This window comes from Lactuca virosa, chromosome 6, assembly GCF_052849685.1.
Source record: "Lactuca virosa cultivar CGN04683 chromosome 6, Lactuca_virosa_CGN04683_v6, whole genome shotgun sequence".
Lineage (NCBI taxonomy): Eukaryota > Viridiplantae > Streptophyta > Magnoliopsida > Asterales > Asteraceae > Lactuca > Lactuca virosa.
In genome coordinates this window covers 20,564,717-20,629,197 of record NC_136431.1, presented here as the reverse complement: position 1 = coordinate 20,629,197, position 64,481 = coordinate 20,564,717, and the positions used below count along the sequence as shown (strand labels likewise).

At 33.7% G+C, this 64,481-nt stretch overlaps 3 protein-coding genes across 3 annotated transcripts; 1 reads left to right on the top strand and 2 right to left on the bottom strand.

Moving 5' to 3' along the window:
- The first annotated feature begins 6,631 nt into the window (after positions 1–6,631).
- On the top strand, positions 6,632–8,970 carry LOC145120360 (uncharacterized). The gene is made up of 3 exons (XM_079056186.1): positions 6,632–7,010; positions 7,798–7,946; positions 8,628–8,970. Exons 1-3 carry the CDS (start codon positions 6,825–6,827, stop codon positions 8,764–8,766), a joined length of 474 nt encoding a protein of 157 aa, XP_078912312.1. The 5' UTR covers positions 6,632–6,824; the 3' UTR covers positions 8,767–8,970.
- A 17,608-nt stretch (positions 8,971–26,578) lies between these two features.
- Positions 26,579–29,701, bottom strand: LOC145121176 (short-chain dehydrogenase TIC 32 B, chloroplastic-like). The gene is made up of 8 exons (XM_079056959.1): positions 29,350–29,701; positions 28,945–29,176; positions 28,778–28,857; positions 28,523–28,679; positions 27,958–28,039; positions 27,586–27,673; positions 27,417–27,463; positions 26,579–26,823 (listed from the first exon to the last, which is right to left on the bottom strand). Exons 1-8 carry the CDS (start codon positions 29,471–29,473, stop codon positions 26,623–26,625), a joined length of 1,011 nt encoding a protein of 336 aa, XP_078913085.1. The 5' UTR covers positions 29,474–29,701; the 3' UTR covers positions 26,579–26,622.
- Positions 29,702–46,828: 17,127 nt separating this feature from the next.
- On the bottom strand, positions 46,829–53,126 carry ABCF3 (general control non-repressible 3). Its single transcript, XM_079055707.1, has 18 exons — positions 52,796–53,126; positions 52,135–52,350; positions 51,260–51,452; positions 50,965–51,173; positions 50,740–50,889; positions 50,499–50,627; positions 50,117–50,218; positions 49,866–50,012; positions 49,693–49,755; positions 49,378–49,424; positions 49,236–49,295; positions 49,054–49,136; positions 48,874–48,968; positions 48,534–48,620; positions 48,332–48,419; positions 47,872–47,957; positions 47,175–47,237; positions 46,829–47,081 (listed from the first exon to the last, which is right to left on the bottom strand). The coding sequence occupies exons 1-18, from the start codon at positions 52,997–52,999 to the stop codon at positions 46,959–46,961; spliced, it is 2,145 nt and encodes a 714-aa protein (XP_078911833.1). The 5' UTR covers positions 53,000–53,126; the 3' UTR covers positions 46,829–46,958.
- Between the last annotated feature and the right edge of the window lie 11,355 nt (positions 53,127–64,481).

The following is a 64,481-nucleotide window of genomic DNA, read 5'->3' as shown; positions in this document are numbered from 1 at the left end:
ATGTGACGCGAGCAGCCACTGTCTATATACCATTCATCATCGAACTGCTCGTCACTTATCACCTGCAAATTTAAGCAGATTTAGGAAACTAAAGTTTCTTGGGTCCAGGTGAGTCTTTCACAGAAAAATGAATTGCAAAAGAAATATCAACCAAATAAGTTCTTTTTATTATAGTGGATTGATCTTTTCTTTTGATGGTGTACACCTTGATTTTAGTTTTATCTTGTGTAATTTTTGGTGTTTTTGATTGTGTATTGTTAGATGATTTTGGTGTTTTCTTTTGAATCCTAGGGCTAGCTGACTTTTCTTTATCATTGAAATTAGAATCATAATTAAGCTTTCCCTTTCCTTTGACGTTCTTCACTGAATTTGATTTGCTTTGGAAGTTGGGAGTACCGAAACTAGACTTGGGACCGAAAGTTGACTTTCGGTTCTGAGTGCCGATGTTGGAACCGAAACTAGACGTTCGGTTCTGCGCGCGAGTTTTGGAACCGAAAGTAGAAGTTCGATTCTGCGATTTGGAATAGCAGCAATTTGGACTGAAATTTTCTTTTCCTTTTAGCTTTTCCTTTCCTTTGTCAATTGATTCTTTCTTAGGAGGTACGTAGTTGGAATTTTGAGATTGCCAATGACGTTTTCGCTCATTCAGATTTTTCCTGTATCTTTGATTTCTTTGGCGTTTCTGTTCAGCTAACTCCTTCTGAGATTTGTGGATATTGAAGCTAGCCTTTGGCTTCTCCCTTTGAGTTTCGGTTGTCTTAGTTGGAACAATCGGTTCTTTCATTGGTTCTTCAGGGATTTCTTTTGTTCCACTTGTGCTTGGTTTGTCGAAACTCGAGTGTTTGTTGATGGGTTCAGCAACGTATATTCCTTTAACCCTCCATGAAGTTTGCTCAGATAAGACAATGGTTTCGTCTGCGTTGTCAATAGGGGCTGACCAGAAGTAATCGTCGCACCCTTCAACATTGTCTTTGTCGACCAAGATTTTTAACTCTGCCGTTTGTTTTGCAGTGACCCCTGTAACTGCATAGACCTGATTCGGCACAGTTTGAACCTTTTGATAAACCATAGCTTTTTCTTTGAGTTTCTGTGGCTTGTCTTTTGACAGGCGAGCGAATTCTACCGAATTTTCAGATATGAGGGATTTCTCATTCTCGGTTTCGCTATTCATAAACTCAGAGCAATCAACTACGTCTTCTACAGAGATTTCGCTCATCTCACTTTCCTCATCAAATTTAGACGTATTTTCTAAGTTCATTTTATTTTCTGAAATTAATTTGGCGTTAGACGAGTCAAATGATTGAATAGTTTCAGACTTTATTTTTAACCTATCATTTTCATCTAAAAGATTTTTGAGCATACATTTATGTTCCTTAGAGTCAATGAAGGTCTCTATCTTGTCCAGTCCGATTTTGTAATGGATGGATGTCTCTTCTAAGGACACTATAGATTCACACTCAGCAATGACCTCATCCTCCTTAAATTCAAGGAAGGGTAAGATCATCTTATGAATCTTTTTCCCTATCTCACAATTTAAATGCAATTGAGCAATATTAGTATATAAGCGTTTAGCAATTAGACAAAAAACATTCCTTTGTTTTAAAAACTTTAAATTGTCTCGTTGTAAATAAATACTTTCATCCCTAGCCCTATTTAACTCCGCCTCCTTCAGCTCAATCCACATCCTTCTCTCCTTACTTTTTGAAGACGCCCTACTGAGTTGGTCAGTTAGATTAGAATTCGCTAAGCGTGTTTGCATGAGACTACCACTTAAGTTAGAAAATTTAAATTTTAAGTCATTTAGTTCTTCTTCATAATCTGTTACCGGAACTTTAAGTGATTTAAGGATGGATTGTACCTTTTTGATCAACCGATCACAGTCGTTGATCTTCTCGCTCACGGGCTTGGCTGCAAAGTATTTGTCCTCAATTAGGTTCGGTTCCTTACTGGCACTTTCGGTTGATCCACCTGCTGTGACCATCAAACATCTTCCAGCCGAACCTGCTTCCTTTGCCACATACGCTCTTCCATGAGTTGGCTTTCTCACCTCTTCATCCTCAGAATCGGTTGACCAAACTTCAACTCCACCGAACTCATCTTCATCTGCATTCTCCTGCACAATCAAGGCATTCATAGAACTGTTAGTTGCCTTCTTTTTCTTGATCTCTTCCAATTTGCGCATGTAGTACGCCTCATCGTCTTCACCATCTCTTTTCTCAGCCATTTTCCTCAGCATGCAATCTTTGGCAAAGTGGTTCTTGCCATGACAGTAATTGCAGTCGAACCCAGAGTCTCCTGCAAGCTTGCTCTCCTTCTTGTCTTCATCCTTTTGAGAAGTATTTTTTGCTTCATCCTTCACCTTCTCAGAGCTGTAACTTCCTTGCCAGTTTCGGTTCTAGTTGACAGGAAATTTTCTTCGTGCAAACTTCTTTGGATTGGTGACCATCAAAGCATACTCTTCGCTTGTAAGGTCACACTCAGACATATCCGACTCCTCTTCTTCTTCTGCAATACTTTTTCCTTTTGAGACAAGGGCCAACGATCCCACACCCGAAACTACCTTCGCCTCCTTGGTCACCACTCTCTCATGGGATTTAAGAATTCCCACAAGTTTCGCTAGTGAGTAGGATTTAAACTGTTCATGTGCTTTCACTGTTGAAACCACAGCCATCCATTCTGGTCTCAAACCATTCATGAATGTCTCCTTTTGTTCGATCAACTTTCTTTCTATCCCATGCTTGATCATCTTACTTAAGAGATGATTGAACTGATCGAAAGTTTGTATCAGTTTTTCTTCTGGTTTTTGTTCGAAAACTCCAAATTCTGAGAGCAGTAAGGTTTGAATAGAGTGTTCTAAATCTTCATCGGTTGAGTAAAGTTCTTTCAACCTATCCCATATTTCTTTGGCCGTCGTGCATGAACCAACTAACCGAAAAGTGTCAGATTGCAAGGCGAATCTGATCATTCTCATGGCCTTCACATTACACATCAATTTGTCCTTCTCATCCTGTGGCATCTTGTCTACGTCCGCCACCAGCTTGTTGTATTCTTTTTGGGTCTTAACAGTCGTGTTCGTTCCAGAATGAACAAACGGCCCAAGCGTGATTGCTTCCCAGATGAGATAACCATTATCTTCAGATCCGACCACATAATCTTCAAAGTGATGTGTCCATACTTCATAGTCTTGAGTGTAAAGAATGGGAATCCTGGTAGTGGATCCAATGCTGTTAGAGATGTTGATGGGATTTGTCTGAGAATCTTCGTGAGAAATGGTGAGCCGCTAGAATCAGACCTGTAAACTTGAGATTAGGGTTTTATCAGAAACATAGTTACCGTCGATAGGAAGAAGACGACTTCTATTTATACGATAAAAGCGGAAACCCTAACGAATTCTTAACACAAAAGGAATGTGTATTGATCACACAGTCTCCTGCTCTGATACCAATTGTTAGAACAAAGTTCTAGTAGGATCGATAGATTCTATGCAGGCAAACAATTAAGAACATAATTATGAACACAAGAATGGCTTTAAATATATCGTATGATTAATGCTTTAACACCTCAGAAGAGCTCGATTAAGAACTTCGACTGTAGAGGTGCTTAGGGTTACAAAACTATAATGATAATCGCGAACGCTAACTAATGCATACATGCATGCACTATATATATAGTCTAACCCTACTAGATAAACACGGATGGACAGGCCCAATCCGAATACAAAACACAAGCCCATGACGCAACACAATAAGACTCAACAGTCACTCCCCTGGACCCTCTAAAAACCTTTCCAGCACTCCACTGGGTCTCTTTGACCCATAACAGAAAAGGGGAATCTAGCCTCGGAGTCGCCGAGTCCCAAGAACGACTCGCCGAGTCGATACAATCCAAGTCTTATTTCTTCGATTTCTGGTGTACAACTCTTGTCCAAATGATAGATCTAGGTCCCTAAACTCGATCTAGCACGTAAAGTTACGAACTTTTACGTGCATGCATGGGACCTTGAGTCTAAAAGGCTCTAAAAGAGACTCTTGGGTTGCATGGAGGCTTCCATGGGTGCAAAAGCAGCCCCTTTCTGCCTTGTAATTCCTCCATGGACCTAGATCCGAAGCCTCAACCCCCAACCATGCTTGCAATCATGGTTGGTTACCAAGAATGGCTTATAAAAGCCCTAAATCTCCCCAAAAATGGATCTAGCAAAAAAACAAGCAAGGTATCGACTTTATACCTTTTGTGAACTGCAAATGGTGCACAAACTTGAACTCCCTTGGTCTTCTCTTGATTCCTCTAGGCCCTTCCTTCTTCCTTGTGATCAAGACCACCAAGAATCACCACAAATGCCTTTAGATCTTCACACACACAGTTAGGGTTTGCTAGGGGGGTTTCTGGAAGCAATAGGGACGAAGGGTGGCTGAATGAGATGTTTAAATAGGGTTCAAACCCTTAGATTAGGGTTTTGTCCAGTCAGGGCCTACTCGTCGAGTCTGCAGCCGACTCGACAAGTCCGTCATTTAAATCCCGAATCAAATCCGTTTCTACTCGACGAGTTGGTCCTTCAACTCGCCGAGTCCCAGGCCAAAAATGCAAAATACCTAAATAAAATACATACCAGGAACCAGGTGCTACATGTTGGTTTGCTAGAAATTCCCTTTTATTAAATAATTGTTACCTACTATGAAACTTCTAGAGGTATAGTGGTTAGTGACAAGAGATTTTATTTGAAATTAATACATATTCTTTTTCATTATTCTTAGAATCCCACAACCTAAATGAACAATGAACATATCATCTTCCCCATTGTTGTATCTAACTAACAATCTCCAATGTTCATTTTTACTTTGCCACCCATGTCTATAACCATTAATTAATGCATAGTTTTGTCAGCATTATTTCATTTAACTCGAAGATTCAAATCTCATTCCTAAAAATGGTTTCATTAACTTCCAGTGTTGGTTAGGATTATGGACAGGAAAAACATGTTTTTTAGAATTTCCATGATCAATAACTTCATTAGATTCAACTAAGTACATCTTCCTTGGCTTCACCACTAGGACGAAGTTTACTTAAAAATTTACCATTCATTGTGTTGCTAAAAGATTGGATTTACCTCATCTTGAAGAACATGCTCGAAGGAAATATCTTTTACTGAAATTGAATACTCTGCCTCGTCATCTTCTTCAAACAATATGGCCATCTCATTAGCCTTTATGGTACTACTTCATCACTAATCCGTTAAAATAGAAGCTCATTAAACCAATCCACATAAATTGACTTCGTACTTCCAATTCTATAATTGTAGTCAACAAATTGAATATAATCACATCATCTTCCAACTAGCCATGACCCAAGGCCCAAACTCGGTTAATGAACCACATGGATTTCTATTATAGACTCACAACTGTTTGATACTATTTTTCCCATGAATGATTTTGATTTCATTAATCATAATATATACAAATACAATGGGCTAGCTAAGCATACATGCTAAATACATAATACACTATATACACTAATACACACCCACAGTTTGAGCGGGAGGTCTAGAGCAAACGCTCAAACTGGATCTAAAATTAGAGATTAGAGAAGTTGCTAGCCCTTTCGTGAAGATATCTGCGTACTGAAGAGAAGAGGGAATGTGGAGAAGTCTTATATGACCGGTTGCAACCTTGTCACGTACGAAGTGAATGCCAATCTCAATATGCTTTGTACGTTGATGTTGCACCGGATTGATGGCTAAGTATACCACACTTACATTGTCACAATACATAATAGTTGCTTTGCTGAGAGGAGAATGAAGTTCTTGTAAGAGGATGCGAAGCCAACATGTATCTGCAACAACATTTGCAACACCGCGGTATGTAGCTTCAGTACTTGATCTAGATACGATAGATTGACGCTTTGACGACCATGACAACAAATTGTCATCTAGAAAGAAAAACACAGTAACCACTCGTAAACCGTTGTGTGACTTGTCATCCACCTCGGTCAGCGTCTGAATAAGCAATGATGCTCGATGTGGTGGAACAATGTAACTGAAGACCATGATCCAAAGTGCCCTTGACGTATCGAAGGATCCGTTTAAGGGCATGTAAGTGAGGTTCTCTGGAATCATGTTCTGATACCATGTTTGATACTATTTTCCCATGAATGACTATGATTTTATTAATTAGAATATATACAAATACATTGGGTTACAATGGGCTAAACATACACACTAAATACATAATACAATATATACACTAATAGCCGGTGCACGACAAACAACCTAGAAACGTACTCCAATCGGTAGATGGTGACATATTTGGGACTTTATATTTTAAGTTACCCCAATTTGATATTCAATGATCAACAAAATCGACACTTTGATAACTAATTTTATCAATAATCGTATAAATTATCAAAGCTGATACAAAGTAATAAGTATTATTTTATCATAGTGTTTATATTTATTATAATACTTTATAGTAGTTTAGTTTAAAAAAAAATATATTATTTCGTATTAACGAAATGATTTAAATTTTCTTTTCTTAACAAAACATCGAATGATATGTATATATATTACAGGATAATATCGAATTTATATTTGGTTGGTTATGCGTTTAAATAATGTCTAACTTTGCGTGCTAATAATTACCACCACCATCGCCGTTACCAATTACCATCACCAAGCAACAATCATCTCTTCCAGTCCACACACCGACCATCTACAACCACCACGCACCACCTTCTGACCTACATACAACTACTTTACAATCAATCACACACACACACACAACCCAAACTTTACAGGGACACACCACACAATTCTCCTACAGGAAGTCCTCAAAATGGCCAACTTGTATGTCCAAGCGGTGCCGCCGACGGATCTCAACAGAAATACCGAGTGGTTCATGTACCCCGGCGTTTGGACCACCTACATACTCATCCTATTCTTTGCTTGGCTCGTCGTTCTCTCCGTCTCCGGTTGTTCTCCTGGCATGGCCTGGACCACTGTTAATCTCTGTCACGCTCTGGTATACTTCTTATTTCATTTGTTCTGATTTCATTTCATATGTTTCCGATTTTAATTTTAGTTCAACATGCCGGCATGCTTGATCACCTTGTTATGATCGCGGTAGAGTCATTTTGCTTTAATTTTGTTTGTATTGATGGAATTATGATGTTACTCCATCTGATTTTAGGGTTTTGAAGTATGAACATTCTGTGCAGTTGCTTGATCTGTGTTGATGATTGTTTTATTAGTTATAACTAAAGTTCATGCTATGACGAGTTTAGATCTATACTTGTAATCGCAAAAAGTGGAGATAGAAGAAGATAACTAGAGTTGATTCGTGCTTTCTACGTGTTGCAAGTAAATCCTTTGGTATTGAAAGATCTGCGACATCTACTTAGGGTTTGAGTTCTATGATAAGCTGTTCAGAGCTGATACAGATGAAACTGGTTTGAGCTTGAATTATTGTTATGAGTCGTCAGTTGTCACTCTTACTTGTATGTGAATCACCATAACTTATCTTTTGGGAGGAATTGGGTGCTACTATGGGAGGTATACTGGAGCTTATTGATGAGACCCTGCACTCATGCTTATATGCCATTATATATATGATATGATATATCAAAGGCATATGTATTTGTTGTTCCTTTGTTCTCAATAGGTGTATTTGTCACCAAAAAAGCTACATTTTCTTAAGACCAACCAACCTATTCATCATGCTCCAGTCTCCATCATATGTTGCTTGCATATGCATGGAATTTTGTTTGTATCTAGATAAACTTACGTGCTAATCTTTGTTTTTCTATTAGGTTACATATCACTTCTTTCACTGGAAGAAAGGAACACCTTTTGCTGATGACCAAGGTATCTACAACAGGTTGACATGGTGGGAGCAAATTGATAGTGGCAAGCAGCTCACTCGCAACAGGAAGTTTCTTACTGTTGTGCCTGTAGTGCTGTAAGTTCTCTCAGTTTCCTTTAGTCATATCATATCACAATAAATTTTGTTTTGGTATTATTGAATATTGAATTTTGTTAGAGTGCAGACTCTGCTCTATTGAATTTTTCCACATTAGGTGTTTTATGTATAAAGTGCTGAATGGACAAACACTGTTTCTTGTTTAAGACATAATGAATCTCCATTGAGAGTAGATGACCATTTCACCCTTCTGTTTAGGATCAAATCAAAAGAAGTAAGGGTGAAGGGTAAATAGGTAAAAAGGAGTTCTGAATGGATGTGACTCAACCCATTAAGACCTTCTGTATGTATTAAGTGAAAAGAAACACCTCTGTATATCTGTCCCATTAAGTCCATTAAGTCAAAAAGAAAACTGTCCAGTGTGTTGTGTGCATATGATCTGTTTCTTTTCTAGACTGAATAACCCTTCTAAATAAGACTAAACGACCATTTTACCCTTACATCCCATAAAACAAATTTCACAATATCCATCAGGAATTGGGAGGAAAAAAGAAGGGTGAATAGTCCAAATTAAGTAAATAAGAAACAACCATGTATAGCTGTCCAAATTGAGAACTTAACCCATTAAGTCTATAAATTCAACAAGAAAAACACTCACTTGAATTATTTTAAGATCATTTGTTATGTGAATAAATGTGATCATTTTTTTTTATTGTGCAGATACTTGATAGCATCACACACAACCGATTATCAGAACCCAATGCTGTTCTTGAACACAATAGCAGTTTTTGTGTTGGTGATTGCCAAATTCCCACATATGCATAAAGTCAGGATTTTTGGAATCAATGCTGAAGAGTGAATCATGTTTCTTTAAAAAAAAGGATACTAGTTCAGCTCTATCCGTGGATATATATGTGCATCTTTAATTTTGACATATCATGACAATTAAAAAGGTTTGGAACTGGATAAAAAAAAGGTATATTAACTTTTTTGTTATATTTTTTTTTTCCCTTTGTGTCTTGTGGATGATCCAAAAACTAGAAAAAAAGACTTTTCTTGTGTCTTTTGGTGGTTGATTTGTAATGCTGAGTGTAACATCTCTTGTAGGGTTGTTTGGAAATATTGTTTACTCAATTTTAAGAACAAATATTTTCTCAAAATGTTGTGGAAAGTGCCATATTTCTCAAATTACAACATTAATGCAAAATGCTAAATAAAAAGTCTGATAAAAATCAATCAGTATTATAGACAACTAATAGAGTAGTGTCTACTATTCACATGCATGATTTAATTACTCTCCAAGTGACTTTCCTTGTCTTAACTTCTCTATTTACCACGGACGCGAGTCGTATGTCCAAAATAGTACCATAGTCTATACTAGTCAGTTGTACTAGCGAGTCACAAATGAGTTAAATATATGGATCAAGGAACAACGGAGCCTTTTAAAATGGTTGGATAAAAAAATAACCATTGGATTTGAGTTGTAAAAGTCTGAAAAACATGTGCAATTGATTATTACAAAACACGGAAGTTTGAGGGACATTTAAGTAAAAGTAGAATTCTCGTCTATGTTTACCATGCTAACGGTTGTAACGGAGAGGATTTCGAAAAGAGTCACTCTTGCCCCAAAATTACATTTTACGAACACACAGTGAATCAATTCATTTTTCTCGAAAAAGACAGTCCATGCACCTGCGACGACTCTATTCAACTGAGTCAACCACCGTCATCATCGCCGGAAATTCATCAAAATCATGAATCCCGAAGGTAAGTCATTGAATGTAACTTTTCATCATTTAATGATATTCCGACATTTTTTTTGTTTTCATTGATTTAAACAAATTAATAACGATTTAACACAGATTTCTATCCATAAATGTATTAACCGTTGATGAATCTGGACTATTTTATGAACTTCAACAAAATTTATGTAAACCCTAATTTCATGTGAATCTATATTATTCAAATATCGAAGGAATAATTCATATGATAATATGAATCTAAATCATATTATGAGAATAAAATTATTTGTGAATCATCAAATAACAACATATGGAAGGAATAATTTCAATAAAATTAATCTAAAAAAATTCAAATTGTTTTCTATAAACAACTAGGTGTGAGACACATGTATTACATGAGTTTGTTTAAAAAAAATATGAAATTTTAACAATTTGAAAAGTTTGAATTTATGAAAAAATGAGAAAAATTTTGAATTATTAAAATTAATGAGACTTTAATGTATTGAATACATTACATATATAAACTCTTTCTAATAAATACATTACATATATATTACCTTACATATTAAATGAGGAATTTTAATTTAATAAAATGAAAAATACAATAAAATGACAAATGGAAAATAGAAAATTAAAAAATTCTAGAAAATGTCATATGTCCAAATGAAGGAGAGGAGGACATGTGACAAAAAGTTCTTTATTTATTAGGAAGGATAACTTGTTGTGAATTAATATAGTACGGAGGTTACATGTATAATTTCTATAAAGGAATACCAATCGGTTTTCGAGATCGAACATGTTCATTCTAAAAAATAGTTTTTTTTTTTTTTTTTTTTTTTTTTTTTTTTTTTTTTTTTGGGGGGGGGGGGGAGGGGGGGGAAATAGTTTGAAACTCGTTTTTTATCACTTATGTTTATTCATGTATATATTTTGTTTACTTGACTGTTTTCATATGAAATTGTCGCAAAATGTGAAAGATGTTAAACCAACAAGTATAAATGAAAAAAATGAAGATATAGAGAATAAAACACGTTAAAACATTTACAATGTGGTATAATTTACATTTATTGTGTTATGGAATACAAAATTTACATTGTGAATATGTATTTAATGAATATGTATTTAAGAGATCATATTTTTGTAATGGTGCTTCACATGTTGAATTATTAAAGAGAAAATCAACATTATAGACCATATTACTATAAATATTGATTCACATAGTGAATTCACAATGTGGTATAATTTGCATTTATTGTGTTATGAAATGCAAATTGACAGTGTGAATCTGTATTTGAGAGATCATATTTCTATAACAGTGCTTCACATTTTGAATTCTTAAAGAGTTACATTGAAAATATTGATTCTCATTACATTTTTATGTTGTAATATTGATGCACATTATGAATTCAAAAGTGTTTGTAAAAATTCATAGTGAATTGAACATCCTGGAACCCTTTTTAGATCCCTCATTTGCTTTCTCTCTAGCGCTCTTGATTCTTTTACCATCGACCCATCCTTTGTTTCTAATCCCTACTAGGTTGTGAATTCAAGTATTGGTGCTCCAAGTCTCTTCTCAATGTGAACTAATCTATTTAAAGATGCCCTTGATGAAGTACATAAAGAAATACCACTATTAATCTCCCAAAGTAGCTTTATAAATTTATTCAACTCATCCTCATTATTTGTTATCTTGCTAATGGACAAACAAATAATAACATACACATCTTGAATCAAACAATCATTTTAATATGAAAAATATATGATGACATATTTAATGGAATTTAATCAAACTCTTTCATATTTAATATGAAAAATATATGACGACATAATACTTCGTCCTGGACAAAATCCTGAACTACAACCGATGGTATCATCCTTTTTACTAAATAAAACCTACAAAATTATCATTAATAACCAAATAAACATCTGAATAAGAAACTCTATTTCATACCATTCAATAAAAATCATCAGAATATTCTTCCTCATTCCCTTTTTTATCAATCAACGTTTTTATCTTCTTTTTATCTCTCAAAACATAAACTTCACTTTCATCTTCAGTAACTACAAATTCTTGAATGCAAAAAATACAGAATTGTATAACTCTTTCTGTATGTCCAAGAAAATATTATGTGTATAAATTTCTAATGCATGCTTTTTAATAGGCAAAGGAGTCCTTAGCTTGGGGGTGGTAGTTGTGCTCTGATAATGTAACATCCAGTTTTGAGAAGTTTCTAATTTCAGGATAGCGGGCCGTAGTATGATCACGTAAATATTTTGGGCTTCATGGGGTTAAATTTTAGACCTTATTGGTCGTAGATATTATTGTTTAAGTGAGTTAAGCTCTTGAATTGCGTTCTAGAGCCAAAGGGTAGAATAAGAAAGCAATATTTGGACTCCTTGATTTAGTTCGATATTCATTGAGTCAAAAGTAAGTAGATAGAAGTGTGAGGCTTATCAATACCTTGGTGTGCCTATAAACATCACTAAAAACAGAGTTGAAACGAAGAAGTTATGGCTGTTTGGAGCTGAAGTGGATTTTGGAAAAAACAAGTTCACCACGACGTGGTGAGGAGTTCTCCACGGCGTGGAGTGTAACGCCCGTAGATCCGGGCTAGTCGATTTAGAGATAATAGGGGTCGAAAACGATTTAGAATAAATAATCTTAACCAAGTTGTAGAATATGTCTCAAGGTTTCCGTACATATAAAGAACGCCGAAATCCGAGTTATAACGAAGAAGTTATGACCCGTCGAAGTTTTACGGCAGAACCAGCACGGCACCAGGAGACGTAAATAGTGAATTTACGATAGAGCGACTTTTAGCCTTAGCGATCTAAACGAAAGTCGTAGAATACGTTAAACCGAGAGCGTCCATAAAAAGAACGCCCAAATCTGACTTCGTATGAGGAAGTTATGATTTTTCGAAGTTTCGGCTTAGCAGTGTACAACCCGAAATTCGAATATAAGATCGAGCGGTTTTTAGCCGACACAACCTAAACGAGAATCAAAGATCTCGTTATTAGTAGCATAACGATAAAAAGACAGATGAAAACGGATGTCGGATGAAGAAGTTATGAATTTTTAACGGACCAATCCTGTCCCGGCCTGTTAAAAATATAACTTTTAAAATAAATCAAAATTAGCCGACGGAGTCTAAACGAAAGTTGTAGAGTACGTTCCCGCCTACGCGTGGATATAAAGAACGTCGAAAACGGAGTTCGTATGTGAAAGTTACGAATTTTTAAAGTCGAATGTGCAATTTGCGAAATCTGCGAGAAGGGTGATGACGTGGCCGCATCTGAGCCGTTGCTTGTTGCCCAAGGCTTCGCTTCGGATCACGCCACGTAGCCTCGCAATTACGCCCCGCGTCCGAGGCCGGGTACGCCCCGCGTACTTCGATTCTTATCCATCCGATGTGCGAGCCAGCTGGTGCGAAGCTGGCACCCTCATCCGAGCACTACGCCCAGCGTAATCCGAGGCCTCGCAGGCTATAAAAGGGGGCGAGGGTTTCCGGATTTTTCACACCAAAATCACTTCTCTCTCTAGTTTTTTTCTCTCTCTAAGATCCCAAACCACCCCTAAACCCTAGGAAAAACCCCTAACACCTAATGGAAGCCCCGAGGCTCCCGGAGTCCCGAGAAAAAAGGGTCTTTCGGTTCGGAAACGCTGCTCCGAGCAAAACCCGGTTTTCTTTAAAATTCGCTGTAAGTGAGCTACGCCTACGCAATTTTTAATATAACTTTTAAATAATTATAGTAATGTTATTAGGTCCTTAAAATAATTATTTGGGCTATTATTATGAGTTATATTGAGTGTTATTTAACGCTTATATAATAATAATAATATCTAGACTATTAATTAATCGCGGTTAACGTTAAAACTAAACCCTAGTGGTATTTATACTAGGTTTTGTCGAGGGAAATTGTTTTAAGAAGTAACGAAGCGCTGTTCAAGTGCAGAGACACCACATTCCAGGTGAGTGCATAGTTACTTTCATCTTACACATAGATATGAAGTATTTTATATAAATTACGTGCTATGTGTGCATATTATCTGTATACTTGCTATCTATGCTGGATGAACGATTTTATACATGTTTTAAATGATTTAATATATATATATATATATATATATATATATATATATATATATATATATATATATATATATATATCTACGAGAATATGTTGGGTAAAACATGCGTAGATATAATATATGGAATATGAGTTGGATGATGAGTTGAGAGGTGTTATAGACCACAAGGTGAGTGTGAGAGGTGGACGTTGTGAGAAGCCTTTCCCAAATGATGGCCCCGTCATCTAGCAGAGTATGGATAACAACCACGGATTATTCTAGACAGTCCAGTGGAACGCTGGCAGGCTCGCAACCTGTAGGTGTTGTGAACGATGTGTTCACCGGTGTACTCTAAAAACTCATTGACATGTATTGCGAGTGGACTCTCGAAAACGATACTGTCAATAAACGAGATAACCCTAGAAGTTGTACTCAAAGGACAATACTGGTAGCTGCGCCTCACATAGAATGTCACAATTCTGGCAGCTGTGCCTAAGTGATAGAACTAGCAGCTGTGCTTGACAGCTGTGTCATTGACAACGATGAACTTCGTGCCGATTCATTAGGACGATCCTTAGGAATGAATGAACGAGGAATAATTGATTCTTAGGGTAGATCCTTAAGAGTAAAGAAGATAATGGGGATGGGTAATTGGGTTGATTGTTTGATGTTTAAACATAATAATTATATTATTATGGGTTGAAAACCCTATGTACTCACCAGGTTTCCCAACCTGACCCACTCAGTTTATTTGTATCACAGGTGTCGATATGAAGTTACATTACACTGAGAGATTTAAAAGAGATGTAGATCACTAGTGTAAATGAATGTAAGTTCTGTTTATGCTTATGTTTCTGTATTAACAATGACATCCCAAATGTTTTAAAATGAATAAAAATACATTTATTCGGAAATGCATTGATAACGTATTTATCATGTTTTTCTAGGAACAAATTCCGCAAGATTTTTATTAAAAGAAGTACTCTGATTTTTATAAAGCATGAACAAAATCGGTCTTTTCTGGCCGTGAAAATGGGGATGTCACATGGAGCGTTGTGCAGCCCAAGCACATTAAACTATGGTTTGTCTCGTATTAAGGGATTCAACCCCTTGTTTTAGGTCATTTTCCAGCCTCCATTACACCAAGAAAGCCTCTTTTTAGCAAATCTTAACCTCTCTTCATGATTTGAGCTCCTCCCCTATCCTCTCTCCTCTTTTGGGTACTTTGGTGGTGTTTTGATGAAACTTGAATATCATGAAAGTTATTTTGGTTGCAAGGAATGTTGTTTTAAGTTTAAATCCATAAAATTCACTCCATTTCTGGACTATTGTGAGTATAAAGTTCATATTTTGCTCATTAGTTCCTTAGATCTTGTTATTTGTGGTTTTTGACACCTTTGGTCCATTTTATGGGTGATATTGGATTTGAGTGGACTCTAACATCTTTTGATCAGTTTGGAATGCTTTTTGGACTTCATGGACTAGGAAAGTTAGGAACTTTTGTCTTCCCTTTAAGCCATGCAAGTTATCTTGGTCCTTTAGGTCATTTTGGTATATTAAAGTTTAAATCTTGAATGTTTATGGCATTATTATGGATAAAGTTGGAAACTTTATCCATCTAAACATCATGTTGATTCAGATATGAAGGTTGGAGACTTTGACTTAATGGATTAAGTTGAGAAAGATGCATTCTTGGTGTCTTTGAGACTTAAAGTCTAGATATTGGTTGCTTGGACCATCCTAATGGATAAAGTTGGAAACTTTATCTATTATGAAGCTAATGTGTACCAGATATGATGGTATAAGCCTTGGTCTTTAGGGATTTATCTTTTAATGAAGAAAATGACATTCTGCCAGAGACCACGACGTGGTTGTTCTCTGTCTCTAGACTATTTTGTCCTGACTTGGCTATATAGAGGCCAAGAGTTCACCACGACTTGGTGGTCCATTGAGTTGAATTTGATTGATTGACTTTTAACCATTTTGAATTTTGGTCATACTTGGGTAGAATTGAATATTTGGCTAAGGAATGATTTTGGTTTGGAATTAGGTAGCTTGCAATAGTTGTTATGTTGCTGAAGTAGCTATTTAGCTCCTATTGAGTAGCTTATGTGAGTCTTCTCACTATACTACGTAGGATGCTAGTTGTCTTTGTGATACTTGTATGGAAGACTAAGATCTGGCCCCTAAAATTGTATGGATAACCAAGATCTGGCCCCTCGCAGTTGTATAGAAGACCAGGGTTTGGCCCCTGACAATTATATGGAAGACCACGATGTGGCCCCTGACACTTGTACAAGTAAAGACCATGATTTGGCCCCTGACAGGAAGTAAGACTATGATTTGGTCCATATCATCTATTTAGGGTTGAAAATGACCCGCAATGTTATGTATGGTATGTGGTAGTTAGGGGAACTCACAAAGTTTTGTGCTTACAATTTTAAATTTAAATGTTGCAGGTCTTTTTGGCAGTTCGGGAAGAGCACATCGTGATTGCATCGCATCTACTATTATATTTTCAAGATGTTCTGCATTATGATATTAATACTCTGAGTTATACTTTAAAAACAAATGAATATTTCCTTTTATGAATGAATGACATGGTTTCCTTTGATTTTAAAATGAAAATTTTGGTTTGAAATTTGGGACGTTACAGATAATATAATAAAGACCGATGATGTCTTTGCTTCTCTATTGCACTGTCAAATGACACCATGAACTTCACTAAATTTGATTTAGGATGCAAAAAAATGTGAGAACGCATAATTTATGCTCTCTGATTATGAAGTAGATCGTATCAAACCAGAAAGTTCAAGATCTCTCATATAAGTTGGAATCCATAAATCCCTTATTTTAAACATAGACTTTAACCAGCCATCTTCTTTGAGATCAATTTTTTCTAACATTGTTGACCAGTTACTTTAAATTATTGTGGAGAAATTGAACATTCCATACAATATCGAAAAAAAGTCTTTTTGAAGTATGGATGGTTATAAACATCGATAGTAATCTAAAAAAAGAAACACATAAGCATCAATATACAGGTTGAAATAACTTAAAACTAACAGTTGAATCTAGAAAAAACAACATAATTACATAAACATTAATATGTGAATCATGTATACAAAGGAAAATCTTTAGGAATCTAGATGGTTATAAACATCCATAGGAAATAAACACATAAACATCAATATACAGGTTCAAATCACTTTAAAATAACATTTGAATTAAAAAAAGCATAATTGTATGATATTAAAATGTGATTCATATACACAGAAAGAACATAAATTCACAAGAAAATTTTGTATACACTATTAATAGTTGAATCTTTAAAGAAATAAAATAGACAGACAAACATTAACATGTGAATTTTATAAATTAGAAATATAATAATGAACAAGTATGTACATTTTCTCAAGTTTTTGAGTGACGTGCCACATGTAGAGTCTATGCTTCGATCCGGGAAAAAAACTAATAGTCTTCTTCATTGATGAACATGATCTGTTACAATCATCATGGGTTGCTTGAAAAATGCTTTACGAAACTCTTCAAGCAACCACACATATGCATCTTCTGTCTCACGAGCTAGTAAACCAACTACAAAGTAACACAACGCTTGTGGCGGTCAACTCCTGTAAATAGAACAAATACCATAGACTCCCTGACAACAATATTTAAAAATTCACATGAAAATTATAGTTTTTGAAATAGAATAAGGGAAAATTTTACATATATCCTTGCAAACATTAAGTATTACGCCTATATCCTTTTAAAATTCGTAATTACATATATATCATTCTTAACATATTAAACTCACATTTATATCTAATCTTATAATTTAATGAGATATAAATCAATTTAATATCAAAAAATATTTTTTAAATCATAAATACAAATAAATTTACCAAAATACCCTTTGCATATTATATCAAAATTAAATCCTTTTCTTTTTTCTAGAAATCGTTAATCCGGGCAAAATCAATTCCCTCGTGATCATCCATCCAAGAACCACCTCTCTCCTCTCCAAAAAACCGAGTTCATCTGTCCCTCCTTTCTTCCGATCTCCCTCACGGACTCACCTTCTTCTCTCTTAGCCCTCTACCGGCTACCACCACCCGCAAGCCACAATGTCGTCCTTCATGCCCTGCTACTTCAGAAAAACAATGTGCCGATCAATCCTAACCATTACGACATTGGTTCTCCCTCCCTCGTTCACGATAGAAAAATCGTCACCTACTCATCCCCCACTTCCTCTTATCACTGATGGCCATCAATTGAAGTGTCAATCCTCAGTTTCAAGTATGTGGGAACATCAAGCCTCAATTTCAAGTATAATTAGGTGTTGAATTCATGTCTAATTTCGTATGTGTTGATTGAATTATAAATTAGGGATTTTATGTTAATAAGCTAACGTGCATAGATTGCTTATTATTGAAGATTCAAGTTTGATTAAATTTACAATATTTTTTTGAAGAACTAGAGTCATGGTGGCGTTTACATGTTTAGATTTGGCCAATCATTTACCTGTTCCATAGAGAAGGAACTAGAGTCTTGGTTTGGCTTAAAACCACAAATTCAAATGAACAAACTCTTCTATTTGGTTTCACCCACTTGTCTTACATAAAATTTAGAAGAAATATTGTTGGCTAAATGTTTGAATTTTTTCTATGATTTTCTTCTTGATGTTGACTTACAGAAGCAAGAAAACAAGTGATGGATGCAAGTGAGAGATTGGATGGTCAATTAAGTCCCTATTTTCATTCTAAGTACACATTTGGTGGTTCATATATTATTTTCCATCTTAAATTTGATGTGGTTGCAATAAAGATGTTTATGGCAGTAGTTCTTCACGTTGATATTGGAGGGTTTTGTATCACATATTATGTATTCATGTGGATGGATTTTTCCCACATTTAGTTAGGTTTAATCCTTATTAAATGCATTTATGTCCATTTCTTAACAATTTGTAAAGGGTATTTTAGTACAATCATCTTTTAGTTTGATTTATAAATATAGTTTATGGTATTAAATTGATTTATAACTCATTAAATTATAAATTTAGATATAAATGTGAGTTTAGTAGGTTAATAAGTATATATATATATATATATATATATATATATATATATATATATATATATATATGTGTGTGTGTGTGTGTGTGTGTAATTATGAACTTTGGAAAGATATATACGTAATTCTTAATGTTTTCAAGGACATGTATGAAATTTTCCCTAATAATAATTAAACAATATTACTGATAATAAGGATTATGAATTACTCTTTTGTTTGATAAGTAACATCAAAAGATACTATATCTCCAAATTCTTTATAATTAGATTTCAAAGTATCATCAACCCAAAAAAGTCTAGTAAGATTATCATCAAAAAGATCAGTTTGGACCTCAAATGAGAAATTTAAGAAGTGCAATTTTTGTTTTTCATTATATCTACAACCATTTGGAACCTTTGACACCAACATTACAATTTAAATATTTTTGAAATTTTTTGTAGTCGACTGTAGTCCCTCATCTAGAATCATAGCTACCCTTCAAACTACTCACCATGTTATAAGCTTTTGAAGCACCAATGTTACAAGTACCTGATGGGTTTTATAGGTTATAAATCTATGCATGAGGCGGAAACATACTTAACTGTTAAGTTCACATGCAACCTATTTGGATCTATGCTTTCTCTATTGATAACAATAAACTATGAACATCAAGAACCCTAGCAAACCTGTAACACCCAGAATCAGAAAGGCCAAGAAAGGAAAGGAAAACCCTAAGTCAAAGGGGTCAAATCGTCGAGTCTAAGGAAGAACTCGACGAGTCGAAGCGGGATCCGGATGGAAGAGTAAGTGACCGACTCATCGGCGAGTCTAGTCTGGGTTGGGAAACCCTAATTTCCGTACTTGGTATCCTATTTAAGCATCTCATTCTCTTTCTATCAACCTCATTTGTAGCCCCCATTGTCCAGAAGCTATCCCACGAAACCCTAATGCTCTCTTTGAGTGTGTGAGCCATTATTGAAGGATTTTGAGTGTTCTTGGAGTCTAGAGGAAGAAGGAGGAGTTGAGGGTTCAAGAGGAAGGTTGTGGATCCAGAAGATTCATCTCATTTGCTGCTCATTTTGGTAATCAAGTTCCTTCCTTGCCTTGTTATTTGGTAGATCTCTTCATGTCCCTCTTTATGAAATATTGGACCAAGATTGATGCTTTGTGGGATTTGGACGTCCCCAGGCTGGATCCTTTCAGATTTAGAGGTGTTTAGAGAAGGGAAAGCATAAAGGTGGGAGCTTTATGCCCCTAGGACTCCCCATGCAAGGTTTAAGGGGTTGTTTTGGCCTTTTGAGCAAAAAGAGCCATGCATGGGTGTAAAGGTGGTGACTTTGTGTGATATCCTGACCCCTAGAGGCTAGATCTGGATTTTGGATGTATTGAGCTTGTCTAAAATTGTCTGAATAGGGTTGGACATAGAGGGACTCGGCGAGTCGGACCAATTCTTGCCCCGAAACCCTTCTGCTAAGGGTGTGAGTTGAGTTGGTTAGGGACTCAGCCAGCCTGAGTCCATAATGGTCTTGATGATCATCGTACTCGACGAGTTCAAGGACGAACTCGGCGAGTCCGGGGCAATCTCCTTAGTTGTGAAGGCAGACTCGGCGAGTTGTTCATACAACTCGGCGAGTCATGGTCTAGACATTCATGGGATGGTGATGAACTCGACGAGTTCAAGGATGAACTCGGCGAGTCGGTTGAAGTTAGTCCTGAGTATATGGTTGAAGGAGGACTCGTTGAGTTGTTGCTAGACTCGACGTGTGGAGTCGGGGTTGTTTTGGAATTTGAGGAATAAGGACTCGACGAGTTGGTAGAACAACTCGGCGAGTCGAGTCAACTGGAAGTTGACTCTGACAGTTGACTTTGACCTTGAGAAGGACCTTGACCAGAGTTGACCTAGTTGACTTCTGGAGGACAGTTAGGCTAATTGTTATTGTTGGTATTGGTAGCTCGGGGAGCTAGAGGAGCAGCGGTTCAGAGAGTTGTCGGACAGCAGCCAGAGGGTTATCAGCAGCTTCAGCAGTTTGAGGTGAGTTTCCCTTTGTGTGAATGGGTCTACGGCCACAATGCCGGCCCATGTATTTGTGAGTAGGCAGACCCGAGGGTTAGCCCTAGGCACTGTTTACTAGCATGATATTCAGGACCAAGGTCCAATGTCGGGCGGGTGCCCAAGGAATGGTTTGCATGATAGAGTATACTTGTTGTCTGTGTGATACTTGTATGTGCCTGGTAGGGAGGTGAGTGTGGGCGAGGTCCCGTATCTCACCAATAGCAGAGTGTGGACGGTGTTCCATATCTCATTAGCAGCAGAGCAGGGGCGAGGCCCAAGTTAGGAAAAGAGTGAGTGTTGGCTGGGCCCGTATCTCACCATCAGTAGGAGCGTGGACGGGGTTCCATGATTCATCAGTAGCAGGACAGGGGCGAGACCCAAGATAGGCGAGGCTTTAGCACAGTAATCCAGTAGAGTATGTTAGTTATGTATTGTGATATGGTTGTACGCTAGTATATGTTAGCGGGCGGGGCCCGGAGACACGCGGGGCCTAAGGAAAACAGATCTGTACGCCGAGAGAGAGAGAGAGAGAGAGAGAGAGAGAGAGAGAGAGAGAGAGAGAGAGAGAGAGAGAGAAGGCTGAGAGATACCCTCTCTCACATTGGTCGTTGTCTTGCGTCTTCCCCACCACGAAAACGCCCTACCACGATAGGTCGGGGTGGTGTGAACGGACAACGTTCGTGGCCACATAGACCACGTGCCTCTTCGTCGTTGCTATACCGGAAGGCCTAAGTTAAAATTGATTATTAACTCTAATTTTGTGTCTGGTCAAAAGGATCGATGGATGTGGGCGTTAGGATTAACATGAGACTTATTTATTTATTTTATTTTTTTTCTAAGAGACGTTTTTTTACCGTGGCTATTTGGTGGTTTTAGATACTCCTACTAAACGAAACACTTTAGTCCCCAATAAAATGAACGTTTTAGTTGGAATGATTAATTTTGAAAGGTTGGCTACAAGCCTACAAGAGATAATCTATACAAAAGGGATGTCAATTCATTTATTTGCCCTTATGTGACTGTCTTGTTGAAATTACGAAACACCTTTTTCTCCTTTGTCATTTGGCTATTTGAATTCGGAAACGTGTTGTTTTGTGGTCGGATCTTGCTTTTCCCTATTTTCCTATGATGGCCGATTTGTTCAATTAGCCGGAACATGCCAATGTTGGTGGTCTTCAGAGGAAAGTTTTGGATCTAGGTTGTTATTCTTACGAGTATGTGGGTGACATCAACTTAATTGAGTTAGGACGACTTCAACATTCAGCTCTAGCTTTATCCTTATTGTATTGTTTATTCTAATATTTTCTTAATTTTTTATTATAATCTTTTGCAGTTTAAGAAAAAAGTTAGAACCCAAAATATCAAATTTGTTTTTATGGTTGGTTTAGATCTCAAATTGGAATCCATGTTTTCAACTTAATATCATTCATCGTTGGTCTAAAACTAAAATCAAAATATGCATTTAGTTTTTCTAAGCTATAAATTAAAGTTTATTTTAGTTTTAAATTTCGGTTAAACGAAGATTCAAATGTAAAACTGGATCGATTGAACGATTGATGGAACATGTGTTGGTTATTTTAGCTACTATATATTGATGCAAATTGATTACAACTGAACAAAAAAAAAATTACGATCATAATAATGATATTGTTGATAATAAATATTTAAAAAGGACGGATACTGTTGAATATCATCCGAATCAAAGCATGCATGAGATTTTTTCAGTTTGGTGACATTCCGGAAACTGTCGCTAAAGAGTGTGGCAAGCTGTCAAGCTTCCTTGTTCATCAAGGCTGCCGTTTTCCTTGCTCTCATAGTAGAGTTAGATTATGACTCTTTTATTTATTCTTATATATAAGATATAAGATATTAGATCGTATTTTTCTGAATATCCTTTTCATTCCCGTTCTACACCAACATAAAGCCTTTGTAACCCTTTTCAATATTGAGATTAATTATTAATATAGTGTTAATTCAAAGTAGTTTTATCCCGATTACGGGGTTTTCCACTATAAATCCGGTGTTCCTTTGATTCATTATTACGTTTTGATCTTTACATATACATAAAAGTTTTTTTTGTAGTTTTAAAATTTCGGTTAAGTGAAGATTCAAACACAAAACCGGATCGATAGGAATTAGGACGATTGATGGAACGTGTGTTGGTTATTTTAGCTACTGTTGATACAAACTGATTGCAACTAAACAAAAAAAATACGATCATAACAATGATATGTCGATAATAAATATTTGAAAAGGACAAAATAAATCATTTATGAAGGTTGAGGAGTTGAGGTGATGATTCAAGTTATTGTTTGGGGCCTTTTTTGTAAGATCCTTTTCATTGCTATGGCCCAATCCACTAATATGGAATCACGAGCTGAATGCCAATCTTTTTTCCTTTTCATTTTCTAATTTGACACCATTTATGTGGTTTAGAATCATCACAAAAACAATGAACTAATAATGCTTGAACCAGGGAATTACATTTTCAAATGTGTTGTTGGGTCTTCCCTTACATTCTCTCTTTCTAGTTTCCTCAAACCAATATATTGTTTATTAGCAAATTTACATAATTAAGGGTACATTTCTATAGTCTAAAAACCAAGACATTTTCTTGATATTACAAGAAACGGAAACTTAATCCAAAAACATGTAAATTAAGAACAACGAAAGCAATATAAACTAAGTTATCAAGAGTTTTTATACAAATATATAGAACTTACTTAAGACAATGCATGTGTAATAGAAACCAATTGTTTGACAATTAATTTGTCATAAAATCCATGCAAATAGTTCCTTTACACATTAACTCGTTTAACATTAAGTCTTCCAGCCAAAAAACATATGTAGGATTTGAACTTATAACGTAATATTAAGGCATGTTTGGGTTGTGGATTCTAATATAACAAGAATTCAAGATTGTATTCCATAGTTTGTTTAGTTGTCAAACTGACACATTTTAGTTTTATGGAATCCTTCGAGTGTCATGTTTAACGGATAAACTTACAATAATGATAAAACCTAAAAGCTAAAAGTTATCAAAAGTTACTCTGAAATAGCTTTTAAAGGTGTTATTATACATACTTCATTTACTTACAAAAATTGTCAAAGGAGTAAATTACACAAATCGTCCCTTGTGTAGGTACCAAAATGCACGTTCAGTCCCTACTTTTAGAAATTAACTCAGACTGTCCCTTATTATTTCAAAACTTACACGCTTCGTCCTTTGTTATTTTAAATTTACACATTGTATCCTTTGGCAACCATAAAATGACTATATTGCCCTTAATATTTTATTTTTTTATTTAAATATAAATTATTTTATATTAAAAAAAAGAAAAAGAAATTAAATACCCAACCCACCCCTCTTCGTTCACTTTCCCCCTTCCCTTCCACCTTCCTTCTACCTTCTTTGTTTCCCGGTCACCGAACCCGACCAACACTTCACCGACTTCATCTTCCTCCGACGAACATCGCCTCACCGACTTCATCTTCCTCCGACGACATGGTTACAAAGGGTTGTGGATGATTTCTATTGTGGATCTTAGCATCGATTTTGATCTGTGGTCCGAATCTGGTTACAAATTGTGACCTAGAGGTGATGAGTGGTGTCAGAATAGGAATATGGTGGTGTTGCTGGAGAAAGAGGAAAGTCGACGGCGGTTAGGGTTTTGAGTGGCTGCCGGAGTGCATATTTCTCTATAAGATCATTATCTTTCTATCTCTATCTCTTTTCTATTTCTGTCTCCTTCCCCATCATCGAACCCTTGATGTTAAGAGGAAACCCTCACTTCAATGTTGTAGCCAGCTAAGAGCAACCTCTCCAACCCCGGACCACAACAACTGCATTCATAACCACTGTCACATGCGGTGGAATTGGTGGTGGTTTAGTAGTTCTACAGAACAAGGTAGGGAAAAGGAGGGTGGAGGAAGCAGTCAACAGGACCCTCTGATTTTTCTTCCATCTCTGCTTTATGTGAAGAGTCAACATGTCTTTGGTTCAGGCTTCTAACAACGTAAATCCCCTCACAAAATCACATTATAGTTCTGTTACTTTATCCAATTGAAAACGAAAACGAGATTGGATTCGTTTTCACTGGGGAATTTTGGTAGGGGATTCGATTTTAGAGATTGATTTTGGTGGGTGATTCGATTTCTTGAACTGTTGTGTGTGATTGTGTAAAAACTAAACAAAACTTGTGAAATGTTTAATTTTGTGGGAATGCATAAAAAACAAACATCTTATGTCTACCTATTTGGGGTTATTGGGGGCAGATTATGGGGCTAGAGGGTGGTGGTGGTGGTGGCAAATGGTTGTGGTGATGCCGGACTGATATCCCAGATGCAAACAACCAAACAAACGAAAAAACAAAAGAATGGGGATGGGAAAAGCCGGTGTCAAAGTGTGTGTGGTGCATATTTCTTTTCTTTTTGTTTTTTTATATTAAAAATAATTAACAAATTAAAAAGAAACTAAAAAAGAGATGAGAAAGGGCAGAATAATCATTTTAGGTCGGCAAGGATGAAACGTGCACGTTTAAAACAAACGAGGGATGATCCGAGTTAAAATTTGAAAATAATGACTAAACGTGCATTTTGACACCCGCATGAGAGACGATTCGTGTAATTTACTCATTGTCAAAGATACACACATTATTTTACTCACAAGGGGGTATACGAAACAATTTTGGGGTACTTACAGAATACATTTGTAAATTAAGATTTTTTGTTTAAAATGAAAACTTTATAGTATATTTGACAAACTAGTTAGGAAGTTGAAAACATAAAGTTGTATGTAAGTTTTATTTGTGGAAAATGTTGTAAAAAATAGTTGAAAAATATAAAATAATATAAAACACAGAAGAAAAAACTCTTAAAAAAAACTAATCAAATTAACTTTTGTTTAAAATAAAAATTTTAAACTCATAATCATGTCAAATTTTAACTTTATTTTTTTTTTAAATCTAAAAAACTGATTTTTTTTTTTTTTTTTTTTTGTAAAAATACTATTAAAGAAATTAATACAAACAAAAATTTAAAACTATCTAATTTCATCATTGATTTTATTCCATTTTCTTCTGGCCAATTGAATGCACTGAATGTCCCCTTAATTAATTGATTTTCGACGTACTCATATAATATAACATATGTTAAACAACGAATATTATACAAAAGAACCTTCATTCCAAATTTCAAAAAAGTCCGAAACTATTACCATCAAATATCAACACAAAACGTGAAACATTACATCAATTATAAAAAAGAAACCACCATCTTTTCATCTACACTTCCTATGTTTACACATATTTTTCGTTTAATATTCAACAACTACCATATATATATTAATAAAAAAATAACATAGTATTTAACTTGGAAAAATACCATGTCTATGATTTTTCCAAATTAAAAACTCTGTGTGTGTATATATATGCCTTCGCAATCAACTGTCTTCACATGACTAATGTATATATATATTTATAAAACTGCCAGCTCTTGTTTTTGTTATAATTTCTTTAGAGTATATGTTGTAACTAACCATAACATGTTCCTAGAGTATCTGTATATTTTTTAATTTGATAGATATAATATATATATATATATATATATATATATATATATATATATATATATATATATATATATATATATATATATAATCCATTGAGTATCTAGATCTTGTTTTAATCTTGATGCTATTATAACATGTAGTATTATATATATATATATATATATATATATATATATATATATATATATATATATATATAGTATATATGTGTTTAATTAATTAAATAATTAATATAATCCATGGAAAGTGGAAAAATCTGATCTGGGTTCCCTAGAGACCATGATTTTAGAGAAAGACCATAGCCGAGCACCTTCCTCTGGATCGCATGCTAGTTTTGATGGTGAAGCTTCGTTGCAGTCTACAAAGTATTTTCCGCTCACATTTCTCAGTCTTGGGTCAGTTGCAACATAGCATGTGGTCGCCGCCGCCTGTATATTAATTACAAAATTATTCATGCATGCCAAATCAGTCATTATAAACTATATAACTAAAATCAACCACAAATTAATCGAAATTAACCAGCATAAACTAACTTTTTAATAATGCTTAATTAATAGGTTTTCTATTAATGACAATTTGCGTAAAATCGCTACGGAATTACCATTTTTATCAAAATAGACAAAATACGTTATGTTTGTATACTTTGTAAGTGTGTACGTACTAAATAAAAGTTAACATTTTGTTGGGGTTTTCATAAATCTATTGTCATGCTAATTACCAATGATTGCATAAAATATGTTCTATTCCTTAAAGAAGATTGATTTTTCTTTTTCTTTTTTAAAAACTAAAAAATATATTTATAACTGAAATAAAATTGGTTAGGTTGATTTTTCTTTTTAGAAAAAAAAATGTATTTAATTAAACCGAACTGAAACTGGTTGCATTAATTTTTCATTTTATAAAAAAACGTATTTAAACCTAAGTGAAACAGTTTTTTATACATATATACACATGTATATAATAATAGATCGAGTTGCAGTTATATATTTCTATAGATGGATGTGCAAGATATATATATTACCTGAGGAATGGTTTTTAACAGCTTTGAAGCCAGAAAAAATACGAGATCTGCATGTTTAAGAATTCATATTAATTATAAAGTAACAAAAATAGAAGATTTATCAAACTTTACACCACTTCAGAATTAATTAGTTTGTTGTTTTATTTGCTAATTTAATCTTATAAGTTACCTGTTACAAAGCCTTTGTGATCTCTTGTTAGCTCCGTTCTCACGATCCCAGGATGCACACAGTTTACAGTCACGTTCGCCTCCATTTGCTAATTAAAAAGTAAAATAGAAATGAGATTTTGTAATCTTCATACAAGATCTTAACAAGAAATTTTTAATGTGATTTACATGGAAAAGATATGAAAAAGATGAGAGATGGTTCGAACAAGATAACATATAGAAACATAGGAACACACGTGATGTGATGTTTATGTCCAGCAGGAAGAAGAAGAAGAAGAAATAGAAAAGAACAAGTTTCGTCTTTTAATCAGTAAAATAATTTTATATTCTTCAATTGGAAATATATATAATCATCATGATCATGTAATGATACCTTGAGTCTCCGAGCAAGTTCCTTGGTATGCAAAACGTTAGCGAGCTTCGAGATTGCATATGCACGTGTTGCATCGTACTGACTGCATACACAAGAGACAAATATGCAGAGAACAAGTCAAAACCAATATTATATATAATCTCATATGCATAACTGGTTGATTAATTCAATATTCAATTACAAGGTAATTGCATTCGAATCTATACGATCGTGAATATGAATTATACTTTCCAACTAATTAATAACATTAAAACAATTGATTTTGAGTTTGAGAATCATTGTCAACACAATTAGGTATTTTTTGTTTCTTTGTGAGATCGATCGTTTTGTTTCTAGATGCTTTTTTGTTTCTTTCTCCAAGAAATCTCAACAATTTATGTGGAACGCAGCAATTAAAGCGTGGAATTTGCCAAGAATATTTGAGAATCGTCTGCAATCAAACAAAAGTAGACAAAATCTGGGCATTAAGTAGATAAATATCCCGTTTAGAGTTAATCGTTTTCTTCTCGATTTTCCCAGAGCTCGATTCGATTTGTGTGATTTTAAATAACTTCCGAATCAGTACCTTTTATCTCGAGTGATTCGACCAAGAGAACGAATCAAGTCGCCGGAAAACCAGGTATGGATGCCGGAAGATACGTTCACGATACGACCTTGTATGCCGGTTATGTTTGCCGTCTCTATCATATTCTTCATCAACAGTTCCGTTAACAAAAAATGACCTAATTCAAATTAAAACAATCAATATGTACACATAAAATAATCACACTTTCACTGTGCATACTGATAAGTGATTATTGTTATTTTGCAGAAAACTAACCTAGATAATTCGTTGCAAACGTCATCTCCATCCCGTCTTCCGATATACAGTGATTCTGAGAAAATTTTCCGGCGTTGTTACTGTGATAATTAAGAATATATTCATTCATGACTCAGTGTGAGAAATTAATAACTGAAACTGAAGGAAGTAATGATCGATCATTTTACATGAGGAGATTAAGCGGAAGATTAAGAGCTTCAAAATCAGAAACAAAACTCCTGACGGAATGAAGCGAGCTAAGATCAAGAGTGATAACAATAATCTCCGAATCAGGAAACTCCGACAAGATACGAGCCTTATTCTCCTCGGCGGCCTTTAGATTCCGAGCAGGCATGATCAGACGAGCACCGCCCTTAGCCAGGACACGAGCCGTCTCAGCTCCGATCCCGGACGTCGCACCTGATTAGATCAAATTGACAAATTCAAATAAACAAACCAAAAAATAAGACCAGATTAAAAAAAAAAAAAAAACGAAAAGGATTTTGCATCTCTCCACTGATAATACGACAATGATGACTATGCATGTGCATGAATATCAATACGATTATAGATTTGTAGGTCATGATTATTACCTGTGATGATGGCGGTGCAAGAGCATAAACGATCGCAGTTATCGGTGACTTGCTCGGCGGTGGATTTGGAACCGTAACCGCTAGCTCCGGCGTAGCCGATCAGATACTTAATCATCTCAATCATTTTTTAATTTGTCGACTGTGAATTGAGAGTGGGCTGCAGCTGTATAGCGTAGACTAGACACCACACCACAGACAGATGATTTGAAATTTTGCGGTTTGATGCTTGGTAGAGAGGAGAAGATAGGGGTAGTGGGGGCCGGTGAATATGGCAGAAGGTATCGGAATCGGAGGAAGAAGATGAGATGGTCCTGCTGAGAGAGAGAGAGAGAGAGAGAGAGAGAGAGAGAGAGAGAATTGCATATTTGTCTTGTGATTAATATATTTAATATAGACTTTAATTCAAAATATCCGATTAAAAAAGAAAGTAATATAGAAATCAATATAATGCCCAAGGTTTTGTCATGATATGTTTACTTGTTTTGATGTTGTACAAAAGGTGATGTCATAATAGTTGAGTGCTTGCTAATTTCATAATATGTTTACATTTTTAACGGAAATGATGATAATTAAAAAAGAAGATCGATAAGCTATTGCAAGAAAACGGATTATTATATATAATCATCCATATTTGAATACTTTATTTTAATTACAAATTTTTGAAAAGAAAATGTTGAAAATAACCACATTTGTCCATTCTAATTATTGAATTAATTTTTGTCAATATGTAATACACTTTCTAAAATCGTATCTTCTTAGTTATTTTAACTAAGTATCATAAATAATACCGGTTAAATTTTAAGAAAAGTTGTTATAAATGATCAACGAATTATTCTATTTGTTTATTATTAGTTTTTGTCTAATTTTAGATTTCATTTTAGTCTCTTTAGCTAGATATAGTCTTAACCTGTGTAAATGATATTTTTTTAAGAATTTGGATTAAAATAATAAGAAAAGTTGTTATAAATGATCAACGAATTATTCTATTTGTTTATTATTAGTTTTGTCTAATTTTAGATTTCATTTTAGTCTCTTTAGCTAGATATAGTCTTAACCTGTGTAAGTGATATTTTTTTAAGAATTTGGATTAAAATAATATTACATATGACTTGGCATTTTAGTTTGTTACTTCAATTAGGTTAGAATTACACAAATGATCTCCAGCCTAGCTGGTAGTGATGTACCGGGTTTATAACCCACAGTGGGGTGAGGTTGGATGTTCGAATCTTTGGGATTCCATAAATCCTCTTTAAGTGCTCATTGTGGGGGAATTTTCCCTGGAAATCCCATCAGGGGCTGGGTTTGCCCGTTTTGCGGAGCTCGACCTGGGATGCACGTTTAAAAGTACGTGTAGGCTCCGTTAATTCATTTGCCGTTTCCAAAAAATTAGGTTAGAATTAATTAAAAAGTAGAGGGTAACAATTCAGATAAGGGCTATAGCTCGATTATTCTAACCAACTTTTAATATAAATTATTTAAAAAGCACCACATAAGCCAGATAAAATGCTATAGTCGTTTAAAACTTAAAAGTGCCAAATTGAGAATATTTTGTAACGTTAATTATCTAACAGATAGTCAAAATAAATTGAACGATTAAAATAAATAAATAAAATAACTTGTTAGTCATTTGTAATTTTTTCTTTCTTAAAGTTACGAGTATAACTTCGATTTACCTTTTAAAATGCAACAACCTTTAATCTAAATCTTTTGGCAATCATTTTGTACATTTGAAAGCCCAAAATTAGTTTATCATATTTCTGTAAATGGCAATATAAACTAAATTTTACTAATTAACAACAAACAATTACTCTTTGATTAATTAAATCAAAACTTCCAATCAAATGCTAATTTTAATGTTAGATCTTCATATAATTTTGAACTTATAGTAAAAAAACGTTCAATTGTGTTGTCCACGATATAAAATTACGACATTGTTCAATTTTGTGATAGCTTTGAGATATGTATATTTTATATAGAGAAAATTGCAAATTTAGCCAAATACACTAATTACTTTGTGGAAAATAGCCAAAAAAAAAACAAAATTGCATTTTTAGTCACTAAAATCGCAGATGGGTATAATCCATCTGCGATTTCGCCATGCCATCTGCGAAGGTACAAGTGGCTAAAGCACAGACGTGCTTTAGCCACTTGTACGTTCGCAGTTGGTTTTTTTTTTTCGCTGTATATATACCCATTTTTCAGTCTAAAATCACAGATGGACTATGTCCATCTGCGATTTCCTCTCCTTTAGAACTGCGATTTTGCGATTTTTTTTTTCGTTTTTTCGGTTTTTTTTTTTTTTTTAAATTTTGACTATGAAATTGATAGGTTTAACTACAAAACAACCTTATTATATATAAACTTTTTCAATAAATTATCATTTTTGTTGTTATTTTTTTGGAAATTTTGTTTAAAGCATCTCTAAGGAAATCGTCCATGATATCATCGATAATAGCTCTAAGGAAATCGTAGAGAGAGAGAGAGAGAGAGTTTCTTCAAGAAAGAGAGTGAAAAATGAAGAAAAAAAATGTTTTTATCCTAGATCCCACGAAATTGCGGATGGACTTCACAAAATCGCAGATGGAAAGGCAAAATCGCAGATGAGTTTAATCCATCTGCGATTTTAAGGGCTATTTTTGTAATTTGAGTTTTTTTTTGCTATTTTCTACAAAGTAATTAATGTATTTGGCTAAATTTGTAATTTTCTCTTTTATATATATCTTCCAATTTTTCTGGTTAATTGTATCTCTATTTATTTATTCCGTTATTACTTTTGTTTTCTAAATGTTATTACATAAACAATTAATTGATTTTTGAATATATGAAGGTAGATTTTGACTTCGAGGGAAGTCAAAGATTCGTCCTTCCTTCCAATCCAACCGGCGAATTGCTCGATGCATTCAATTAACAAATTCACTATTAATTTAATAAGATGTACCCCATTACTAATTCCATGTCTCCCCAAAATCTCTAATTACCTTCTAATTACCTTAATATCAATCATATTAAAATATTTTATTTTCTTTTTGTTGTCTTTTTTTTTTTATAATTTACTAGGTCAAGACTCATGTATTAAATGAGTTTATTTAAAAGATAATTTAAATATGAAATTCTAATCATTGTACTTATTACATTAAAATACAATGACCAAAGGGCTAAGCCGTATCTGGTGTTGCCCTCCCTCTTTGAGGTTGAGGGTTCAAGTCCCGTCGTGGACATAGGTGGATTTAAGGTGTAGTTTAGGAGTAGATTAGATTGCCGTTTCAAAAAAATACAATGTAAAATTTAATTAAAAAAAAGACAATATAATGACATGTGGAATGTAAAATAATTTAAAGTAACCACAAAATGATATATGACAAAATGAATGAATGTGACATGCGTTAAAAAGATATTTATTTATTAGAGTAGATTATTATTATTATTATTATTATTATTATTATTATTGACATTTATAGACGCCCTATATTTCGTTCCGACTATCGTTATGTTACATTTTTCATCAGGACTATCCATATGTTATTTTATTCGTTCTGACTATCCTTATGTTATTTTTTCGTTTGGACTGTCTATATGTTATTTTTTCGTTCGGAATATCTATGTGTTATTTTTTCGTCTCGACTATCCATATGTTATTTTTTTGTTCGGACTATCCATGTGTTATTTTTTCGTTTGGACTATCATTGTGTTATTTTTTTATTCGAACTATCTATGTATTGTTCAATAAATATTTTTTACGAAAATCACAACAAAAGAATAACATGGGATAATTCAAACAAAAAAATAACACAATAATAGTCCGAACGGAAAAAATAGCACATAGATAGTTCGAACGAAAAAAAATAACACAAAGTTAGCCCGAACGAAAAAATAACACAGGGATAGTCCGAATAAAAAAAATAATACATGGATGGTCAGAACGAAAAAAATAACACAGAGATATTTCAAACGAAAACATAACACAAGATAGTAAAAAAAACACATGTATAGTTCGAACGAGGAAAAAAAAACACATCGATAGTCGGAACGAAAAAACTAACATAAGAATAGTCAGAACGAAAAAATAACACGGAGATAATCTGAACAAAAAATAACGCAGGGATAGTCTAAACGACAGACATAACATGTGGATAATCCAATCGAAAAAAATAACACAAGGATAGTCCGAACGAAAAATAACATATGAACAGTCCAAACAAAAAAATTTACATAACGATAGTCAGAAAAATAACATATGAGTGGTCTGAACTATAATAGAAACCTTGTATAACGCGTACGTACAAATCAAAACGTTATGCTAGATGAGAATCCTTGTATAATGTCCAACTAAATGTTTATGTTTTGCATAATACGCATAATACACCACACAGTTATAATACTAAAACTGTCAATATATCTGATTATAAACAAAACCAAGCTCTGCTTTGTTATTATTATTTATATTATTGTTATTTATAATATTATTTTGATGATGATAATAATAATAATAATAATAATAATAATAATAATAAATCAAATCAATTAAATAATATTAAGAAAAGAAAAAAAGACAATAAAAGACAAAATATACTAAAAACGAAGGTTTTAAAAAGTTTGTCATGGTTTCGTCATGACTCGCCATGACTCATAAAATATTAAGTTGACATGTCGCCAAGTCACGCATAACTTTATTTAGATCCTAGCTAAAACAAAAAATTAAAAGATAGTGAATGTAATTATTATATATATATTAAAGATGTGAAAAAAAGGAACAGTGGGTTGGCAAAAGTAGTCCCTGTTTATTTGTCTATTGTCAATTGTGTTTGGGCTTTCATGTCCGTCAAAAATGCCCCACTTCTTTCTTAAAATTACAATTTGCTCCCTCTAGGTTTCTGTGAAAATTTTATATCTGGGTTGGTGTGTTGGACAGACGTTCGACACGTGTTCTCTTTCTGGAAATTTCCACCGCCTCTCCGACCAAATTTCTTTCTATTCTCTTTCCAGGGTTGATTGGTATACCTGTGTTTTGTCTCTCCTTTATCTTCGTTATCCTTATTACCAATTCTTTTACATTTTCAATCTGTTTACTTCCATCACCAAAAGAGATTGAGATGCTTCTCGAACCTTTTGATAACCACCCCACCGATTCACCGATTGTTCCACCGCCTTATCTCATGTATTTGATTTTTTTTTCTCACTGCCTCCATCAGATGCTCATACGCTCTCCACCGGTCATCCTCCTACTACGAACTTTTTTTTTCTCTTCATCCCTCTCTCTCTGCAATCGATTCGATTTTGCTTCTCTTCTACTTTCGTTTTCCTCTCTTACTCCACTTCTGCTGTAATAGAATCCTTATAGATATAAAAATGTCGATCACTTCCACTCCTGCCGTCTTGTCTGTGCCATTTTATTCCAACTCGAACAGGTCTCATCGGTAAGGTAAGGAAGGAACATAACTTCAAACCTAGGAGCCAAAGTTAGAACCGCTTACTACTATTTGTCGATTTTCTATATCTGGTCGTCCTCACCATCAAACCCAATTTTTCACTGGGTTTTTATTTTTGTCGCAAGTTATTTTTGCAGTTGTTGCGCACACCAACTGCTCGATATATTGCTCCAAAGAATAGTTATCTTTTTTACTTTCTTTTTACCTGCTTTCATTTATGCGGGTTTATGTATGATGTTTTGGTTATATTAGTTTTTTTTATAGTTCCTTTGATGTTGATTGATTTATAGATGATGTGGTGATGACGACTGATGTTGCGGTTTTGTCCATTCAAAGAATATGATATCAAAGAAGAAGGCCAAAGGGATGGAGCATGGAATCAGATTGAGGACAAAAACGAAAACAAATAACAGTGTACCGACCTTTTATCATAGTTCTTCTGTTTTGTCTGTATATTTTACATTTTTTTTATCAAATGGCCTATATGGTGCAACCTTACACGCCTGTTATCATTTTCAGATTATTCCCATTTTTTATTTCTTGATGACAGATGTGTACCTATTTGATGTCATTATATAATGTTTCATTTCATGATTTCAATACAGGTATGTGGCAGAACAAGAGAATAAAACTCTCTCTAATTTATTCAGGGGGTTCGTTCATGACATTTGTTGTGTGAAGTGTGTTCTCTTAGATTACAAATTAAAGTCTTTCTTTACTATTAATTTATTATGTGTTTATCTGTTTAACCTTGTGCGTATTTGGTCATTCACTGGATACCCAAGGACAACTAAGTTAGAATTCCCAGTCAAAATCTTTTTTTTTTTTTTAAATCTCCATTGGGTTTCAAATCTTAGTCCTATTTATGGATATATGGCTTATATGTTGCAAAATTTGTAGTTTGCATTTGGATTCCTTATTTTCAAAACAATGTTGATCTATTGATACTGCCTTGCAGGGTTCTGTAGCCACAAAGAAACTCAAGGACCTGAAAAGGAAGGTTGGAGCAGAGAGGTTGTTATGACGATATCATCAAATAATAATAACTCATTAGAAATTTAAAATAAAAGATATTATTTTCTTTATAATCATCATTCTATTCTCTGTATTCAGATTTGGGATCACATAAGTAACACACAGTTAAGAAGACAACAAGAAGAAAGTTAGACTTTCTACGTTTCGATCGGCTTCAAGTGCTGGTTCTCTTGAAGAACAGAAAAAGAAGGCAACGAGCAACAATACCCACAGGGGTCGAAGAGGCGATCCTCTGCTTCCGACATTGCATCTTCATGTATGTTTTTTCTTCACATGGATGTGGATTAGGTTTTATTTGACAACAGATGGAATTTCGCTTTGGGCCAAACTGATTACGCATCTATTTCTTGATATTAATTCTTAATTGAATACCCTAACTTTCGAACCATGGCTGAAAACCAATGGAGATGATAGGGCAAAGTACAGGCTGAAGTTAGCATTATTGGAGTAAATTACTGTTATGTTCAGTTGTTATTGTGTATGCTACGTTTACCATTTTTTTCAGGCAACTGATGCAGAAGTTAGCATTATTGTTGTTGAACAGGTTAATTTGGAAAAATTTAAATCATAATTTTGTAACGATTTCTTAATGTTATTATGTACATAAACTGTTGAATTTGAATGCTTTCAGCCATATTCAATTCATCAAGATTATGCATTTATTCGTACATCTCTCCCTCAATTCTTACTCTCCGATATGAGGTAAGCCTACTCTGACCCTCTGACCTCTCTCCTGATAACACAGTTAACAACACGTGATACCCTATGTTGCTGCATAGTTTCTGTCTAAATAGTTTTAACATATCAATGGTTGTAATATTTTTTTTCCATATTATGCTATAGTTATCTGTTTATTAAACCATTTTCTCTTTAAACATGTAGTACGCCGAAAGAGTGCTTTTGAGGAATCTTGAATTGATTAGTCCCAAATACAAAGAAGATGAGAAAGAACAACCCGTTTGTCTACTTCGATGTGTCTACTCATTAACGTCTAAAGATCTCCTTTCATTCTGGTTTCCTGTTGGATTGGAGGTTAGGCTGCATAATCTTATAATCATACCATTTTTTTTGTTATATCCCAACCAATCTCTGTTATTTAATGTTGTTTGCTACATTTAATTTCAGGTTAACACTATCGAGAGGACTCCATCAATGACTTAACCGAGTTAAATACTTCTTGGATAGGTTGTATGTATTAAAAAGGCTTTTCACTTTTGTTGAAATCAAACACATTTATCTAAAACTATGTCATTTTTAACATGTTTGGTACTTTTCTCAGGAACACCTTAAACAAAATGATCTTTCCTTTGTATTCAGGTTGCCTCAAATCCACTATTTTCTCCTACTAACTCCAATTTTATTTTGTCACCATCATAAACTATTTTATACATAAACATTTCTTATGTTGCTAATATAGAATTTTTTCATAGGCTATACACTAAAATAAAAGTTAATATTGTTTTTGTGTTAATCAAGAAGTAATGAATGCATACAACGTTATTGGTCATATTACATAATTAATAATTTGGTAGTAATATTTTAATAAAAGTAAACAAATCTATTAATCGTTCATGGGTCATTAAGAGAAAATCAATTTGACACTATAATAATTATAATAAAAAAAATTGATAATAATAATAAATTTAAAAAAAATTCCGTATACATTGCTTTTAAACATCAATTAAAAATGAATTATGACTTTAAGTCTTTTGTTTGTTTTAGGTTTAAATGCAAGAAATAGCAACGCAGTTTCATTGATATGCCCATTATACCACCCTACTTGCATTTCTTCATAACATATCCCTCCACAAAAAGTAATTATTATAGTTTTTAATCACGTATCCTACCTGATTCATACCTCATCACTCATGCAGGTGAAATCAACATTTCAAAATGGAAAAAAAGTTGGATTGAAGGTGTTTGGGGATAACTCGAACAACACCTCTGACCCCTTTTTAGAAAGTTGTTGCCGATTTAGGTAAAAAAAATCTTTTCCGTTCAGCTTTTTACCGGTTCTATTTTGGAATTATGTGTATAAATGAAGGTGTATGACACCATCACTATTGCACCCTCCTTTAGCTGGTGAATGTGAATCAGAGAAATTCAAAAATACTTATGTTCTACACAGTTATAACATGTATGTGGGTGTTTTGATATCCTTATTCTATTTCTATACGCATGTGAATGTGAATGTACTAAATATGGAAGTAGCATCCTACTTTCATATTGTTCCATTTTCTTAAAAGTATGCTGTTGTAACAAGAAAAAATCATAAGTACAATGCTATTCTTGGTTCACTTTTCAAAATATAATAGAATAATTGGTTTATTTTTGAAACTATGATGTTATAAAAAGCTTATACTCTGACTTTGTATTGTTTTACTAGGTATACGCAGGCTTTGCCATATGCATGCTATAATGGAAAATTTTGGGAATTCATAAGAAGTATATGAAGTGCTACATACATAAAGCACAAATTTCTTGAGTTGATTAACCATCCAGGTAACAACTCTTTTCCAAATGTATGCACTTGATAAGGTTACTTTTTTATTTAGAAAATTCAAAACTTCATACACCTTGACAAAACCTTTATTTTTGTACAATGTTGTTTTAGGAATAGAAAGAAATTGGGAGGTAGAATAAGGGAAACATAATTTGTTATGGCTTTTGTCGGCTGGAAATAGACTGAAAAGGAGCTTCAACCAATCAAGCATCTTTCTCTGTTTATGTCGCGCCGAGTCTGATTTATTTTTAGCTGATGAGATTGAGATTCTGCCCCCCGCGGAGCGGGGGTAACCCTCTAGTTAGTAATGATGGAGGTGCCTATAGAGTTATCCTTTAAGGAAGTGTATATAGTCTGTCATTTTTAAAATATTTTATTAGGAAATCTCCGATAAAGTCCCAATATTTTTTTGTTAGTTTACGGTTTAATCTCAACATTTATTTTTTGAACATGAAAAGTCTCAATTATCTAATTTTATAGGATAATCTGTCATTTTCTGTTGAAAAAAAAATAAAGATCGTTTCTCTAATTTTAAATGTAAAACAATCAGGATTTTTCTATTAAAAAAATAAAAGTTGAGATTAAACTGTAAACCGACCCAAAATATTATGACTTTATCGGAGATTTCTCATATTATATTTATCCAAATTCTTTAACAATATATTAAAATTCAGGGCCGGTCCTGACGGTGGGCAATCCGGGCGACCGCCCAGGGCCCACGACTCTTAGGGGTCCAAAATTTCTGAAATATATAATATATATACATATATAAAAAATAAATTTTATGTATATGTCTTCTAAGGGCCCGATTACCAAATTAACCTAACTTTAGCCCAATGAAATAACCTCTTTTTATCTAGACTCTGGAATGCGTTTTGAAGTAACGTTAAGCAAACACGGCCGTTTAGGGTGTCTTTCAGGAATCTACATCAGGTGGGAACCAATTAATCAAATCGACACCTCGTGAATCCTAATCGTTGCCTCGTGAATCCTAATCAAAATAATGATTCATAATCAGTTATGTCGCGCGACTTCTTCCCTTCTCGTAGTCTCTTACCAGAATCAGTTATGTTGATTGAATGCAAATTTGCAAAGGACCCAACGAATGAGATAAAAACCATAAGGTTAGCTATAGATTTTTTTGTTTGTATTTTTTCCTCTGATTCTTTTGTTTTTCAACTATTATTAGTTTCTGATTTGATTTCTTATTCATGTTTCTTATATTTTTTTATTATTTATTTTTTTTTTATTTTGTTTGTGCATCTGTGTCTCAGATTGCTGGAGACTGGACTGTCAATTCTTTCTAGCTTTTACCTACGTTTCATATTTTTTACTTAACAAGGTAATTTTTTTGTAAATATCTGATTCAAAACTCAAAAATTTAAATCCAATTCTAATTTTTCTGATGTTTTAGTGTTGTTTCTGATTTTATTTTGTATTCACGTTCCTATTCCTGGTATCTAATCAAATCCTGAAAGCTTATATTTTTTTTTTCTGGTTTTGGATGTTCTCAGATTTCTCGAGACTTGACTTTATATCTTCTACCTACGTTTTAGATTTTTTACTTAAGAAGGTAATATTTTTTGTTGATATATGATTCAGAATTCAAAACTTTAAATCCAGTTCTAATTTTCAGATGTTTGATTGTTTGTAATTTGCAGTTGCACCTTGATTTAAATTGAATATGATATTAGGCTTCTACAACTTTGAGACATAAATCATATACCAAAAATCAGATGTAATCTTTTCCCATAAGTAGATAGTGTTTAACTATTGACAATCTACAATGTTTTCCAAAAAACATTTATCTGGAAGCCAAAAAAGGAAGAAAAGAAATTTTTTTGATGCCTTCAATCAAACTTATAAAGGATCCATGCATAATTTTTTCAAACCATTAAGTTCATCTAGTTTGATTGAAGAAAAACTAATTTGAATTAAAATGATTCTAATTTCTCTTTTAGGTAATGGTGTGGTCATATTTATGTTTCTAATATTAATATTGATTTTTGTGGACTTTGGAACGATGTGTTTATTTTTAAATTAAATTTTATTTTATTTATTATTTTAGGGGCCCATTTTTTTCTTTTCGCCCTGGGCCCGCAAGACGTTTGGACCGGCCCTGTTAAAATTTAGATATTATCTTTTATAAAGTCAACGATCATATTGCTATATTTCTTATAAACCACATATTTTGCTATATTTATTATAAACCATATCGTTATGTATATTATACACATATAAATAAACCGTTTATCACTATAAGAATATCAAATTCTAGTGGCGACGTCCGTTGCATATAAAAGTCCTGAATGTCGACGCTAATACCTTTAGTGGTGAAACGTCGCCGCTAAAAGGTCGTCATTGTTGGTTCATACATAATGCTCCAAGTGTCGCCACTATTGCGCAACGTCGCACCTAATGCCTTATGTCGCTACTAATGTCCCATCGTCACTAATCCATCTGTCGCCACTAAAGGTGACGCCACTAATTTTTGTTTTATGTTTTTTTAGTTTTTTTGAAACCGCACCTTCCAAATGCAGAAAAATGCTATTAAAATTAAAAACTGCTACGGAATATTAATCGCAGAAAAATAGATCCAAACACTAAAATTTAATAATATGGCATCCCAAAATATTAATCCAAACATTAAGGGCATGATATAATTCTAACAAAAAATTACATAAATTCTAAAAAATAGTTATATGTCGTCATCGTTCCCCTCGTGCCATCCGGTACCATTTCGTTGCGACAAAGATCAAAACCACTCTTCAAGTGTTGTACTACATGTCAGGTCTTTAAGCATTATTTGAAACATATCCAACTACAAAAAAAAAAAAAAAAAAAAAAAAAAAAAAAAATCTTATAAGTTAAACCAACAACTTAACAAAATATAAGAAAAGTACAAAATATATTACCAACACGTCAAATTATAAAACTATAAATTACGAACATATAACCAAACTAACATGTACCAAACTACAAATTATCAACATATCAAACTATAATTAAACTAACCATTACCAAACTACAAAATACTAGCATATGAAACTATTACAAAACTAACAATTACCAACATATAAAACTATTACTAAACTAACAATTAATGATATATGGAACTATTATCAAGCTAACAATTACCAATATATCAAACTATTACTAAAAATTAACTATTACCAACATATCAAACTATAACAAAACAAACAATTACCAAAATATAATTAAACTAACAATTACCAAAATATAACAAACTAACAATTACTAAACTACAAATACCAACATATCAAACTATAACCAAACTATATATATGAAATTTTGAAATTAAATAGTCTTATTTTACATGTGATTGTGGCGGTGGCCGTCACAATGGTGATAAACTTCTTTCTTTAGTTAAAACATTTTATTTAATATTAACAATTAGATTAATTATACTTTAAATAAACAATTAGATATATTATAACTTACTTTTTTTAAACAAACACTACTATACTAGCACGACCCTCCTTTCTTTGCGTGTTTTTGTTGCTTACATACTACTTTGTTTGTCATCGAACGCTTTATAAATTCGGTTGTTTGAAAATGTTCAACTGCTTGCTACCAACTACCAGGTGACATACCCTTGGGGTGGGTTGGCTAATGCTCTTAGGATATCTGCAAGCCCTTTGATTCTCTAAAAAAGATTACTCGTTTTACTTTTTCGGTCTCTATAACATTTTTGTAGAGATGCATCAATGTCCTGCAACAACCTAGCACTCTGGGGATCCAAAGAAACCCGATCCAAATCAAACTTTTTTTACAAATACAAAAAAGTTAGTTAATTAAATATCAATCACAAATAAACTTAAAATATTATCATATAAATAATTCACCTTTAGATGTATACGCTAAAAGTGGGGGAAACATTGTCCCAACCATATACGCTAAAAGGGATGTTCTCCCACATATATCGCCCAATATCATGGGAAAACATATTACCATGTTTCCCGATAGGGGACAATGTAGTATCTCTGTCAAAATCCAAAGCCACAGGTTTCCCCTTGTTTTTCTGTAATAGCTTTGAGAGTTTAATGTTTTTGACCAATGCTCTTGTTCTTTTTGTTGGAAAAGCTGAAAGATATAATTAAAAATATTAGTTATAATAACTAAATAAATATATTAATTAAATAAACCATAATTAGACTTATCATCCTCTGTGTGTTGTCCACGACCAAAGCCTACTAGATATGGTGGATCCTCGGCTCCATTACCTCCATGGTTGAGACCCATCACATCGGTCATGATGTAAGATAATGCAATCCAAGTAAACCCCATTCATGAAGATGTTGCGCCATTTATGGAAGATGTTACGCCAAAGTGATAGATGTTGCGCCAAGTGGAAGATGTTGCGCCAAAGTAAAATATCTTGCGCCATTCCTGAAGAATGTTGCGCCATCATTGCACAAGATGGGCCGTCATCATGCAATTTGCGCCATCTTGGTGTGAGGTGTGCCATTGTGGTACCCTGATGATCTGTATGTTATGCAGTCCTCTATGATGCTCAAGAGTGTTCAAGATTGCTCGGAAGTTGGTGATGCTCAAGGAATACACCATGTTGTGTCACCATGATGGATGTTGGGCCACTAGTGATCATGATGCTCCACTATGACTCATGGTGCTCCATCATGTGTTTGGTTTATGCTCATGAGGTTGAAGGTTCTAGAACCGTCTACATGGCACTCCGTGATTGGTTGGAGATTAGGGGATCCCCTAAATGGGTTAATTATGGATGGGTCTTGCCCATCAGAATTAGGGTTTCTCATGCTTGCCTATAAATAGGTTCATATCCTCATCATTCTAAATTGCTAGATTTCTGTGAGAGCTCAAAGTGAGATACAATTTTGAGTGATTGTAATAGTTCCAGAAAATTAATAAAATCTTCTCTCTCTCTCTCTCTCTCTCTCACTCACTCTCACACACACACACCCGTGGATGTAGGTCACCTTGACCGAACCACGTTAAATATTATGTTCCTTTTGATTTATGTTTTCTCAGAAGTTTTATTTTCATGAGTTTCGCTGAAATTGTTTGATATTTGTCTGAAATGTTTACTTGTTTTGGTGTCATCCAACATAAGTTGACAAATATTTATATCTAACCAACTAAAATGAATCCAATATCAAGTTATCTATAAGTGAAGTTAAAATTCTCATATGTGTTCACATACAAATTCTAAATTTTCAACAAAAAAAAAACTAATTATAATGATATTTTTTTGTCTTGTTTGGAGGGAGATTTGGTAACGTGGTGTATATTAAAATGTATGTGGTTTTGTCGTTCCACTTTCCTCCCAAAAAGAAATAGAAACAATTAATTTAGTGTTCATCGTGTTTCATGTCATACCATTTTCAAACCATTCTTTGATTCTAATGATATAACAGGCCTTCTCGTGCAAACCTTTAACTTTAACATTAACATTAACAGGCCTTCTCGTGCAAACGACTCATATGGATACCCTGCATTTTAACTAATCCATCTTTATGACTTGGATAGAGTTTACCTCTATGTGTCCCTCTCTTGTGGATCATAGACCCCGACAATCTATCATGTGTGGTCTAAACCTTGCTCCCTAATGCATACATCTATTCCATCATTCTGCTTCTCGCTAAATAGGTAAATAACCATCTTAATTATAACCAAATGCAATTTTGAAACTATTTATTAGACGTTTAATTAACCTATGAAAAAAAATAGTATATTAGAATATTAGAATGGCTGTGAGAAATGTTCCTTGTACAACCATGTACAACTTAAAATAAACAATAAAAAATGTTAAATTAAAAAATATTAAAAATTATTTGAGCATTCAAGAATTGTGATTGATTACTACTTAATTTTTCAAAAAAATATTGTGTAAAGTCGTGATTAGGGCTTGTCTTGTGTTTGGATGCAAAATCCCACTTGACCACACCTGTGGATTTTGAAATCCCAAAAGTTAATTAATTAAGTTGTTAAATGCTTCCTTTATCTCTTATATATACCATCTTAGCCACTAGAATTGACTAAGCAACCCACTATTTGAAAGTGATTAGTCAATAATTTGTGTCGTTTTAAGGATGATATAAGAAATTATATTATATGATTTCATGTTTACCAATTGATCTTACATTTTAGAGTTATTTACCCTAATGAAAATATATTTAAAAAAAAAAAAAGGTAGTGCATAATTTTGAAAAAACAAAATTCTGATAAAAAAACAAGTTCGAAAATTGTTTTTTCCTGAAAAAGTAGTTTGAATTTTCGAACTCTTTTGCACGGTAGGTTCAAAATCTCATATATCGGAAATTTTGAATTTATTTTTTATATTTTTAGGTTCTTAACTTGTTTATGATTTTTCAGTTTGTTTTTGAGTTTCAAATTAATTACTTGTATTTGATATATATTGAAATGATATAATAGATATTGAGAAAGAAAAAAAAAACAATTTTTTTATTAAACAATGGAGGGAGAGGGAGAGGGAGGGAGAGAGAGAGAGAGAGAGAGAGAGAGAGAGAGAGAGAGAGAGAGAGAGAGAGAGAGAGAGAGAGAGAGAGAGAGAGAGAGAGAGAGAGAGAGAGAGAGAGAGAGAGAGAGAGAGAGAGAGAGAGAGAGAGAGAGAGAGAGAGAGAGAGAGTTAAATTAGGAAGTATTACATATATTTGATATTCAAACTTAAGACTTCCATATTATATCAAAACAATTGATCTGTTTATACAAAATCAAAATAACATGTATATGATAATATGAATGTTTAAATATTTCAAGAATCTTGGCATTACTAATTTCCACTAACCCATTATCTCCTAATCCAACTAAAATATACTATAAAAGTGTAATTATTGAATGCTACTATTCTTCAATGATTGCCATTCTTTTTGTGGCCCCAAGATTCATAACATATGGGGATTGTAGTAGTCGTTTTCTCATATATCATAAACATATTTCTTCAATAAATTTTCATGTTAACATCAACATTGTTTATGTTAAAATCATTATAAATTGTTAGTGATATCTATCTTAATTAACACTATTTTCCTATCAAGTATCTTTATATCTACGAGACTAAAATGTTATGGTTCTATTAACATAGTGCCGTTTTTCTGTAACTGTGATATGCTTCACTATGGTTGATGGTAGTTAGTTGTAACTTCCTTAGTGGACTAAATGCCGTCCGGACCAAATTTTGTAAATTAACAAAACATTATGTGCAATAATGTCATTTTTCATGAGTTTAAGATGTAAAGAAAGATGGGATGTTATATAATCCATGATCAAAATCAGATTCCTATAAATCCAAATTCATGGATAATTTATAAAGCTAGGGTTTCAAATTTTCAGCAATCAAAGCTTCCTAATCTAATTTTTTCATAGAGATGAACTTTCATCAATAGTTAAACATTAAATATTAGAACTCGATAGTAAACTGGTTGAATCACATAATTGAATCGATTTCGAATTTGATAAAAACAATAGAGCGTTTCACTATTAATAGATATTTAAACAAGGGATGAAAGGAATCCTACCTTACAAGGGTAACTATATCATTAGTGTTGGGATTATAACTATAACTTCAATTTCACTTCAAAGCTTCCAATCTCTCTCTAATTTCGGATTCCTTTCGTTTGCCTTCCTCAAAAACGCTTCAAATGAAGAGAAATTTGGAGTTGGTTGTTTTGGGCCAAGATGGTCGTAACCGTGTTGGCAAGTAATTAATTTGCACACATACAAGGAAAGATCATTTACTAGGATAATATTTATAATACAACGACCCGAAATGACACATGAATATTGATCAATATGTTGAGATGACATCTATAAATATGTCGCTAAGACTTACTTTGCCCCTATAAGATGGCAATTAACAAGTGTTTCATGCCTATTTTCAATCATATTTAACTACTTACTCGGTTCTTGAAATCAAGTTGGTTAGTGTCACATGGGTCAGAAATATGACCCAATGATGTGTGGTATTAGAGCTTAGTTGGAGAGGGCATTCCCTAGAGATAAAACAGGACATTGTTTGAAAAAAAAAATGTTTATGACCTAATAATAGGTAATGTACTACGATTTCGAATACATATTTAGTCACAATTTTTTTTACACACGACTTACCATTAAACTCTTTTCAATTGTTTAAAAACTACCATTCTAACCTAGTACTATGGGTTTACAGGTTACCTTGCTTATTTGGATAATAAAAATGATCAAATGTTAATTACATGGATAATATAAATAGCTTGATAGAGTAATGTAATTTGAGATGATGTTAATATGCAATTATCCCTTCTATTCCTACACATCTAATATACTATTATCTTATAAAAATGATATTAATTTCATGTTTAATGCAATCATTATTTATTAAATTCCAGAAACACTAGGATCATGAGTGTATTCAGATGTATATAAAGTGATTATAACATATTTAAGCAGCAATCACCAATTTGGTTGTTAAAGCCTAACTTAGGAACTTGTGCAGAGAAATGGATGGCAAAAAGGTAAATAATAAATAAAACTTGATGCAATCTTCTTTACTATGAATATTAATTGAGAGGTCAAAGCTTTTGTTAACATAAAACAAGAAAAACGATGAATAAAATCTCATAATACACTTACATTATTATAATTAAAACTTATAAAGATTGTAGTTTCTTCTTGTAATCTTGGAAGGTGCCATTGAAAGGTGTCACCCTGCCATCCGACACTGCCCATAACTGGTCAACACTGCCCGAAATCAGATGCTCGTCGTGACTCACCTGAAAGTATTAATACACCACAAAATAAAATAAAAATTTATATAAAAAAAGGTTAAATAAATAGTTAAAGTGAATTAGAGTATAATTAATTACCATGAGAACCCCTCCTTGGAATAGAACAAGACCTTGTATTAATGCTTCCACAGCATCCAAATCCTGCATTTACGAATTACCACATAAATTTTCATATTTTTATTTATTGTATATATCTTTATTTGACATTATATAACGAGGGTATGTTGGTCTTTTAATAAAAAAAGAGCAATGGAATTGAATTCCTTCCACCCCTCCTTTAGGAATGGTGAAATTCATCAATTATGGAGTTTGAAAGATTCCAGCGGAATTGAATTCCGTTAATTTGGCAATAAAATTGAATCTCGAAACCCAATTCCGTTCGGAATCAACAAACCAAACATTTCCAAAATATTTTTGGAAGGAATGGAATGTATCGAAGGTATTGTTTGGCAAATAAGAATTCTAAAGGGAGTTCTTTTTCAGGGTCAAATTCAAGCTTTCAAGGAAAAAAAAAAAAAAAAAAAAAAAAAAAGTTAGCAATGATTCAGATGATCCCACCAGGGATTATATAAGTAATAACAAGGCACAATGAGGGTGTCATATCACATAATACTAAATACTAATAGATGCATAAAGTTACCCAATCCTGTAATCTCAATGGGATAAAAGGGTAGAAAAGTCAAATAGTCAACTCATTGACAACCATAGACACAGATGACAGAGACAGAGCATTCATTCTGTATGGAATAAAAAGAAAGCAATGATTGAAACTTACAAGATGATTTGACGGCTCATCAAGTAAAATGATGTGAGGCTTTTTAAATGTTATTTTTGCAAATGCAACTCTGCTTTTCTGACCACCTGAGAGATCCCACTAACAACAGTAAGTCTAAAGATAAAGAAGCTGTGCATGTTATACAAACATGCTCCAGTCCACACAACACAAATAAGAAAAACAAACAAGCCTAAGTTACATTTTTGGTCCCCGGGTATAGTTGATTTTTGCAAATTTGGTCCTAAAAAGTTCTCTTGTAACTGTGGTCCTTATGTAACATTTTTAGTCCCTCTTCCTAGTAAATGGACTATACTTTTGGGACTAAATTTGCAAAATTCAGCTATACTTAGGGACCAAAAATGTTACAAAAACCTCAGCTGCAAGAGAATGTTTTAGGACCAAATATGCAAAAATCTATACTCGGGAACCAAACATGTAAATTACTCAGAAAAACACATACCAGACAAGGTGTACATTGGTTGAAGAGCTAGATTCCCAGTAACACCAAAAGAACCCAAGTGGCCTCGAAGCTTTTGTTCAGGCACTCCCTGTGGCACACAAGAAAAAAAAAATCATTAATAAGCATGATACATATATTATATATTTAAATTAAATATATATATTAAGATATTTAGTCCATTGAATTAAAAAGCATAACTCACAGGGAAGCAACGCATCATGTATAGAAGAGGATTGGAGGTAAGGTCAAGCCCATCAACGTGATGCTGACTGAACACAGCAATACGAACCTGAACACAGGAATTTTTTAAAAGCATTAATGTCATTGAAGATTATAGAATAAAAAAGTAATTTATATCATCCCTCTCTCCCCTTTTCCATGAAAATCAGCCCAAGAAAGGGAATCACATTCCAATTCCATTCCTTTGTCACAAACAAACATGATTTTATTCATTCAGTATGTAAAGCTTTATTCCATTCCCTCTTCAATTTCTGTAAACCACACAAACACACTACCTTAGGGTTTAGGGTTTAGGGTTTTACCTTAGCCGAACGAAAAACTGTTCCTGAGATTGGTTGAAGCTCTCCTGAAATCAACTTAAGTATGGTAGACTTACCAATACCATTGGGCCCCACCACTGAAAATCAATTTGCAAAAATAGTTATAAAATGATATTCACACAATACAACTCTAAACAAAAAATTTCAAAGGATTATCCTTACTTGCTATACGGCTGTCCAAATCTATTCCAAAGTTCAAATTTCTGAACAGTATTGGGCCTCCAGGATACCCAAATGAAGCATCACTATGATCACATTTAAAAAACAAAAAATATTATAACTTAAACATATCTAAGCTGATACAAATATTACATCTATATTTTAGTATTATAATAACAACAAACCTGAAACTTATAATAGGTGGGCCAGGTCTATCATCTGGTGTAGGAAACTCAAACTTGTAACTGCATACACACAAAAAAATAAATTAGATAAAAAAAAAATAACAAGTGTGAAATATATCAAAGAGACAGTAGTGGCACACACTCTGGATCGTTCACCACTTCATCAACGTGTCCTAAACGTTCCAGTGCCTGAAATTAGTCAACAAAAATGATTATATTATGAGTTAGAGTTACTGATCATTTATAAAGTAAATTATAAAATCGGTCCCTGTGCTTTATCAGTTTTACCATGCTTAATCTAAAACCGAAACATTTTTCAGTTTTGGTCCCTATTTCAAGATTCCAAAGCCAAAATTGATATGGAACCTTATAATAAGGACCAAACTTTAAAAAAATTCAGTTTTGGACTAAATGAAGTAAAAATGAGAAAGTATAAGAACCATTTTGTAACCCTTACCTTGATTCTAGATTGAACCAGAGATGCACGTTTCGCATTGTAACGAAATTTATCAATGAAAGACTGCAATGGTATAAGATAAAAAAAAATGTTAAAAGAGTAAAAATAAAATACATGCATAGTGTTTCTCCATTTCTTTTTTTAATTATTATTAAATAAAGCAAAAGAAAAACCTGCATATGTTCCCTTGAACGCTCATTTGATTCAAAGGCTTTCTGTTTGTTTTTAAGAAGTTCAGCTCGTGTCCTCTCAAATGTATCATAGTCTCCTTTGTATGCAGTCAGTTTTTGCCCTTGAAGATACAATATATCTGTAACTACCTGCAAGAAACAACAAGAAACAAGATGTTGATCATAACAATGGATTTTAAATAATTAAAATATAAAGTTTCTGGGACAAGAATATTAGGGCAGAAAAGTGTTACCGTGTTCAAGAATTCCCTAGCGTGAGAAACAACAATAAATGTTTTTGGCCATTTTGTTAGGTAAGCTTCCAACCACAACACTGCATGAAGATCAAGATGATTCTGCACAAAAAAAAAAAAAAAAAAAGATTTATTTTATTGTCTAAAAGATGTAAGGTGATGTTTTGTAGGATGGATCAGAGAACAAACGAAATGGTTCATCCCATTTGAATGAAAAAAGAAGCTGTTTGTTTTGCCTGATGAAATGGAACAAACCATTCCTGAAGGAATCCAATTCCATTCATACAGGCGAACCAAACATGATCATGGAATAGCATGACTCATTCCATTCCTTCCAACCAAACAGACCCTAAGGTATGAAAGAGAGGGGAGGGGGACATACTGTAGGTTCATCAAGTAGTAACAAATCAGGCTCAATGAAAAGTGCACGAGCAAGAGCAATTCTCATCCTCCATCCTCCAGAAAAAGCTTTTGTTGGCTTATTCTGCATTTCTGGTGTAAAACTCAGACCCTGAAACCCTCACATAATTATAATTATTAATTAATAAAGATCATAACCCACAACTCATATAACATAAAAAAATGTAAAACTAATCACTAAATCAAACAAATTAGAAACCAACCGCAAGAATAGAAGCAGCACGTGCTTCAGCAGTATATGCATCAATGAACTCCAGCCTTTTGTATATCACTTCAAGCTTCTGAGCCATTCCATCATCTACATTTAACCCATTCGGATCCTTCTTTTCTTCAGCCTCCAATTCAGCATCTCTCTACAATTATCATAAAAAGTTTATGTCCTTTTAGAAAAAAGAGTAAAGACATTACACATGTGAGCAAAACCAAACCTGTATTTTTAGCAAACGGGCTTCTTCTTGCAACAGCTGTGCTCTCTCAACATCAGAATTAAGAACACATTGCAATGCTGACGTGTTATCACCAACAACTTCCTGCTCCACATGCAATATCTGACAGTTTTTAGGAATACCTTCAATGGCATGCATAGCCATATACCTTAAGAAAGTTGTTTTTCCTGTTCCATTTCTACCAACAAGCCCTGTAAAGAATGTATCACATGATCACATCATGATGCTATCATTTAAAAAAAGACATTAATCCTGATTTCTTGAAAATAAGACTCACCATAGTGTCTTCCATGAGAAAGTGTTACAGTACAATCAACAATAAGTTCACGTCCACCAACAGAGACATTGAAGTTCTCCATATGAATATCTCTGACTGAAGGTCCTTCAACAGTATTGTCATGGTTAACAGATACAACAGGCATTCCAGCCTTTGCTGCTTCCATTTCTGCTACATGCATTTGGTATTGCACCTGATCAATCAACAAATAGAAATTATACTACATGACAACACAAAAATAAAATTAACTACACTCCTTGAATCAAGACAAATGCTCACATATTATTGTACCAACATTTTTAAGTCTATAGAGCCTGGTTGATTTATTACGTGTAAGCTCTAACAGGTGTAATTTGTAACCAATGATATAACTTCCACAAGGGTTAATGCAAGTATCAGTTTGTTTAGTATAGCAGGCTTGGTTGTTAAAAGAACTTGGTCCTCTTTATACCATTATGACCTGCTATAGCCGGTCATAAATCATAATAGTATAAACAAGACAAGTTTTTTTTTTGTTTAACGACTCTAGGCGTACAAAAAGAAATTAAGGGGCCATTCTAGAAAAAACATAAATGGTTGGTTGGCCAATTTCAACTTTAATCCTTTAAAAAATGGTGATGTCAACAGATTTTGCCACATAGACGCCAGATATACAATAGCTGGATACCAACTAGGACGTAAAACCTGTTGCCAACGTTTATAGCCAGTCATATTGGTATAATTCAAACAATAATTCTAGGTTTAAGGACCCTGATATGGTGCAAAATAATGTTAGTGACCTATTTTGAACAAATCTGATACTTGGTTACCCATCCTTGATGAATGATGATATATACTAAAAGTTTATATATATCGTTGACACATATGAGACATACCTCTCTTTGACGCTCGTCTTTCCTCTTTCTCCTTTCAAGCTTGATTTTGTCACGTTCAGTTAGCAGAGGACCATCTACTGGCTCAGGTTTCCTTTTTGGAGCTTTCTCTTCATCCATTCCTTCGTTCATTCTAAATGGTGTAGCAAGGCTTCTAACTGCTGGTTTTATTTTGATCAAACCATGATTTCCAAATTTCTCAGACAGTCTGCTACAAATCTATAAATATTGTTTGAGGAGCAATGACAAGTCAAATAACAAATCTTGCTTTTGTGTTTATCAGATTGAAAATATATTTGTTTACAAGGAAGTGATTCAATCAGGGGAGTAGAGTAGTAGTTGAATTCCTATAAATGGCAGTGTGGCACACAAAACTAACGTACTTATTATCCGAAAAGCTGGATTAGTTAGGGATGATCAAACCAAAAATGAAAAGACTGTCTAATTTGAGTAGAGGCTATGCAGTTTGAGCTGATTACCATTTAGTTATCAGTAATTGTGTACTTCCAGCTAAGCTATCTATCTTTGCCAGAAATTAGACAAATTGATAACAATGACCAAATAAAGTATGCGCTAAAACTACGCGTAACTAACAACTGTAAGTGAATACAGAACAAAATTAACGAAAAAGCAATCAAAAAACGAAATAATTACAAGTACATACAGAGTGACATTCATCAAAGTCGGTAACGCAGCCGGAATCAACGAGAAGTTCTCCAATGGCATCAAAGGCACCTTCGCCTTCAAATCCAAAATCAAAATCTTCATCCGCGAGGACGTTAATTATGTAATCGATGATTGGCTGGTCTAGATCCTGTGCTCTTGGACCTAATACTTCGTGAACAACGTTGCTAGCTACTTCAGTCATTTTGCCCTTCAAACCTAATTCACCGGCAACTGATATTCCGGCAGATAATGAAAGACGATAAAGAAAACAAATCGTAAAGACGTAAACCCTTTCGACTTTCGAGAAGTGGCTGGATTGCCTTCTGCAGTTGTGGGCTGAAAGGGAAAAAAAACATTTTGAGTCAATGGGTCACCCACTACTATTCCAGTCCATTATTCTTGTTCAAAGTTGTGTCAATTCAAGAAAGGCCTTCAGATTAGAATTGAACAAACATAAAGAATCGAACCGAATGCGTGGTTTGGATCCGAACATAAACCGGATCCAAAAACCCACGTTATTTGGGTTTTCTTTGTTTTAATTTGAAACTAGATTATGACCCGCGTAAAACACGGAGAACATATAAAAATATATATATAAAGGTATAAAAAAGTTGGCACTATAAAAAAATAAAGTAACAGAAACAGATTTAGTATTATTGGTAACATTGAAATGTCTGGAAAAAAAAAACAATGAAACACCTGAAAATCTATAATTGTTGAAGGATCCCTTTGTAAACATAACTTTTGTTTTATTAGTTGGACGACATTCCTCGTCATATATGAGTACTTTCAATCTTTTTTCACTTGTGACACGAGAAACAAAAAACATATAACTAACAATACGCAATTATAATCCAACATTTGATAATTATTGTCATTAACTTTTGTTAATGGTCATAACAAAATAAACAACTATAGGGAATTGCCTCCGCTAAAAACGGAATGAGATTCTTTTATTAGACGGTGTTAACTTCATGCAAGGTATATAAGTAGTCTCGTTGAAGAATCTAGCATATATGATTCAGGCTTCAATGACGTGTCTTCCAATCCTAACAATATGTAACCTAGTACCATTGCATAGTCCTTTGGTTTGTTCGATATTACGAAGTAACATGACTGTAACACCTATTTTTAGTGTAAGTTTATGGTTGGAAATTCTAGACGCCTTAAAACCATTCAACACAACTAAAGAGTAGATTGATTCCTCAAAAAAAATCTGGTAACTCTATCTCACATAAAGAGTTTGAACTCATATATGTTTTCCCTTCATCTTTCATCAATCCTAAAATGTAGTCATTGGTAACATCGAATTCTTCATTTGTAGGTACCAAAATAGCTTTATCTTGAAAATATGATGGATCATCAAGACGGTTTTCAAATGATGGATAAATGGTGGATACAATTGAATGAATATGGTCACCTGTAGAGCGAACAACAACGTCTTCTGGAAATTCAACTTCAACTTCACCATCATTAGGGCCACCAGTATTACCTTCACTAATTTTAAGAATCCACTTATCAAATTCTTTTGTCTCATCCGAATCATTAGTTAGACAACCAAACTACAGCCTCATGTTTACGGTTAAACGTAAAACTTTACATTCACGTCATAATTCAACAGGGGAAGCTAAACAATTTACGATATACCTAAATAATCAAATGCATATCAACTCGATAACATTAATTGAAAATGTTCAAGGTTTAACGTTGGAAGTTTGATGTACAATTTAGGAATTGGTTTTAGATTTACTACAGTTCAAAGTTCATTGTCTGTTTTGGATGATTACTCAAATTACATTGCTAATCTCAGTAGGGGTCACTAATATGGTTGATGGTCTGATCTTGGTCGATGTGATGTGTTCTTCTCAATCATGAAATCAATGTGGATAGTCCGCAGACCATGTGCTGAGTAACACCTAAGTGAAGCATTTTAACACATTTAGAACAACATAAATCCATTAACTTGCATGGGATAGTTGGGTAGGGCCAATCAACTATTACAGGAAGACCTTATTACAGTAACTTAAGAACATTAGGTTCTGAATATGCAACATTGTTTTGTATATTGATCAAATTCTTTCTGGTAAAAAAAATCCTTCAAATGTTTCCTGGTAATGATTATTAGAAAGTACAAAACATGTCAAATAACATTTTAGCTTCATTACATCTCGAAGTTATTTCATATGCTATTTTGAAAGCATCTAAATGGTGTGTAAGCTACTAAAATGAATAAAGATTTTGAATAAATTTGGTTAGTCAAAACTAGGTTTTTATTTTTCTTGTTCGGGTTGTCATATCAGGATTTTATCATTTTCCAAAAAGATTTCTCCACATATGTTCATCAAGGTAGGCATTCAAGGAATCTACATGCAGTTAAAGAATTCCAAAAAAATTATTTTTTAAAAGTACGATGCTATTAATGAATTTTTTTTGCAAAGTTCAACGCTATTAATGAAATTCACTTCCAGAGCACCGTCCTACAAATGAGCTTCAATGTTGGAAAACATGAAACGTTTCAATATCATCTAAAAATATTCCAAAATAATATTTTTTTTAAAGTACAATGCCGTTAATGAATTTTTTTTTTTTTTTTTTTGCAAATTTCAATACTAAATACAAATTTTCCCTAGAAAATTGTCATATTAATGACCTACTAATTAACATCTAAATTTATATATTACATAAATGGTTCCTTGTGAACAAAAGTACATAAATGGTCCATATTTGAAATGTTTTTTTATATAAATGGTATATATGCGAAAGAAAATGAAAATGTACTTTCTATAAACAAAATGTTTTCAAAAAATCCTATTAATAAGCTCTAATGTACATAAAAATAAAACTTTTCTAGATTGGCCAAAAAGAATACGAAAAAAGTCCTTTTTTGAAACTACGATGCTATTAATGAACTTTTTTGCAAAGTTTCATGCTATTAATGAATATTTTTTTTTCCAGAAAACAATCCTTTAAATGATCTTCAATATACAAAAAATGTAACTTTCCATATCAACTAAAAATAATCCAAAAAAGACATTTTTTAAGAGTACAATGCTATATATGAACTTTTTTTTTCAAAGTTCAATACTAAAAGCAATTTTTTTCCAGAAAAGGTTCTAATATAAGGTTAAAAGAGCATATTGTAAAATACTTATCGATCTACATGAGCAAGAATTAAACATTTCCATCAATACCCAATAAGGCATATAAATCATGCCTCATTCTGTAATGAATTCCAACGGCCCACAATGTGGAATCCTCTCGGTGGCAGCATTTCATAACTCAAACCACATTGGATAATCAATATGAAGAGAAGTTGCAATAAAAAATAATAATTGTCACCATCTTATACAAATATTATAGATTATTGGGGTGTTAGATAGTGTAATAATTTGCCAACAAAAAAATATCAACACCTTGTACACATCACATGTACAACATTTAATAAAAATACAAAAAAAACGTTATAAAAAATAAACTATGGTTATGATATCTATTCTAGGGTATATATGATTATTGAAATTAATGCCAACAAAAATCTTCAATATTTAAGTGGCTCTAAATACAACTACCCTCCAGTTTTAGGGCCCTTGACTTCACCCCACTCCCAAACAGAAACGGTCCCTCAAATACTTTAAAAAAAACCTGAAAGATTAAAATATACACACAAAAAGATGAAAAGGGTAAAATGAACTTTCAAATATAACAACAATATTTTATAGACAATACTACAAACAAGCTAGAAACATGCAAATAGAGACGAAAGAACATCATAATTAGATTAACACCATACACTCATTTAGTCTTATCTTTCTTCTTCCCTTATATGAGTTTATAAAACATTTTCTATTGTATGATGGATTTTTGAATTACTTTTTTGAGATATGTGAGGTTGAAAAGAATGGAACAACAAAGAAATGGAATGGATAGATAATCGTAAAAGCAAGATAATAGAATAAGTAATTCCATTCCAGAAACATGTTTGTGAGGCATGGAATGGAACAATTAAAATTTCATACAATTTTTATGTTATATATTGCAATTTAAATTATAAAGATAATCCTTCACATATCTTTGTTTAGTTATTATTATGTAATTAAAAAAGGTTTATATTGCAACTTTTATACACATATCTTCTCTTATTGCTGAGAAAACTTTGATACTCACAATGTTACCAACCCTATTTTCAAGAGTGTAGGGTGTACCCATTTATCATTGAGAAAGTAAACTCAATAAGAAGATTCAAACCAGTTAAACGAAAGAATAAGGTTGTGTAAGGTTCTTACTATGCTTCTCGGCATGCCCTGACAACACAAGTTAACCAAAAAAAAACCCTGCTAATTAACCAAAATTAATCAATCCCAAACATTTTCCAATAAGATTTATCGATATAATCTGTTTACATGGTATATTAAAACTTTGTTTTTTCTTTGCTATTGAGTCTAAAAGATGTTTTTTTTATAATATTAAAAAAGGATAAGTGAATAACTTATTTCTGAGAGCCCAATTTGTATTTTTAAAGATGTTTTTTACAATAAATCAAAACACATATCACTATTGAGTTTTGCTGAGTTGTAGAATATGTAGATCACTCAATGGTATAAAGGTTTAAATTACATCTCCAAATCTAGGAAGAGATCGAATGGGTAAAGCATTATAGATATTGACTTGAGTATATCTTCCATTCACGACCTGGTAAGCCACAAAAAAATCATTGCTAAATGAATATACAAAAATGTAAAAATAAAAAAGAAAATCGACATATACAAATTCACTACATAGTGGACATATCTTCCAAATCGAAACAATGGATGAGAGGTAGCGGTGTTGTTGTGTCCATCATTTTGCTCTCCAAATATCTATAACTTAAAAAAAAAACAAAATCAACAATACAGATCATAAGAACAAAAATCGAAGCAAATTCAGAAAATGTAACAGTTATGGATTTAAACTTAAATCGAAAGGTTTTATAGATTGGAACTTCATAGTTGAAACAGAATAAAATAAATATAATCTAAAACGTACCCAAAATCGATCTAAACTACGACCAAATTAAATTAGAATCCAAAGAAATTTATCTCTATATCATTCTTCATTCTTTCATGATGATTGAACACAAGACTAGTCTACACAGATCGAAGCCCACATATATTTTATTTCTTCTTTCTCCATTTTCCTCCCCTCTACAAAACTTAGTTTAGATAAATTATGTAAAGAAAAAAGGGAGAGAAGGTAGGGGTATTGGTAATGAGGGATGGGGCGGGACATTTTTTAGTTTTATTTTTGGTGAGATTTAATTGTCATTAATAGAATTCCTAATTTAATTTATTTTATTTTTGGTGAGATTTAATTGTCATTAATAGAATTCCTAATTTAATTTATTTTATTTTTGGTGAGATTTAATTGTCATTAATAGAATTCCTAATTTAATTTATTTTATTTTTGGTGAGATTTAATTGTTATTAACAGAATTCCTAATTTAATTCATTTTATTTTTGATGAGATTTAATTGTCATCAATAGACTTCCTAATTTAAAACGTAATATCTGTTTTATAAAATTTGTGGACAAAAATAAAAGGGTTGACAAAGATGATGTCAGCAAATAATCCAATGGTGGAAAATATATTATTGAAATGCAATCAATGACTCTAATTTCTTCAATTTAGAATTAAAGGTTCTCTTTTAATAATATTTAGAAATTAATATGAAAAAAATTACAACAATTTTTTAACACCAATTAAATAAATATATCTATTATATTTGATACAAAAAATAAAAAATAAGACAACAAATTTAATTTATAAATATATACGATATTTTTTATCGTCTTTGTTTTGTTTATTTAGATTTAGTCTTCGTCCATTGTCTAGGTTGTCATCTTCATTTTGCTCGATAAATGAGGTAATATCTCTACTGGTACTTGTTATTTGTGTTTCTTGTTCAACATGGTCAATATCATCTTCAAGGTAAACGACATTTTGTATATGGTTTGTATTGTTCGATTAATTCTTTAAATAAATGCATACTTCCAATGATTAGGGAGTGAATTTTATTTTCGATATAACACAACAATTGACATAAAAAAAAAGTTGATTGTGAAACTAGTATTCAAGCTTCACCGAATAGTAAATTGTGGGTCATGACGGATAGACTTGAAATTATGGTTCATTGTCTTTCCATCAAACAAAGAATATATTTTTTTTTAACGCTTCGATAGACATTTGTCCTAAAAAAATAGAGCCAATATGATTTTTTAATTCATTGCCAAGGGTGGTAGTTATTCGTTGTTTACTAGCTTCATTTTGTAAAGTATTATATGTATCTTCACGATAAATAATGATGCCCTACACGGCCATTTTAAGGTGATGTATATTACGGCTTGAACTATATTTGGCTAAATAAATGTCAAATGATTTTGCAAAAATATTGTTAAATCTATTTAAAAGGGATTGGGAAAATATAGGTCTTAGGGGTCGTTTGATAGTTGCTGACTGAATCAGGGTTAGAAGTTCTGACTGAGTTAATTTTTGACTCAAACTTGTAGTTTGATTTCATATCTGACTGACTGTGCAAATTGACTATATTACCCTTAGACAACATTTTTTATAATAATTTCTTTACAATTTACCATTTAATTTATAACATTAAATTTTTCATCAATCAAAATCAACAAAAAAAAAATCGAACAACTCACAATAAAACTTCAATTAGCAAACACATGAAATTCAATTCTTTTATCAATCAAAATCAACAACAAAAAAAATCAAACAACTCACAACCATTTTTGTTATTCCAATTATAAAGTGTAGGAATCATGCATTACAAGAGCTATGGAGCTAATGGTTGAGTTAGGCACATTGGTGACTTGTTTTTATTTTTATTGGGTATGGGTCATTGTGTGTTTATCATTGGTTTTTTGTTTTTGTTTCAAAAACACTCTCATGATGCACTTCCTCTCCTGATTGAACTTACAGCTTACAGAACAAAGCAGATTAATCTACGAATGTAACATGATACAAAGAAACAAATATGATGAGTGTGATAAATGATATATGTACTTTAACATCATGCATGAACACATTTCAAATGGTGGGGCTTGAAGTCATGGGTCACTTTTTGGCAAAAAGAAAAAAAAAGAGAGTAATCTACGAATTTCAAATTCATACACACAGGACCCAACATAAACAAGAAATTGAAAATAAAATTAGGGCCAATAACAAATTATCAACTATCAATGGTAATATGGTATATGCTTTAGGAAAACAAAAAAGTTGAAAAGCTCCCTAGCATTTGGAATTGATAAATAGATGAACGAGATTACTGTTAGGATCGAGACACTTAACACACGACTCTAAACACACACACAGCTCACGAAAAACAAGAACACAAGGATGAACATGAGGGATTTAACGTGGTTCGGTCCTTCTCTGACCTACGTCCACCGGTAACTAGGAATTTACATTTCTTGATGCTAATCTGCACTCTTTCTGTGTTACACTAGATACAAGTTTTACAAATACAGATGAATCTCTTATATAGAGATGGAAATCAGAAGTAGTCAAAAAACACAACCGGGTTTTCAGCCAACCTTTGAAAAAACTTCACATTCAACAATTGTGGCTTCACATTCAACAATTGTGGCTTCACAACTTCACATTGTTCCTGCCATTTTTGACCAGCTGTGGCTTCACATTCAACAATCTCCCACTTGAAGCCACAGAACAATCTTTACCTGTGCTTCAACTGTGCATCTGTATTTGATCTTAACTTCTTCCTAGTTACCCTGGCCTTCTCTTCAATTAACCTGAAGGCCAGTTGAAGCTTTCGTTAGCTCCAACGCATCAGTCATGGCTAAGTCTGCCACTGACCTGTTCTCTGTCTCCACCGGCTCCCACTGAAATGAACTGCCCGATCCTGGAACATCCTGAGAACAAACGACACTCTCCATGTGAAGCAGATAATCTGGAGAGACTTTTACAGATGGAATACTGGTTCTCTTAACCCACTGTGTTCTGGGTATTCTAGCTGAAACAAAGCCCATGCTCCCACTGCTATGAATGCCCTTGACTGGTTTTTCTGAACCGTTCCAAACACGTTCAACCTGAATCTGACCTGTGACTCTGGGTTTGCCATCTGCAAAGCAAACCTTCTTCTGTCCACGAGACTCTATGAACCGGATTTTGTTTTTCTTCGGGACGGTTACTCCCTCAGACGGTAAACTAACCATATATAATGAACCCCTCTTATGTCCACGAGCGATCACAAGATTTCCTTTGACAACCTTCTACTGCCCATTCCTGAACTTAACCTCGTGTCCCTGTTCATCCAACTGCCCAACAGAAATCAACTGTTTCTTCAGACTTGGAATTACCCGGACATCCTTCAAAGTCCATGGACCGACTGGAGTCTTCAGATCTAAGTCACCTATGCTCGTCACATCAAGAACCTCATCGTTTGCCAGTCTTACCTTACCAAAATCCCCTTCTTTCAGATTCCGCAGTGCTTCACGGTTGTGGGTAGCGTGAAATGAAACACCCGAATCCATAACCCAGGAATCCACATTGCTCTCCACACTACAGATCAAAACATCATCATCTGAATGGTCTACTGCAAAGTTAACTTCTTTCTTGTCTTTTGGACATTGATTCCTGAAATGTCCAACCTCTTTACAGTTCCAACAAGTCACATCATTTCGAGTCCTCGACTGACTCCTTCTCCTGTTCCCGCTCCCACTACCTCTGTTATTTCTTCTACCTCTGACCGCATTCAATTGTTCACTTGATGATTCCCCGGAATTTCTTCGTCTGACGTCTTCGCCTAGAATTAAATCCTGAATTCCCTCAAAAGTGAGCTCTTTCGATCCTGCGGAACTAGTAACGGCTGTAACTGTTCCGGACCAACTGTCAGGTAATGATGATAACAGTAGTAAAGCTTGAACTTCGTCCTCAAATTTTATTCCCACTGACCCAAGTCTGGATAAAATCGAGTTCAAATTGTTGATGTGTACTGTAACTGAACTTCCTTCCCTCATCCTCGTGTTGACTAGTTCCCGAATCAGGAAGACTTTATTTGCTGCCGACGGCTTCTCGTACATATTAGACAATGCCTCCATGATTCCCTTTGCCGAGGTCTCCTTCAAAATATTGAAGGCAACATCCTTTGACAACGTCAGTTTAATAAATGCCTTGGCCTTCTTATCCAAAGTCTCCCAGTTTGCCTGTGTCATCGCCTCCGGTTTTTCACCTAAAACTGCGTCCAAGTCTTTCTGTACGAGCAAATCTTCAATTTGCATCTTCCACCAACCAAAATCTTTCCCATCAAACTTCTCAATCTGAAGCTTACTGCTTTCTGCCATTTTCTGAAAGAACAATGACCTATCTTGCAATTTTCTGGAAATTCAGGGGTCAAATTGCAAATTTTCAAATCTGCTACAGTGTCTGCTGACATCACTGCTGACGTCGTGCTACAGTTCCTGCTACAGTGTCGTCTTCTCCGGCGGACTGCTACAGTGTCTGGTGCTACAGTGTCGTCTTCTCCGGCGAACTGGTTTTCCCGGTCACTATTCCGGCAAACCTTTGACCGGCGATTTGGACGTCTTCCGGTGGTCAAAAAATTCAGAAAAAATATTTTCGGAATCTTCAGAACGAGACCTTTCCAACGGTATACACCAAAATCGTTTTTGACGAAAAAAAATTTCGACCAAAAAACAGAAAATCACCCTCTGGAGCTAAACCAAAGCTCTGATACCACTTGTTAGGATCGAGACACTTAACACACGACTCTAAACACACACACAGCTCACGAAAAACAAGAACACAAGGATGAACATGAGGGATTTAACGTGGTTCGGTCCTTCTCTGACCTACGTCCACCGGTAACTAGGAATTTACATTTCTTGATGCTAATCTGCACTCTTTCTGTGTTACACTAGATACAAGTTTTACAAATACAGATGAATCTCTTATATAGAGATGGAAATCAGAAGTAGTCAAAAAACACAACCGGGTTTTCAGCCAACCTTTGAAAAAACTTCACATTCAACAATTGTGGCTTCACATTCAACAATTGTGGCTTCACAACTTCACATTGTTCCTGCCATTTTTGACCAGCTGTGGCTTCACATTCAACAATTACCAAATTAGGGCTCGTAAGAACTTGGAACTTTATCTTCTTTGTCTGTAGATTGTGGTCGTGAACTTGTGCCTCCCACATCCGGTGACAATTACCTTCACCGACTGTATTGGTGACGACCATCTTCACCTGCGACTATCAATAGAGAAGATTTTTCTTACTGCATACTGCTGGAAGGAGGCCGGAGCTCAGGCGAGGCGACGGTGAAGGTGTTGGTCGGAGGTGGGAGGATCCAGTGCAAAGTTTGGAGGTGGGAGGAGTTCTTGAATGCTTCGGGGGGAAGGAGAAGGAAGAAATCGCCTCAAAATGCTAGGAGAAAGAAAGGGCAAATACGTGAAGGCGGAAGAAATGACCGAGTCAGCGTCATTTTTTTGGAGGACCGAATCAGATGTGATGGACTACCATGGACTGGGTCAGATGTTTAACATATCCTAATCAAACAAACAGACTCGGACCGAGTCTAAGAAAAATTCTGACTGGACTGAGTCGGAAGGAAAACAAACAGGCCCTTACTCGGTTAAACCTATATCGTGGACTACATTTTCAACTAACTTTTCTACGTCGGTAATAACTAAAATTGGGTTTAAATTGACAATCCAAAAAAAAATGACAGTCAACTCCTTGAATTTATACATGTTTCTTTAAGTAACTATAGATTTGGTCATGTGTAAAAGACTGTGGATGATGTCTCGGAAAAAAATAGTCAACTTGCATCGGTGGTCTAAAATGTGATTTTTTATGGTTTTGGTTTCTGGTAAATTTGAAATGATTGTTTTGCCCAATTATTTGTTTTTTTATATTATCTCTATTTATTATAGAGATGATATAAAAATGAGAGTCAACTCCTTGAATTTATACATGTTTCTTTAAGTAACTATAGATTTGGTCATGTGTAAAAGACTATGGATGATGTCTCGGAAAAAAACAGTCAACTTGCATCGGTGGTCTAAAATGTGATTTTTTATGGTTTAGGTTTCTGGTAATTTTGAAATGATTGTTTTGCCAAATTATTTGTTTTTTTATATTATCTCTATTTATTATAGTTTCCCAAGAATTAAAAAAAAAAAGGAAAAAAAATCACACCCAACTTTCTCCACCGGTAAACCCCTTCGTTTCTCTTTGTATCTCTCTTTATTTATCAACCTTGACTTATTATGTGAAGATCTAGAGCCTCTCCCACCGTACTTACATCTTTGATGTATTTTGATGAAAAAAAAAACAATTAAAGTTTTAAGATTATGGATGTAAACGAGTCGAACTGAGCTTTACACTGATCGAGCCAAGCTCTTTAAAATTTACAGAAGCTCGAGTTCGTCTCTCGAGGCCTGAGCTTTGCTCGTGAAATGTTATAAAACGCTCGTCAAAAGCTCGCTAAAGATCGTTTATGTAACATCCTATAAATCACACTAAATTTTAACTTTTCAAAAACAACCCAAAACCATAAATGTTTACAAAACCATTGTTATATGATCCACTCTCCCCCACTTGATATATGATAGAGTCTGACAACTTCTAAATCCTTAGATACCCATACCAACTTGAACTCCACCACTTG

What these genes read in the sequence shown, in the direction of transcription:
- LOC145120360 (XM_079056186.1), top strand. Translation starts at nt 6,825, where the DNA reads ATGGCCAACTTGTATGTCCAAGCGGTGCCGCCGACGGATCTCAACAGA. An exon ending in TTAATCTCTGTCACGCTCTG is followed by an intron (nt 7,011 to 7,797) that starts GTATACTTCTTA and finishes TTTTTCTATTAG; the next exon opens with GTTACATATCACTTCTTTCA. An exon ending in ACTGTTGTGCCTGTAGTGCT is followed by an intron (nt 7,947 to 8,627) that starts GTAAGTTCTCTC and finishes TTTATTGTGCAG; the next exon opens with ATACTTGATAGCATCACACA.
- ABCF3 (XM_079055707.1), bottom strand. Translation starts at nt 52,999, where the DNA reads ATGACTGAAGTAGCTAGCAACGTTGTTCACGAAGTATTAGGTCCAAGA. An exon ending in ATGAGCCGTCAAATCATCTT is followed by an intron (nt 47,238 to 47,871) that starts GTAAGTTTCAAT and finishes TCGTAAATGCAG; the next exon opens with GATTTGGATGCTGTGGAAGC. An exon ending in TCCAAGGAGGGGTTCTCATG is followed by an intron (nt 47,082 to 47,174) that starts GTAATTAATTAT and finishes TAATACTTTCAG; the next exon opens with GTGAGTCACGACGAGCATCT.
- LOC145121176 (XM_079056959.1), bottom strand. Translation starts at nt 29,473, where the DNA reads ATGATTGAGATGATTAAGTATCTGATCGGCTACGCCGGAGCTAGCGGT. An exon ending in CTTCCGCTTAATCTCCTCAT is followed by an intron (nt 28,858 to 28,944) that starts GTAAAATGATCG and finishes TAATTATCACAG; the next exon opens with TAACAACGCCGGAAAATTTT. An exon ending in TGTTAAAAACCATTCCTCAG is followed by an intron (nt 26,824 to 27,416) that starts GTAATATATATA and finishes ATTAATATACAG; the next exon opens with GCGGCGGCGACCACATGCTA.